General features: G+C 39.3%; 3 non-coding genes across 3 annotated transcripts; 1 reads left to right on the top strand and 2 right to left on the bottom strand.

The window, feature by feature from the left end:
* Positions 1 to 35,720: 35,720 nt before the first annotated feature.
* On the bottom strand, positions 35,721 to 35,828 carry LOC112774752 (small nucleolar RNA R71). Its single transcript, XR_003189215.1, has one exon. It is a non-coding gene; the product is annotated as a small nucleolar RNA R71 (small nucleolar RNA).
* A 22,880-nt stretch (positions 35,829 to 58,708) lies between these two features.
* Positions 58,709 to 58,815, bottom strand: LOC112774756 (small nucleolar RNA R71). Its single transcript, XR_003189219.1, has one exon. It is a non-coding gene; the product is annotated as a small nucleolar RNA R71 (small nucleolar RNA).
* Positions 58,816 to 68,239: 9,424 nt separating this feature from the next.
* On the top strand, positions 68,240 to 68,343 carry LOC112774131 (small nucleolar RNA R71). The gene has a single exon (XR_003188633.1). It is a non-coding gene; the product is annotated as a small nucleolar RNA R71 (small nucleolar RNA).
* Positions 68,344 to 72,089: the final 3,746 nt, after the last annotated feature.

The following is a 72,089-nucleotide window of genomic DNA, read 5'->3' as shown; positions in this document are numbered from 1 at the left end:
GTATAACTCTCTATAGAGGACCTAACAGAACTTTTCAAACAAGAAGAAGCCATGGCAGCCGAAAACAACAACAATGCCAACAATGCCAAGAAGGTGCTTGGTGACTATACCGCACCTACTCCTAACTTCTATGGGAGAAGCATCTCAATTCCTGCCATTGGAGTAAACAACTTTGAGCTTAAGCCTCAATTAGTTTCTCTGATGCAACAGAATTGCATGTTTCATGGACTTCCATTAGAAGATCCTCATCAGTTCTTAGCTAAATTCTTGCAAATCTGTGACACTGTCAAGACCAATGGGGTTGATCCCAAGGTCTACAAGCTTATGCTTTTTCCTTTTGCTGTAAGAGACAGAGCTAGAACATGGTTGGATTCACAACCTAAACAAAGCTTGAACTCTTGGGAAAAGCTAGTCAATGCCTTCTTGGCAAAATTCTTTCCACCTCAAAAATTGAGCAAGCTTAGAGTGGAAGTCCAAACCTTCAGACAGAAGAAAGGCAAATCCCTCTATGAAGCTTGGGAAAGATACAAGCAATTGATCAGAAGGTGTCCTTCTGACATTCTTTCAGAAATTAGCATCATAGGTATCTTCTATGATGGTCTGTCTGAACTGTCCAAGATGTCATTGGATAACTCTGCTGGAGGATCTCTTCATCTGAAGAAGACGCCTCCAGAAGCTCAGGAACTCATTAAAATGGTTGTAAATAACCAATTCATGTACACCTCTGAAAGAAATCCTGTGAATAATGGGACAAATCAGAAGAAAGGAGTTCTTGAAATTGATACTCTGAATACCATATTGGCTTAGAACAAAATATTGACTCAACAAGTCAATATAATTTCTCAATGTCTGTCTGGAATGCAAGCAGCAACAGGCAGTACCAAAGAAGCTTCATCTGATGAAGAAGCTTATGATCCTGAGAGCCCAGCAATGGAAGAGGTAAATTACATGGGAGAACCCTATGGAAACACCTATAATCCTTCATGGAGAAATCATCCAAACCTCTCATGGAAGGATCAACAGAGGCCTCAACAAGGCTTCAACAACAATAATGGTGGAAGAAATAGGTTTAGCAATAGCAAGCCTTTTCCATCATCTTCTCAGCAACAGACAGAGAATTCTAAGCAAAGCCACTCTGACTTAGCAACCATAGTCTCTGATCTAATCAAAACCACTCAAAGTTTCATGACTGAAACAAGGTCCTCCATTAGAAATTTGGAGGCACAAGTGTGTCAGCTGAGTAAGAAAGTTACTGAACTCCCTCTTAGTACTCTCCCAAGCAATACAGAAGAGAATCCAAAAGGAGAGTGCAAGGCCATCACCATAACCCACACGGCCGAACCTGGAGAGGAGGAAGAGGTAGTGATCTCCACTGAGAAAGACCTTAATGGATGTCCACTGGCCTCCATGGAGTTCCCTAATGAGAAACCATGGGAATCTGAGGCTCACATTGAGACCATAGAGATTCCATTGAATTTACTTTTGCCATTCATGAGCTCTGATGAGTATTCTTCCTCTGAAGAGGATGAAGATGTTACTGAAGAGCAAGTTGCTAAGTACCTTGGAGTAATCATGAAGCTAAATTCCAAGCTATTTGGTAATGAGACTTGGGAGGATGAACCCCCTTGCTCACCAAAGAACTGGATGACTTGACTAGGCAAAAATTACCTCTGAAGAGACAAGATCCTACAAAGTTCTCAATACCTTGTACCATAGGCACCATGACCTTTGAAAAGGCTCTGTATGACCTAGGGTCAAGCATAAACCTCATGCCTCTCTCTGTAATGGAGAAACTAGGAATCCTTGAGGTATAAGCTGTAAGAATCTCACTAGAGATGGCAGACAATTCAAGGAAACAGGCTTATGGACTTGTAGAGGATGTCTTGGTAAAGGTTGAAGACCATTACATCCCTGTTGATTTCATAATCCTAGAGACTGGAAATTGTATGGATGAATCCATCATCCTTGGCAGACCCTTCCTAGCCACCGCAAAAGCTGTGATTGATGTTGACAGAGGAGAATTGGTCCTTCAAGTGAATGAAGACTCCCTTGTGTTTAAAGCTCAATGATCTCCCTCTGTAATCATGGAGAAGAAGCATGAAAAGCTTCTCTCAATGTAGAGTCAAATAGAGCCCCCACATTCAAACTCTAAGTTTGGTGTTGGGAGGCCATGCTCTGAGTATCTATAAGGCTCCATGAGAGCCCACTGTCAAGCTATTGACATTAAAGAAGCGCTTGTTGGGAGGCAACCCAATCTTTACTTATCTATGTTAAATTTCTATTTTCTATTATTATTTTATGTTTTCTATAGGTTTATGATCACGTGACATCACAAAAATAACTGAAAAAGCAAAAACAGAATGAAAAACAGTATTAAAAATAGAACACCCTGGAGGAGAAACTTACTGGCGTTTAAACGCCAGTAAGGGTAGCAGAATGGGCGTTAAACGCCCAGTCTGGCACCATTCTGGGCGTTTAACACTAGAAAGGGGCACAGAGCTGGCGTTTAACACCAGAAAAGGGTAAGAAGCTGGCGTTAAACGCCAGAAATAGGCAGCAACCTGGTGTTTAACGCTAGGATTGGCAGAAAAGGGCGTTTTGCACGCCACTTGGTGCAAGGATGAAAAATCCTTGACACCTCAGGATCTGTGGACCCCACAGGATCCGCACCTAACCCACCTCTCTCTCTCTTCTTCACCCATTCACCAATCACCTCAATACCTCTTCCCCAAAACCCCTCACCTATCAAATCCTACCCTCTTCTCCATAAACCTTTCACCAATCCACATCCATCCATCATAAAACCCCACCTACCTCACCATTCAAATTCAAACCACTTTCCCTCCCAAACCCACCTTATATGGCCGAACCCTAACCCTCTCTCTGCCCCTATATAAACCCATCTTCACTCCTTCATTTTCACACAAAATAAACACTACTTCTCCCCCTTGGCCGAAATACCAACCCACCCCCATCTCCTCCATTTCTTCTTCTTCTACTCTCTTCTTTCTTCTTTTGCTCGAGGACAAGCAAATCTTCTAAGTTTGGTGTGGTAAAAGCATTGCTTTTTATTTTTCCATAACCATTTGTGGCACCAAAGGCCGGAGAAACCTCTAGAAAGAGGAAAGGGAAGGCAAAAGCTTCCACCTCCGAGTCATGGAAGATGGAGAGATTCATCTCAAAGGTGCATCAAGACCACTTCTATGAAGTTGTGGCCAAGAAGAAGGTGATCCCCGAGGTCCCTTTCAAACTCAAAAAGGGTGAATATCCGGAGATCCGACATGAGATTCAAAGAATAGGTTGGGAAGTTCTCACCAACCTCATTCAACAAGTTAGGATCTTAATGGTTCAAGAGTTCTATGCCAATGCATGGATCACCAAGAACCATGATCAAAGTGTGAACCAGGACCCCAAGAATTGGCTTACAATGGTCCGAGGAAAATATTTAGATTTCAGTCTGGAAAATGTAAGGTTGGCATTCAACTTGCCCATGATGCAAGGAGATGCACACCCCTACACTAGAAGGGTCAACTTTGATCAAAGGTTGGACCAAGTCCTCATAGACATTTGTGAAGAGGGCGCTCAATGGAAGAGACATTCAAGAGGGAAGCCGGTTCAACTAAGAAGGCATGACCTCAAGCCCGTGGCTAGGGGATAGTTGGAGTTCATCCAAACGCTCAATCATTCCCACTAGCAACCGGTCTGAAGTTACTATAGATCGGGCTATCATGATTCATAGCATCATGATTAGAGAGGAAGTAAAAGTTCATGAGGTTATATCCCAAGAACTCTACAAGATGGCGGACAAGTCCTCTACTTTGGCAAGGTTAGCCTTCCCTCATCTCATTTGTCACCTTTACAATTCGGCTGGAATTGACATAGAGGAAGACATCCTCATTGATGAGGACAAGCCCATCATTAAGAAAAGGATGGAACAAACAAGAGACCCCACTCATGGACAAGAGCATGAGGAAATTCCTCATCATGAAATCCCTGAGATGCCTTAAGGGATGCATTTTTCTCCACAAAATTATTGGGAGCAAATCAACACCTCCCTAGGAAAATTAAGTTCCAATATGGGACAACTAAGGGTGGAGCACCGAGAGCATTCCATCCTCCTCCATGAAATTAGAGAAGATCAAAGAGTCATGAGAAAGGAGCAACAAAGGCAAGGAAGAGACATTGAGGAGCTCAAGCACTCCATAAGATCTTCAAGAGGAAGAATAAGCTGCCATCACTAAGGTGGCCCCGTTCTTTAATTTCCTTGTTCTTTATTTTCTGTTTTTTGAATTTTTATGCTTTATGTTTATTTATGTTTGTGTCTTTATTACATGATCACTAGTATCTAAGTGTCTATGCCTTAAAGCTATGAAAATAAATCCATCACCTTTCTTAAATGGAAAATGTTTTTAATTGAAAAAGAAAAAGAAGTACATGAATTTCAAATTTTAAAACAGTTTAGTTATTTTGATGTGGTGGCAATAGTTCTTGTCTTCTGAATGAATGCTTGAAGAGTGCATATTTTTTGAATTTGATTGTTTATGAATGTTAAAATTGTTGGCTCTTGAAAGAATGATGAAAAAGGAGAAATATTAATTGATAATCTGAAAAATCATAAAAATTGATTCTTGAAGCAAGAAAAAGCAGTGAAAAGCTTGCAGAAAAAAATGCGAAGAAAAAAGAAAAAAGTAAGAAAAAGAAAAAAAAGCAAGCAGAAAAAGCCAATAGCCCTTTAAACCAAAAGGCAAGGGTAAAATAAAAAGGATCCAAGGCTTTGAGCATCAGTGGATAGGAGGGCCCACAGGAATAAAATCCTGGCCTAAGCGGCTAAACCAAACTGTCCCTAACCATGTGCTTGTGGCGTGAAGGTGTCAAGAAAAAACTTGAGACTGGGCGGTTAAAGTCGTGGTCCAAAGCAAAAAAAGAGTGTGCTTAAGAGCTCTGGACACCTCTAATTGGGGACTCTAGCAAAGCTGAGTCACAATCTGAAAAGGTTCACCTAGTTATATGTCTGCGGCATTTATGTATCCGGTGGTAATACTGGAAAACAAAATGCTTTGGGTCACGGCCAAGACTCATAAAGTAACTGTGTTCAAGAATCAACATACTTAACTAGGAGAATCAATAACACTATCTGAATTCTGAGTTCCTATAGATGTCAATCATTCTGAATTTCAAAGGATAAAGTGAGATGCCAAAACTGTTCAGAAGCAAAAAGCTAAAAGCCCCGCTCATCAAATTAAGACTGATCTTCATAGATGTTTTTGGAATTCATTGTACACTCTATTCTTTTTTATCCTATTTTATTTTCAGTTGCTTGGGGACAAGCAATAATTTAAGTTTGGTGTTGTGATGAGCGGATAATTTATACGCTTTTTGGCATTGTTTTTAGTATGTTTTTAGTATATTTTAGTTAGTTTTTATTATATTTTTATTAGTTTTTAAATAAAAATCACATTTCTGGACTTTACTATGAGTTTGTGTATTTTTCTATGATTTCAGGTATTTTCTGGCTGAAATTTAGGGACCTGAGCAAAAATCTAATTCAGAGGCAGAAAAAGGACTACAGATGCTGTTGGATTCTGACCTCCCAGAACTCGAAGTGGATTTTCTAGAGCTACAGAAGCCGAATTTGCGCTATCAATTGCGTTGGAAAGTAGACATCCTGTGCTTTCCAGAAATATATAATAGTCCATACTTTGCTCAAGATTTGATGGCCTAAACCGGCGTTCATAGTCAGCATAGAAATTCTGGCGTCAAAACGCCAGAACTGGCATAAAAGCTGGAGTTAAACGCCCAAACTGGCACAAAACCTGGCGTTTAACTCCAAGAAAAGTCTCTACACATGGAAGCTTCAATGCTCAGCCCAAGCACACACCAAGTGGGCCCGGAAGAAGATTTCTGCATTAATTACCTATTTCTGTAACCCTAGGCTACTAGTCTCTATAAATAGGACCTTTTACTATTGTATTTTCATCTTTTAATCATCTTTGAATCATGTTTTGATGATTGAAAAATCTTTGGGGGGGGGGGGGGGGCTGGCCATTCGGCCATGCCTGAGTCTTGTTCTTATGTATTCTCAACGGTGGAGTTTCTACACACCATAGATTAAGGTGTGGAGCTCTGCTGTTCTTCATGAATTAATACAATTACTATTGTTCTTCTATTCAATTCACACCTACTTCTTCTCTAAGATATTCATTCGTTCTTCAACTTGATGAATATGATGATCCGTGACACTCATCATCATTCTCAGCTATGAACATTTGCCTGACAACCACCTCTGTTCGACTAGCAATGGCTTGAATGTGTATCTCTTGGGTTTGTAATCTAAGATTGGAACCTTCGTGGTATAGGCTAGAATTATTGGCGGTCATTCTTGGGATCCAGAAAGTCTAAACCTTGTCTGTGGTATTTCGAGTAGGATCTGGGAAGGGATGACTGTGACGAGCTTCAAACTCGCGATTGTTGGGCGTGTGACGGACGCAAAAGGATCAATGGATCCTATTCCAACATGATCGAGAACCTACAGATGATTAGCCATGCGGTGATAGCGCATTTGGAACATTTTCACTGAGAGGACGGGAAGTAGCCATTGACAACGGTGATGCCCAACATAAAGCTTGCCATGGAAGGGAGTATGAATGATTGGATGAAGGCAATAGGAAAGCAGAGGTTCAAGAAGAACAAAGCATCTTCATACGCTTATCTGAAATTCCTACCAATGAATTACATAAGTATCTCTATCTTTATTCTATTTTATGTTTTATTCATCTTTTAGTTATCACTTCTCCATAACCATTTGAATCCGCCTGACTGAGATTTAAAAGATGACCATAGCTTGCTTCAAGCCGACAGTCTCCGTGGGAATCGACCCTTACTCACGTAAGGTATTACTTGGACGACCCAGTGCACTTGCTGGTTAGTTGTACGGAATTGTGACAAAGTGTGATTCACGTTTGAGAGCTCCAAGTCTTTGGCGACATTGTTAATGATCACAATTTCGTGCACCAAAGATGCAACACCATTATTAAAATGAGAAACTTAGAAAATAAAATGAAAACAAGCTATAAAAACAAAATGAAAATGTAAAGAATAGAAGGATGCGAATGCGATAAACAAAAGAAAATGGAAGATGAGAAAAAAAACTATTTTTTTTTACCAGCGCGGACGCGTCATGCACGCCCACGCGTCGATGCGCAGATTGGCCGAAGGGAGCGTACGCACCAGGTGTGCGCACGCGTGGGTGGTGTTGGGCACAGGGCACCGTGTAAGACCAAGGTTGGCCCGAATCTCTGGAGAATGTACCAGGAGGGCAGGTGGCTCTATTGGTACGCATGCGTACAGCGTGCGTACGTGCGCATTGCGCAATTTGAATCAAGGGCGCCTACGCGCCAGGTGCGCATACGCGCAGGTTGGTTTGTGCTTTATGCCCAATGTTCGCACAGTGCAGGCCTAACTCTCGGGTGTTTGGTTGGGGAATGGAATTTTTGCATCCATGCATACGCGCCATGTACGTGTGTACGCGGATGGTCGAAAATGCTTGATGCACGCTACGCATGAAGTGCGGGTACACGTGAAGTGCGCGTACGCGTGGATGGTGCTCTGTTTTTCAAAATTTTTCTATGTTCTTACACCAATCCAAGCATTCCAAACCTCCAAACTGCTACCAAAATACCTTAAAACCTTATTTAACATACTAAACTACCAAATAAACTCAACAAACTAAACTAAAGATGGAATCAAACCTATTCTACCAATATTTATAAAAGAGAAAAAATGAAAAGTGTCTCCCACCTAGCACTTTTATTTATTGTCCTTAAGTTGGACTTATGGGGAGCTCCTCTCAAGGTGGCTTGTGCTTGAATCCATCCTTGATCATCCACCAACACTTGAGTCTCCAATATTTTCTATTCTTTAAGGACAATAACTCCAAGCCTTGATGGAGTTCTTCACAAACCATGGGCTCCCAAGATTGATTCTCCTTGTGCGATCCGGGATCCCGCACTTTGTTTTGACACCCATCTTCTAATTGATCCTCATGAGTCCAATTGGGTGGCATGACCTTAGAATTCTCAATAAAGTGACCAAACATTCTCCTAGACCCAAACAATCTAGCTCTATACCAAACCTTGCAATTAATCTTTGAACATGCAACCATAATGAGCCTAGAATAATGTTTCCAACCACTAGCCATCTCTGTTTTACTCTTAAAGCCACAAATATGTCTAAGTTGACCATCCCTCTCTAGCAAACCATATTCAAGGGGAATCATAAAGCTTAAGTATAAGGAATTTACCCATTTGAATGAAAGAATGGATGGTGATGGCTTGGGGAGAGGTACCTCCAATATGCTTGTAAGCTCTACTCCCTTGTGTTCTTCTTGGACTACCTCCACCTCTTGACAACTTTTTTCAATTTCAACCCTTTGTTCATCAATTTCATCTACCTCTTCTCCATCACTCAAATCATAAATAGGAGGGTGAGAAAAATCTACCTCCACATTGCTTTCTATTTTATTGGGAGAAGGTTTTTCAAGTTCAAAGGATTCACCACCAAGATTAGATGCATGATCTTCATCTCCAAGAAAACTTGATTCTTGCTTTATTCCCTCCAAATCTTCATTCAAAAATTGTTGTGGAGGTTGTGCACATTCCTCCTCAACATCAAATTCAATCTTCTTGGAGGTATGTTCTATTGTTCTAACTTCCCATGGAGGTTCCGCATCCCCTAAGTTTTCAACCACTTCTTCCTCTTCTTCAATGATCATAGGCTTCTCCAATTGTTCTAACACAACATAGCATTCCTTCTTCTCCACCGGAGTTTCCAATCTCTCCTTCATGCTATGCTCGTCAATTGATTCTCCACATGTGATCATGGGAGTGCTTTGAGTGCTCAGGCATTGGGAGGCTAACCGACATACTACCTCGGTCAAGGTAGCCACAAATTCTAGTGTCTCCCTTTGTATTTCTCCTTGCCCTTCAAGTATAAGGCTAAGGGTTTCATCCATTGAGGATTAGGGTGGATAGGAGGATTCATTGTCTTGGAGAAAGTGTTCATGATAGGAAGGTGGTTCTTCTTGGTAAGGATGTGGTGGTGTGTATTAAGATGGTTCTTGGGAGTAGTAATCTTAGAATGGTGGTTCCATGTATGGCTCATATGGTTCAAAAGGAGGTTGGTATGGTGGATATGGATTAGGGCCATATGGAGGTGGTTGGTAAGAAGGTGCTTGTGAGTATGGTTGAGGTTCATGTTGAGGATATGGCTCATAGGCATATGGTGGTGGTTCATGAAAGTCACAAGGAGATTCACCATAGCCATTGGGTTGATATGCATCATAGAATGGCTCTTCTTCATAGTGCATTAGTGGAGGTTGTTGCCAAGAGGATTGATCATATGCATATGGCTCCGCCCACCTTTGATTGTCTCATCCTTGATACATATCCTCATTGAAGCTTCCATTGCCTACAACATAGTTAGAACCAAACTCATAGCCAAAGTGAGAATTCATGATGAGGAGAGAAAATAAGAAATAAAAGCTAATAAGAAATGATGAAGCAAAATCCTAAAACTAGCAAAAACTAACAAGCAATCCAAAAATCAAGCTATTCACAATATTCACATATATACAATAACCAATAACACAACACCTTTGCAAGTCCCCGGCAACGGCGCCATTTTGATGATTAGGTTTTGTGACGGTTTAGAATTCACAAATGAATCCTCGTTTTAAAGTATAGTTTCTAAACCAATCAATAATCCTTTCATAGAAAAGATTTGTTTGTCACAAGTACAAACCCCTAAATTTATAAACCGAAGTATTGGAACCTCGGGTCGTTCTCCCTAGGAATTGCGATGAAGTATCTCGTTATTGGTTATGAAGTATGTTTGGGGTTTTTGAGATTTTAGACAAGAAATATAAATGGCAATGAAAATAAACTAACAACTAGAGAAGCTCTTGACAAGGTTGTGAGAATTGGAAGTCCTATCCTAGTTATCCTCCTCAATTATGACCACAAATTGTCCATTACTACCACTTAGTTAACCTCTATTCCTGGAGGAAAGTCAAGTGGATGAATTAACTTGATTCCACAAGTCCTAGCCAACTCCCAAGGGAAAGACTTGCTTTAGTGGTATCTAAATCAATTAGCAACTTCTAATTATCAATCAACAAAGGAATTAAATAACTCAAGCGTTACCAATTACTCTACCTAGGCTAAGAGGGACAAAATTCACACTAAAACCCAACCAAGCATTTCATCAAATACTTTGTAGGCATAAAAGGAAAGCAAGGTAGATTGGCAATGATAATGAAATCTAACAACAATTATTGCAAGGAATTAATAACAACAATCAAAAGAAACACAATTATCCTAAATTACCTCAAATTGAATTGAAAGAAAATAGAATGAACAAAAGTAGATCTACAAACAAAGTAGAAGAAATTATAACAAACAATAGAAGAATGATGAATATAACAATAAAGAATTGAGAAGAAGAGGTAGAAGAAAGCAAGAATTAAAACCTAGATCTAAGAACTAAACCTTATCCTAATCCTAATCCTAGAGAGAAGGGAGAGCTTCTCTCTCTAAAACTAAACTAAACTAGCCTAAAGTGTGTGTATGTTATGATTGATGCCTTCCCCTTCATTCCTTGGTCTTTTTAGCCATTTCCCGCCAAAAACTCAACTCCAAATGGGGCCAGAAACCCTCCAAAATCGCCAGGCACGTGTTTGACTAAAGGAATCACGTGCGGCCTTTGGCACGTACGCGCACGTGTGCGTGCGCATCCCTGGAGAATTTCGTGATCTGCGCGTAGGCGCATAGTGCACGCGCGCGCCCATGCTTTTTTCCAAATCTTTGGCTTTTCATGATTTCTCCACTTTGTACGCTTTCCTTTCACTCCTTTGATCCCTTCCTAGCCCCTTTTCAACCAGAAATCACTAGCAAACACATCAAGGCATCTAGTGAAAATCAAAGGTGAATCAAAATTATCAAATTAAAGGTCTAAAAAGCATATTTTCACATCTAAGCACAAGTACGGAGACAATCACAAAAATCATGCTATTTCGTTGAATAAATATGAGGAAAGGTTATCAAAATACTCTAAATTCAACACAAGATAAACCCTACAAAGGAGGTTTACCAGCCGGTAGGGGGTGTAGTTTGTCAATGTTCCCACCCTAGGTGGTTGGCTAGGAGTTGTGGATTTGAAGTTTTCTTTTGAGGTGTCTTTAGGTGACGAGTTACCATGGGTACCTGATAAATCCACATTTCATGGTATTTATTTGCTTTAATTGAGTGGATTTTATTGACTTTTCTCACACTTATTCAATAAAATAGCACGATTTTGTAAATTCTCCCTAAATTGTGCTTAAAAGTGAAAACATGCTTTTTAGGCCCTTAATTGCTAAATTTTATTCACTTTAATTCTATTTGATGCCTTGATGTGTTTGTTGAATGATTTCAGGGTTAAAAGGCAAAGATTGGATTAAAGGAATGAAGAAAAAAAGCATGTAAAAGTGGAGAATTCATGAAGAAATGAAGTTTTGAAATCTGCCATGCGAGGTGTACGCGTAACCCACGCGTAACCCACGCGTACGCGTGACAAGCATCACGTCACCTCATTAAATGCAATACGTTGGGGGTGAATTCTGGGCCTCCAAAATCTAATCCAACTCATTTCTGAAGCTATTTCAAGTAGAATTCAAGAGGAAACAAGGGGGAGCAATTAGAGTAGAGTAGGAAACATGCCTTAGGTTAGTTCTAGAGAGAAAAGCTCCCTCTTCTCTCTGGAAATTAGGGTTCTTAGTTTAATTTCTTCTTAGATTTAGATTTTAATTCTTATTTTCAATCAGTTTTCCTTACAATTTTCTTGTTATTACATCTTTGCTTTCTTAAGTCTTCTTGTTAATTTCCCTTTTTTATGTCACTTTTTAGTTTATGAACACTCTTGTAACTTTTAATTTTATTTAATGCAATTTGATGTGTAATGTTCTTTCTTGCTTGCTTGAGTTATTATTGGTATTTTCTTGCATTTGGTAGTTTAGATTTTATATTTTTTGCAATTTAATATGCTTTTATTTTTATGTACACCAAGTGTTTGATAAAATGCTTGGCTACCACAATCACCATATGTTTATGATTCTCTCCCTCAATAGAGCCCTCAACAACCCTACTCACAAGCCCCATACCACTATTCACCTCCAAATGATCCTAACATATACCCACCATATCAACAATCATATGAGCCATACTTAGAGACACCCCAATTCCAACATCAATACTCCCAAGAACCACCACCTCCATATACACCATCTCCATGCCCTTACCAAGATGAACCATCTTTCAATTATGAACCCTCATTCTCACCATCACCTTCAGTAAATGAAGGTTTCCAACTCTTCATGCAAGAACAAAGAGGCCTTTACTCTCTTCTCCAAAAATAAGAAGAAGATCAAAAGGAGCTAAAGGGGCTAGAAATCATGGTGGCTACCATGACTGAAGCTCTTTACCACATAGCCTCCCACCTATGCTCATGCAATCAAGACACTCCCATTGACGAATGTGGAAGATCAACCAAAGAGCGTAGTGAGGCGAGAAACTTAGAGCTTCTAGGTGAAGAAGAGCAGTTGAAGCGAGAATCGCAACCAAAGAAGGAAGTTGAGATAATTGATCTGGAAGGAGCGGTCAAAGAATTTGGGGAGGTCAATCAAGATATGGACTCAATCATTGATGAGTTTTTGTCCACACTAACTAGTCACCTCGATGATCTTGTTGAACCTTCTTTTGTTGAGCATGAAAGAAAAGTTGAGGAGGAACGTGCACAACTTCTAAGACTCGTTTGGAGCAATGAAGAATTGGGAGAAGTTGCCAAGCAAGAGGAGGAAAATGGGAAAGCTTGTCTAGAGGTGGAAGTTATCAGGGAGGAGTCAAAGGGAGTAAAGCTCACATTGCCAAAGTTGTTAGAGACCTTTCTTTCTAAGTCGCCATCATTCTTTCTTTCATTCAAGTGGGTAAATCTTCTATCCCTAAGCTTTACTTTTCCACTTGAATATGGGTTGCTTGAAACGGATGGTCAACTCAGAACTCTTTGTGGATTAAAGAGTGAGAGAGGGTTGGGTAGTCGTTGGCAAAATGATGTTAGGCTCATTAAGTTTGAACCCTCAAGGCATAGGTCCCATGGTTAGAGGAATGCTAAATTGAATGGATATAGGAGGAGAATTTGGTGCTCAAATAAGAATTCTATATGCCTATCACCCAGATGGAATCATGATTATCAATTAGAAGATGGGTGTAATAACAAATTTTGGGACCCCGGCATATGTGATGAAGATCAATTTTGGGAGCTCCGAGTTTGGGGAGAACTTCATCAAGGTTTGGTGGACTTGATTGGAGATTTTGACAGTTACTTGAAAACCAAGCATTGGTGGAAGTTTGAGGATGAATTCAAGTACAGTCCTCCTTAATTAGAGCTCTCCATAAGTCCAACTTAAGGACAATAAACAAAAGTGCTAGGTGGAAGACACCCTACCATGGTAAACTCTTTTCATTTTTCTCTTTTGTATATATTGGTAAATAAGTTTAATTTCATGTTTAGTTTGGTTGGTTGAGTTTACTTGGTAGTATAGTGTGTTAAATAAGGTTTGGTAGCATTTAGGTGACTGTTTGGATATTTCGATTGGTTTGGTGCAAGAGTTGGGAAAATTAAAAAAAAAAAAGAGCACCCTGTCACGCATACGCGTGACCCACGCGTACCCGTGACCCTGCGATTCCGAACACTCCTGCGTAAGCACCCATATAACGTGTGCATGTCAGGGGTTTTTAAGGTCCAGACGTGTACGCAATCGCCTCCCGCGTACGGATACCACCCAGGCAGAGAGCACTCTCTATGTCCCTACTTCTTGCATACGCATCTCTTTCCCCATCTCACGTGTACGCGTAACCCACATGTACGCGTCACCTCCTCCTTTTCTCTCATCACGCCTGCGCATGCCAGTACCGTGCTGCTATGCTGCCATTTATTGGCTGCCACGACTTAACTTACCTCTTTGTTGTTTATGTATTCCTTGGCGACGCTCTGGATTTCATGCATGGTCCAGACCAGTTTAGTTGTGAAATGCTTACGGAAGTCTTCATTTATGAGCCCGATGGTTAGAAAAATGCTGGCCACAAAATCTGTGAGCCCATCTACCGTTAAGCACTCATCGTTAAACCTATCGAGATACTTTCTCATGGGCTCATCTTGCCGCTGTGTCATTCCCTGCAAGCTAATTGGGTGTTTTGCTTTTGCAATCCTAGTGGAGAATTGTTCCATAAAATTCCTGGAGATATCTTCAAAGTTAGTGATTGAACCATTTGGGAGAACATTAAACCACTTGATCACTGGGCCGGCCAGGGTCACTAGGAAAGCCCTGCACCGAGCCACATCGGTAGCTCCTTCCAGGTTCATCCTGGCCTCGAAGGTCATTAGGTGTTCCTAGGGGTCTTTCGTGCCATCGTATTTCATATCGGTTGGTTTGTCAAGACTCTTTGGTAACTTAGCCTTTGGGATCCTCTCGGTGAATAAGGTGACTCCTATTATCATGTGCTCGCTCCTTATTCGTTTGGAATCTTGACAGTGTTTTCTCTCTTCATTGTCGTGTCAGTGCTTGGGTTCCCGGCAAACACTACAATTCTAGCATTTTTTAGGATGCCGGTCGGGCAATCTTTCGTTCCTCATTTCTCGTTGTGATTGGCTCTCGGAGGTTGCTTGACTTTCATGTTCCAGGTGGTATCGCTCTTTGGAAGCGAATCAGCCTTCTAGGGTTTGTACTCTCTGGTAGAGCTCTTGGATTATTTGGATTGCTTTCTCTCCCAAGCCATCGGTTATTCTAGTATTATCTAGCTGGTGGTCGTCCTCTCTTGGTCGTTGTCTGCCAAGGGTTGGATAGTGGTGCACGGTGCTGGTTATCCTCCCGTAGGTCAGTGGGGGGAGGTCGTGAGTTGGGTTTGGTGGATCTGACTCGTGGAGGTGGCTTGACGACCACTTCTCGAATTCTTCTATCATGTCGCCAAGACTTGGCAAGTCCCCAGAAACGGTGCCAATGTATAAGATGTAATTAGTATGGGTTGTGAGATGGATCAGGGACTCACCAGCCTTGGACGGTGATGGGATTGGATCTACTTGGAGCGGCAGGAGGTGGTACATGCGAAGACACTCTGATGCTCAAGTCCGAATGAGTCTAAGAGGTATAGGTGAGATTTAAGAAAATGTAACATCCTTGAGAGAGCCCTTGGGTCCCTTTATTTGCGGTCATTATCATATATTTTCTTATTGTTTAAGATAAGAGGGATATTTGATTTTGAATGTTGGTAGGGGTTTGGTATTACTGGGCTAGTTTAGGCCGTGAGGGAGGCCTGAACCCGGGTAATCGAGTTTGGAGACTGCTCCGGCAATGGACCCGAGGATCGGGTCCAGAACATAATATTTTTATTGTATTGTTGAATTTGCTAGCGTATGAAGTAAAATTTGTTATTTGTCATATTGTTAACAAGCTATGTAGCATTTAATGATGACAAGTCAAAAAAAATTATCCAAATAACCAGTTTGTTTTACATTGTTGGCTTCTAGAAACCAAATTACATCTTTTGATGTCAAATTAACTTATATATCATTTTTTATGGACAAACTTAAACATTAAGCCAGAACTAGTTAGGGTGTGTGTATTTGTTAAAATAAATCTTTTATTGAAGTCAGTTACAGTGTTTTGTCTAACTTATAATTCAGAATAACGTAATCTCAAAACAAAAAGAATAAAAACTTCCACTCTTGAAATCCAAAAACTATTTGCCGCTAGTTTTATTATATGAGAACTTTGCTTTACTGCATGGCTAGTCAATGTTGTTATGGTTAAGAAAGCTTTTGTAATTGGCACATTTACATTGATTTTATTGATTTAAACTGAACTTATCCAAAGGATGCTTATCCATTTATTGGTTATGGTGTCCTTATCATTATGGTTGACTACTCTGGTTATAACTAAATCCCAATGCATCTAGATTATGAGGAGAAGATAGATTTTATTTCTAAGAGTGGCAATTTTTGCTACAACATAACGTTATTTGGAAGTATATGTAGATGATATGGTTGTAAAGACTGTTTCTTCTACTTTATACTGTGTTGATTTGCTAAAAAAATTTGGGCAACTAAAAAATTACAACATGCGACTAAATGTTTATAGGTATCATTTTAGCAAGAGCAAATTTATTAGTTTTTTGCTTATATCATAAGGTATAAAGAGTAATCCAGAGAAGTGTTTTACTATATTATTAATATGAAGAGTGCGATTCCATCAAAGAAGTTCAACAACTCATGATTGAAGTACTAAAAAGTGCACAGAAAAAGGTTGAATCGTGCTTAATTTCTTTTGTATCTAAAAAAGAACTTAAAAACTTCTCAAGTCTTTGATTTGTGTGCAATAGAAATATAAGTTAGCATGTTCAGATTGCGAGCTTGTTCTAAGTTTGTTAAAGCAGATTCTAAGATATCAACTTTAGAAAGATGTCTTCTAAAGTTTTCAGGGGACTTTAGATGCACTTTGAAAACAAAGATAACACAAATAAACACATACTAGTATCAGAATTATAAGAATGTAATCTGCTCTAAAATATGAAATAATAATCTGTCTAGATTACAATTTGAATAACTGGAATTTCTTTTAATATAGAGTAATGAAAAAAGAGAATAAACTAAGAAAAACTAAGATATGAAAAGAGCTACACTTTATTATCTATGATTGTTCTTCTTCTTTAAGGGTTTGAATATGCTTTATATAGGTAGAGAGGACTTTAAAGATATGCCAAAAACACCTCTTTTATTTTTGTCTCCACATTCCTCAGATGATAATGAAAGTCAAACTACTTTTAGCCTATATCAGTGCATTTTGCTAAGAATGGTATCTTCTACTCTATTATGTTTTAGTTGGGATAAGAATCTTCTCTAAACATCCTAATTTCTCAAGTATGCTTTAAATTAGAACGTTAGAAGCAAAGAAACTCTTTTGAGGTTAGTGATTTCCCACCTCTAATCGTTTTGTCAGTGGAAGCGGAATAGTCGAGTTTTTGAGATGCACATAATATCACTTTTAAGGTAACTAGTCATCTTCTGTGGTCATCAAATTACTAACTTATCTTCTCAGAGTATTTTCTTTCATGTTTTGAATTATTCAGGTTCAGAACATATCTAGTTTAAAATAATTTCTTTTTCTCCAGCGTCACTTTGTTACTGCCACCTCCTCCTCTTCACTACTCCTTGTTCTTGTTATTATTGTTGATTGTGCTCTCTTTATTCAAGCTCAATAGCAAAAACCGTTGGTGTTGTTTAGGAGACACAGAGCAAGATTGAGGGAAAGAAGCTTCTAGAAGATCAAAGACCTTGTCCAGGGAGACCAGGAGCACAAAGAAGACAAAAGTGATGATAAAGGAACGCAAAGCAAATCTGAAAAATGACAAAGGGTTTGATATGCAATGATGCAAAAAAGGGAGAGACAGAGAGGCAACAGAAGACAGAGGTCACAACATTGACAATAGGAGATACAGTTGAGGGAGGCTACGATGACAACAATGACATTAGAGTTAATTAGATGAGGAGGGAGGGATGTGAGATTTAGAAAAAAAAGAGGAAAGAGGGCAGATATAAAAATTTTATTGAATGAAGTAGAAAATGAAAGAGAGAAATAATAAAATTAACTTGTAGTTAATGGTTCGTCAGTTTTGTGAGTTAAATTAATTTGTAGTTAATTTGTTATGATTATCTTTGCCAATATCTAAATCTTTGATGATTAGAAATAACAATTCATTCTTAATTTTGAAAATTAATTTCTGTATGTTTTATTTATCAATAAAATTTGTTTTAAATGCTACTGTAGTTGCAATCAATTGCGTTATATAAATCTGTAAAATTACAACTAACAATAAATTGTGCAACGAGTCAGTCAATTCTAAAACACTCAGAAATGCTTAATCTACCACATGTTCATTGTAGAGTTCTACCTTGAAAAAAACTACTCTATTACGATATTCTAGAGTCTAGAAAATCATATGAGAAAATTGAACAAAGTTTGACGTATTAAAAGATGTTAGGTTCATTTGTATAGAAAGACAAGCAAAATATAAATGTAGATGTTCATACAGCTTCCAATTACCACATGTTTAAAAGACTTATTTGTGAAGTATTTCTAAATGTTTAACAAAAATGCGATTCCTCATCAATTAATAATTCTTTGATACAAAAAAGGAAAAAAAGAAAGAGGGAGTAAGAATTTTGTTTTAAAAAATGACACCTATTTTTATTAATTTTGAAAATATATTAAAACAGAAATTAGTTAATGTACAAGACTTCGCTGGTACGGTTGATGGGAGGATCTCCTTAAGTAAGAATGGTTCTAAGAGGTATAGATGAGGTATAGGTGAAGGTTATAAATCTATAACGTACCTGAAGGAGCCCTTGACTCTCTTTATATAGTTTGTCTTGTTATCGTATCTTATCTAGTTGGCTAAAATAAGGGAGGTATTTTAATTCGAATGTTAGTTATGGATTTCTGGCTTTCTAGCCATTCAGAACTATAGGGATGATTCAGGTTCGTGGCCAGGTCATCGTTGGACCATTTGGGGCCTTAAACGCCAAGTCAGGAACAGTTCCCCCAACAGCGTGAGTGTAAGCACGTGCTTAGTCTCATCGCTAGCTAATGTATTTGGTTCTTTGTAGTTCGGGAGGTCATCTGACCGTGGTCAGGGCGCAAGTTATTTCTACGTCTGCCCGTTATGTTTCTCGATAGTGGGTATCTATCTAAGGCGTCATAATGACGCGTCATGGGAGAGAGAGGGTTTTTTGCCTTTTTCCATTTTTACCCTTATCTCTCTGTATTTCCATTTGGAAGTTTTACGGTTTTTTTACTTTTATCTCCCTGTAACTGTTCCTTTCTTCCCTGTTTTCCTCATTGTTCCATTCCATCATTTTTCTGGTTCTTGATGCTACTGTTTAGATTGACTGTCGTTGGTTACTGTGCTTTGTTCCGCTAGTTGTGTTTTTTCTTCCTTTTTCAGACTTCAAAATAGGTTGGTGCTTTTTTTTTCCTTATTTTTATTCTTTGTGCTTTGTTGTTATAGTTTTCAATCTGCATTATCTCTTTTTGGGCTTTCTTCATGTCGTGGTAGAGGAAATGTGGGGATGTCATTAGTTCTTTTATGGTTTGGGATTTATGAGATTCGTTGGATTTTGGACTAGCTTCGATATAGGTAGGTATTTTCTCTGTTTTTTTCTGTGTTCCTGGGGAGTGGCCTGACAGTGGTTGCCCTTGTTTGGATATATGTATGGTGTGACAGAGGAGAGTTTAGGAGAATCTGGGTCTGATTTTACCGGCTAGAGGTGTCCCGGATCATTATCATTAGGTGACATCCGATGTCAGGTACACCCTCCCGTTTAGCTGAGGGGGACCTTCAAAAACTCCGGGATGAGGGTGCCGTGTTAGGAGGAGGCAAGCGAGAACAATAGTATGAGCTTGTGCTCGCTGATGAGAATGAGAGGGTGTGCTACCTAAATCTGGACTCCCCCAGGTTTTCGACTGGATATGGGTACACGTATCCTTGTTTACCAAGTTGGGGATTCGGTTGCCCTTCTCTGTGTTCGTGATGGCCTTCTTTAATTATGTATCCGCGGTGCCGTCTCAGCTATATCCAAATAGCTGGGCAGCTATCCAAACCTTTGAGCTGGTGTGTGAATTTTTAGAGATTCTGGCTTGTGTTGAGGTCTTTCTATTCTTCTTCCTGTGTACCATCCCACGCAAGGAGGGAAAACTTCGGAGGGGGTATATTTCTTTTCGGGCTCAGCCAAATCATCAAATCTTTGACTTGTTCGAGGATTTGTTCCATGGTTTTAAAGCAAAGTACTTTAAGGTCCATCCGGTTTGAGGTCATCACCCATTTTGGTTATCTCAGGAGGGGGAGCATCGGGTTCGCCCATACTGGAATTTCGGGGCATGGCTTTCTACCTCAAGAGGATAACTTATGAGGGCCTTTCGTCAAAAAATAAGGATATTGTTGATATGTTGATATGTTGATGGTGATATTTGGGGATAGACCATTAAACCCTTGGGATGTCTTGGGAGGTCTTGAGGCAGGCAGGTTGTATGTTGGTAGTTTCCTGTGAGTCTTTTGAGTTTGTGTATCTGCCTTTCAATTTCGTAACTTACGCTCTTTGACTTGTGATGGAGCAATTAATGTCGGTTTAGAATTTCACAAAAATATAGAGTCTCGTTACAAGCAAAGCCTAAACCAACAATTACCTCTCACAATCAAAGTTTGAATTCAAAGAGATGTCACTATTGAAAACCAATTCAATTCCGGGAGTGTTTAGTTCCCGGGTCGTCTCCCAAGGACACTTGAAGCCAATGAGTGTACAATTTTGGTTGTGATGCTCATGGAATTTTCAATGAAGAGATAAACATATAAAGCAATAAAAGAACATGCAAAATTGTGATAAATGAACTAATAAAGGAATTAGTGAATCAACTATGAAATATAGACAAGTAAGGTATAAAAGGAATTAATGTAAATGTGTATGAACAAATTAAAGCATAAAAGGTATCTTGGCTTGGGATGAGCTAAGGGTCCTTTCCTTGTTGGAACCACAACTATGACAATTAGAATGGATTAATCTCACTTGATTAACCCTCACATTGGAGAGTAAGTTAAATGAGCATAAGTGTTCTTAACCCACAAATCCTAAATTACTTGCTAATTGCCTTAGCAACAAATTAGCATTAGTGGGAACAAGAACAATTAATAATCCAAGAATTGACACTAAATATTCGACATTCCAACTCTAGGAAACCAATTGCTCACTTTCCCCAAGCCAAGAGATAGAAAACAAGCCCAAAATCATTAATTGACATTTTGTCAAACACTTTGTGGGAAAAAATACTAAACATGGGGAAAATGAGAAAATGCTTGAAACTAAAAGCAACAAATGATCTCAATCAACAATAACAACTCAAGAAAGCATATAACAATCATCAATTATCAAATTCATCAACAAGAAATTGAAATTGTAAAAGAGAAGTGAAATTGAACTATAACTTGAAATATAAGAAAGAGTAAAAACGATGTAGCTATAAAAAGTAATAACAAAGAGATACTTACAATGGAAGCTAGCAAAATCCAAGATCAAAAATAGAAATGGCACCTGAATATAAAAATCCTAGTATAAACCCTAATAGAGATGATGAAAAACTTAAAGAAAAAACTATACTAAAGCTTCCTACTACTACTCCTAAGCTACCCTAATGATATGCTATGGTATTCTCTTCAATTTCCATTCATTATGAGCTAAATGGCTTCAGAAATGGGCCTCCAATCCACCAAAATTGCGAGTCACGTGCCATTTTAATGAAGGCATGTGCGGGCACCTGTGCGTACGCACAGACGTGTGCACACACACACTCTGCCAAAATTTCTTTCTGTCCGTATGCACAAGAGGTTGTGCGCACGCATACTAGGCAATTCTTGAATGGACGTGCGACATGCACGATGTAGCCCATGCGCACGCATGGCTCTGCTCTGATGGTTGTGCGTATGCACACATTGCTATGCTCTTCTCCTTTGATTCTTCATGCTTCCTCCACTTTGCGTGCTCCTCTTCCATTCTTTCCAAGCCATTCCCGCCTTATACATCTGAAATTACTCACAAACAACATCAAGGCATCGAATGGAAGGTAAATGGGATAAAATTAATCAAATTAGGTACAAAAGAGCATATTTTCATAATCAAGCACAAATTAGGAGGAAATTTCAAAAGCATTCAATTTAAGGGAATAAGTGCAAGTTTATATGATGAAATCCATTCAATTTCAACCAAAAATCATCATCAAATATGGATTCATCAATTTGCCGACACTTAAACACTAGCATGTCCTCATGCGAAATATACTCAAAGGAGATAGATGAAAGGAAAATCGATTTATTCTATGTACTACCTAAATGCATGCAACTATCCTAAAGGTTACTACCAATATGTACTATGCAAGGAGTTGTTAAAACAAACCATGAAATTCCAATCCATCACAAGAAAAATTTAGGGCCAATACAAAGAGTTTATGCAACAAAATCAATGTCCAAATAGTTGGATTGAAATTTTCAAAACTAACCAACAAACAACTTGCAAGAAGATACAACGTGAGATGCAAGAACATAGAATTGAGCGATCGAACCCCTCATCGGATGTGTATTCACGCAATTCGCTCAGTGTTTAGGGCTTAATCACTCAATTCCCCTTTAATCATACTTTTCAAAGATTTGCAAGTCATCTAACAATCAACTAGTAGTTGATGCATGAAAAACAAATATCATGAGGTCTTTGAAGGGTTGTAATGGGCTAGGGTTTAGGTAGGATAAATATGGTTAAGTGGACTTAAAAAATTAGTTCTTTGATTAGCTTAAGTGTCCACCTAATCCTATATCGCCTATATACTCATAACAATGCAACTTATCTACCCATTTTTCTCCTATCTCACCCTACTCATGCACTTTCTTTTCGAAACATGAACATATGCATCTTTTATTTCAACTTTTTTTATTTCACATTCTATTATGCACAAGTTTTTTTTTTTAATTAGCACAAGGGATGCATATGACTTAAAATAATGAATGCATGAGCATTACCCAAGCCTAGCCAATGAATTTAAAAGGCCAACGAGTTCCATTCCTCTATCACCAATGCTTCCCAATAATCCCCCCCACACTTAGAATATAGATACTAATCCACCCAAGCTAATCAAAGAGTAATTCAGGGACATCAATGGTTTTTCCGCTTAAGAAAGAATAATGTGCTAAAATCAGAACAAAAGAAGATTTACAGGCTCAACATGGGTTCACAAGGGTTGGCCATATAGGTTGGTGAGTTCAATATGAAAGATAGCCTCAATCATGCTAAATTCATCCAAACAACAAATAAAGGACATAAAGAATCATGCAAATCAATGATCACAATAAAAAAGGAGTATAATCACATGATAAATCCTAATTTTGTAGTTCATATTGTGTAGAATTTGGGGGGGTTTTGTCAATACTTTTCACACTTATTCACAAGAATTGCATGGTTTTGTGTTCTCTTCCTAATATTGCATCATGATGGAAAACATGCTTCTTTGGCATTAAAATTGCTATATTTTGATCCTCTTTTATTACCATTCGATCTCGTGACGTGTTTGTTGAGTGATTTCAGAATTTATAGGGCAAGAATGGCCTAGAAGAGAGAAAAAAAGCATGCACAAGAGGAAGGAACATGAAGATTTGGATTTTGAAAATTTCAGCATGGATGCGCACGTGCACCTTGCGCGCACGCGTGGATGTGGACAGCTGGAAGCAGCGCGCGAAGATTGGCGCATCCGCTCAGATTAGAGAAATCCACACCGGTGCGCACGCGTGCATGGCGCGCACGCGTGGATCACAAAATCAATCGGCGCACACGCACGCATGGCGCGTACGCGCAATAAGCTGCACGTGACCTCATTAAAGGAAATTGTGCCTGGCGATTTCTGAGGCTCAAGAGGCCCAAATTCAAGCTAGTTCTACATGGAAAAGACCCAAGGATGCTAGGGGTAAAGGGGGGATCATTCATTCACACTTAGACACAAATTTTAGCTAGTTTTGGTTCTTGTTATTCTAGAGAGAGAAACCCTTGTTCCTCTCTAGATCTAGTTTGATTTGATCTTCCCTTGTTGAAATTCTGAATTGGATGTTGTTAATTACTAGTTTTGATTGCTTAATTTGAATTCCTTAGCATAATTTTGTTTAGATCTTGTGTTAGTTTTAGGTTTTCTTGTCAATTGTCATTTTATACCCATTCCATGAATCTTGTGAATCTTGAATTGTTAATGTTACATTGATGATTTTCATGGTTAATTGTATTGTTTGAGTGATTTTATATTGATAATTGTTAGTGGGTACTTGTTAATTTCAATTTAATTGCACTTTGAATATGTCTTTTAGTAATGCTCACCATGTGTTTGACGAAATGTTTCCCTTGATTATGGAGTAGTTCTCTTTACTCTTGGTCTAGACTAAGGAAATTGGGTAAACTTGAGTCATTAGGTCTAATGGATTTGATAATTTGGGTATCGTTAGTGGTCAATTTGATAGCCATTGACAGTAGCCTACTACTAAGTCAATTAGTAGCTAGGTTGGACCTTATGGGTTGATGTTGACTAAACCATTTAACATACTTCAAGTATAGAAGTAGACTTAATGAGTTTGATTTCTCATAATTGTCAAGATATGGTTATTAGACAAGGATAGTGCCCCCAATTCCCATGTCTAGCCAAGAGTTGTTTTATCATTCATATTTGAAAACCCAAAAATCCTAATTTCTTTGTCTTAGTCATAGTTAATTGTTTAGTTTTAGAGTAGACTTATATTGGATGTTATCTTATTAGTTTGGAATTGCTCACATCTTGCTTTAGTTATTTGAATTAGTTTCTTACACTTCAAGATTACTTGCTTATTAGGATTCTTAGTTTAATTTCTTGCTCATGACTTGCAACCCCGGATATCTAACCAATGTTGATGCACATGTTTGCCCATTCCTTGTGAGACGACCCGAGGTTTGAATACTTTGGTTACTTTTATTGGGGTTGAACTTTTGACAACCAATTCCTTCGAAATTTGATTCGCAGATTATTTGTCAGTTGAGGGCTATACTTGCAATGTGAAAATGTTGTGAATTTCCTTACCGATGGTATTCCGTGGCCATCATCACACCAGAACAAACTTTATGGTTGAAAAATGCAACCATCTATTAGAGCTCAAATCTCACAAGATATGTTGTTCTAGCTCTTTTCTATGTTCTACAAACAGAATACTTCAAGCAAGTAGAAAAAAACAAGATTTTTTTCTTCAATTCAACCAATGGTACGCCCTAAGAAAGATTTCATGGAAATAACTTGGTGTTTCACCAAACTTATTCACTCTATCATGCAACATGCAAACATTAACTACCATATAGCTATGAACAATAAAGAGATATATACAAACAAACCAACCAACATGCGATAGAGATAAAGCTACTAAAAATGAAGAAAAAGAACTAATAGAGTATTGCAAAGTATTTTGAAAAAATAATTTTTTTTACCCCCACGAAGTTGTCGATCCTCCCCCACACTTAGTTCGTGCACGGTACTCTGTACATGCTTACGATGTGGAAGGAAAATAACTTCAGGGGTCCACCTTCAGCTGGTGGTCTCGAAAATTGGTTGGTCACCTTCATCCTCCTCCTCCCCAACTAATTCATATGAAGCTTTAGGAGTTAGGCCGAGGTCTCTTCCTTGTAGCTTTGCAGCTATCCACTCGAAACGTTTGTGCTCAAGATGCTCCATGCGGTGGATGTCGTGCTAGATGTCTTGGAATAATTCTGGAAGAGGCTGAAGAAATGGTAAAGGAGTTGATGAAGTTGGTAGACTTGTTGGTGGTGATGTGGGTGCTTTCCTCTTGGAGGGTGTCTTCTTTGATGATCCATCCAATTCTCCCCTCGGAATGAACTTGTTGCCTCTTGGACTCTTGAACATGATGTCTGTTGGTTGCCTCTCTACCCCCGCTGCTATTACTAAACGCATCACCATCGACGAAAATGGAATGTTGATCTTTTTCTTCTCAATGAGTTTCCAAATCGATTTGCGTATCAAAGGGGCAATGGCTATCTTCCTTCCTTCCATAATAGCCCAAAGTAGTAAAGCAGTTCTAAATCTAACATGGGTAGCATGGGTGCTCGGGATGATGTAGTCCGCCACAATCTGATGCCATATACGCACCTCGGCATTCAAATCGAACTAAGTGATACTAGTGGGAACAGATTTTGTCCTTTTGTTAAACTCCCAAGATGCATCAGGATGGCCAATTTTCTTAAGAATAGGAGCCAAAGATATCCTCCCCTTGAATACATCCGCTTTGATCTTTGAATAATCGTCCTTCTAGGCAGAATGTGGGGGATGTTCAGAATAGCCGCTAGAGCTTTGTTGGAAGTGTCCAACATTTTTCCCCGGAGGAATGCCGACTTTTTTTTCCAAGCTTGGTAGTTCGCATAGAATTCCCTTACCATGGATTCATTGACTTCAATGGGGTCTTGCTCAAGAAATCCCCAATGAAGTGAGGCAATCATTTCATGAATAATCGCCTTGTACTCGCTTGGAACCTTCAGTGTCTGCTCCCAATGGATTGTTCTTTTCTCACTTGCTTCATATTGGAAGTCGGCTCATCGGTTAACCAAGGTACTTGGTTTCACACCTCGGCGATCCAACCAAATATTAGGAGGGCGAGATGTTGGTTGCACAACCGGTGGGTATAACCGGTGCTTTACCTTTCTTCCGCATCCTAAAAAGAAGAATCAAAAACAAAAAGATTTCAAGATTATCCGGCAACAAATAAAGTAAGATTATTGAGGAAGCACCAATAAACTAAAGAAGAGGTTAAAATCTCAATTGGAAGCTTTCAAAATAGTGTGATTTAAGAGACAACAGTGTGTATATTCTAAAAATACGCGTGGTAGGAAAAAACACACCGGCTTGATAAAGCGGCAATCACACTGTAAAACAATCAAAGTTCGATGCTTCTCAATCAAGTGCTTAAGTTGCAAGATTAAAGCATGCACATGAAAGCGACTTCAAGCAAGCACCGAATGATTCATTTAAATTCTTTGAGTAGAATGGCCATTGAGGTTGTCAGCAGGAAAGTTCATTAACAAAAGAGGTTGTACACAACAATAACCATTCACTCAAAGTGACTTGTCAATTGTTCATTCTCAAGAAGTGATAATCACATGTACAATGTTCTTGATTTAAAGCCGAAAGATGTTTGATCAGGACATAATCAAAAGTTGAACATTTGTAAAGTGATCACCTAGTGAAAATTCTACAATGAACAATGAAATTTTAATTCCACAAAGCACAATACCTTTGCACTAAAATCGCCCATCAACAAAGTACACAAGTCATGAAAGGGTTGGGTGTTTGAAACTTCAAATGCATTGGTAAATTCAACTTGATTGTCATCCAAAAGTCATAATTGAAGTTGCACAATTCATACAATATGCCTAACAAGAGATAGATTGAATGCATATGATGGCCATGTCATATCAATCAAACAAAACGTTCATTGAGGCACTTTATCAAACATGTGGTGTGCAATGTGAAAGCTTATCAGAATTAATGCTCAATTTCAAACATAATCAACCCAACAATCAAATATCAACACTTGCAATACAAAGAGAGATAAAGAAAGCAATAATCTTAATCTAAGCAACATGAAAAGAAAATAAACACAATTTCAAAAAAAACACAAAAAGAAAATAAGAACCTGAAAGTTGAAGGTTGAGAAGACAAGAATTGGTGAAGAAACAATGGCACTCCTTATAGCCACTGCGAGCTCGCGGCGGTTGGGTTCGCCGGAAAAGCACCGGAGGAGAAAAACTCACCGGTGGTGAAGAAGGAAAAGAGAAAATAAAGAGAGAAAGAAAGAGAAGAGAAGTAAGAGATAGAGGGTGTATGAGAGAGAGAGATGGCGGAAGGCTGACAGCGGCGGTAGCCGGTGGCGGGGTCGCCTGAGAGGCTAGGCAGAGGTGGAGAGCAACAGCAGTGAAGAGAAAAAGAAAAGAAGGGAGCTGCTACTCAACAGGAGGGCGTGCCCTATTTTTGCCCAAAACAAGTCGTGTGTGTACGCACAAAGACCTGTGCGCACGCACATAAAGCAGAAATTAGAGGGGTACAAACGCACACAGCGTGCGATCACTGCAAACAGAGAGTGTGTACTGGAGTGTGCGGACGCACAGCGTTGAGCGTGTGCACAGGGGTATCTAGAAAGAGAGGTGTGTGCGCGCGCACAAGCGGCTGCGCACGCACAGGGCGTGAAAGAAACAAGGGGATGCGAGTGCACAAAGGGTGCGATCGCTCCCACCAGAGCGGTTGCACTAAAGCGTGCGGATGCACAAAAGCGTGTGCTCGCACAGATGGCTTCTCTCGCTTCTCTCAACAACACAGGCCAACGCTCCCACCAGAGGGGCTGCCAATTGGTGTGCGGACACACACGTCTGTACGGCCGCACAGATAGCACAAAAAGGGAATTGCGTGCGTACGCACAGAGCAGTGGGCACGCACAGATCATAGAAAACAGGGCAGCACCCACGCACAGACTATGCTAGCGCTGCGACCAGAAGGCACTGCAAGGGGTGTGTGGACGCACAGTGTTCGTGCGCTCGCACAGATGGTGAAAAACGCAGTTGTGTGCGCATGCACAGCAAGGTGCGTACGCACAGATACCTTGTTTCACAAAAATTTTTCAAAACTAAGGTACCAACCCTTAGTGCATCAACATATCAACCCTAAATCATACAAACATTCATAAATTCGTGATCCACAAGCATTTCAACTTATTTAACTCAAAAAGAACATCAAACCAACCTAAGCTAATCATCATATCACAAGAAAACAACTAATTCAAAAAGCTATAAACAAGAGATAAAGTTGGAACAATGTTACGATGGTGGGGTATCTCCCACCAAGCACTTTGGTTTAATGTCCTAAGTTGGACTTTGCATGGCTTCATTGATCAATTTGAGACCTCTCCAAGAAGGAAAATCTCCAACTCCTTGGCATTCTTGGGTTGAGTGTGATAGAGTTTCACCCTGTGACCATTGATTTTGAACTTGATCCGATTGATTGGGTGAACCACTTCCACCACTCCATAAGGCTTGACATCCACCACCTTAAATGGACTGTCCCACCTAGATCTCAACTTCCCGGGCATCAATCGCAACCTCAAATTGTATACAAGCACTTCATCACCTATCTTAAAACTCTTCCTTCTAATATTTTGGTCATGGAATGTCTTGACTTTTTCCTTGTAGAACTGAGCATTATCATACGCTTCTAACCTAAGACATTCTAATTCCTCAAATTGGAGGTTACGTTCCATTCCCGCTCCCTTTATGTCCGGATTGCAATTCTTCACCGCCCAATAGGCTCTATGTTGGATCTCAACTGGAAGATGACAAGGCTTTTCAAAAATAATACGAAAGGGGCTCATTCCGATTGGGGTTTTGTAAGCAGTCCTATATGCCCATAATGCATCTCCCAATCTGGAACTCCAGTCCTTTCTTTGTAGATTAACCACTTTCTCTAAGATTCTCTTGATCTCCCTATTGGACACTTTCGCTTGCCCATTGGTTTGAGGATGATAGGCTGTGGAAACTTTGTGAATGACCCCGTACTTTTTCATCAACGCCTCAATTTTCCTGTTGCAAAAATGGGTTCCTTGGTCGCTCATGATTGCTCGTGGCAACCCAAATCTTCAAATAATGTTATTTTTCAAAAATAAAGCAACGGTATTAGTGTCATCGCAACGGGTAGGAATTGCTTCCACCCATTTTGAGACGTAATCCATGGCTAACAAAATATATATAAACCCATTGGAATTTGGAAATGGCCCCATGAAGTCCATGCCCCAAACATAAAAAAATCTCACAAAAAATCATCAGTTGTTGGGGCATCTCATCCCTTTGTGAGGTATTTCCAGATTTCTGGCATTGATGAAAGGATTTGCAAAATTGGTTGGCATCCCTAAATAAAGTAGGCCACCAAAATCCACAGTCTAGAACCTTCCTTGCTGTTCGTTGTGGGCCGAAGTGAACCCCACTCTCAAATGAGTGGCAAAATTGAAGGATAGACTGAAACTTAGATTTCAGCATACACTTTCTAATTACTTGGTCCGCCCCATGCCTTTATAGATGTGGGTCATCCCAAAGATAATACTTAGCATCATTTCTCAATTTATCTTTTTGATGCTTTGAAAATTGTGGGGGAAAAACGTGAGCGACCAAGTAATTAGCAATCGGGGCAAACCAAGAGGTATTTTGGGATATTGCTTGCAAGGTATATAAGTGAAATGAATCATTGATAAGAGTGGGATCCGGGGTTAAATGTTCAAGCCGACTCAAATGGTCATCTACCAAATTTTGGGACCCACTTCTATCCTTGATCTCCAAGTCAAATTCTTGCAAAAGTAATATCCACCTAATGAGCCTAGGCTTTGACTCTTTCTTCTTTAGCAAATATTTCAAAGCAGCATGATCCGATTACACCACCACTTTAGAGCCTAGCAAATAAGGTCGAAACTTATCCAATGCAAAAACAATGGCTAAAAGCTCTTTTTCGGTAGTGGTGTAATTCGACTGGGCCGAATCTAAGGTTTTTGAAGCATACGCTATAGTGTAAGGGGCGTTACCATCGCGCTGTGCTAGCGCGGCACCTACGGCGTGATTCGAGGCATCACACATGATCTCAAAAGGTTGATTCCAATTTGGGCCTCACACAACAGGAGTTGTGGTCAATGCCTTCTTTAATTTGTCAAAAACTTTTTTGCAATCCTCATCAAAATTGAATTCTACATCCTTTTGAAGTAGGCGGGAGAGGGGTAAGGCAACTTGGCTAAAATTCTTGACAAACCGGCGGTAAACACCTGCATGACCAAGAAAGGAATGGATCTCCCTCACCGAGGAGGGGTAAGGTAAACTCGAAATAACATCGATCTTAGCCGGGTCGATGGAGATTCCGTCTTTAGATACAATATGACCCAACATTATACCTTGTTTCACCATAAAGTGATATTTTTCAAAGTTCAATACAAGGTTAGTGATGACAAGTCATCTTAGGCTAGTTTCACAAGCCTTTTTAGTCATTTTTACTTAGTTTTCATGCATTTCTTAGGCAACAAGTAAGTAGTTGGATTAGAATATCATGTTTATCTTGATTTAATCAAACATTATTAATTTTATACATTATCATGAGATTTATGCAAGAATTATGTGATTATTATGAATGATGCAAAACTTTATGATTTTAGCAAGGCTTTGATTGCATGTTTGATTGATGATAGATGAAAAGATGCAAGGAAAAAATAGAGAAAGAAGCAAGGCAGAGGAACGCTACGCTCAATTGAAGAACGGTACGCTCTCTAACGACGTGCACGCGTACAGAACGCTTACGTCTAAGGCAAGAATTTTGGAAGACCCACGCGTACGCGTGCATGACGCATACGCATGGGTATGATCAGCGCTCGTTACAAAAAGAAGCACTACGTTCTCTTCAAACGAGCGCATGTGACACCTTCAAAATTGGAATTGAAGATTTGCCATCGACGCGCATGCGTACATGATGCGTATGCGTGGATGCATCAACGGTGATAAACAGCGCGAATGCGTGTATGATGCTGCAGCGTGGAAATGCTAATTTGACAGCCACGTGCACGCGTCGGGAGCGCTCATGGCACGAACGTAGCGTTCGTTTAAAGAGCGCTACCATAGGACGCACACGCGTATGTTACACGTACGTGTCGATGGGCAAAAACGCAAAGGGACGCATGGGCATGCAGCACGTGTACGCCTGATGAGTACTAAGCGAGGAAAGACGCGCACGCGCAGGAGACGCGTATGCGTCGGTGAACGAGCGTTGCACTCTCTTTGAGAACGCTACGTTCTCCTGGGAAGCCTCACCATCTTACCAGCCGAAGACCCATTCTAACTTACCTCAACAAAGGCCAGAAAAGCCCAATCCAAGTACTGGAAGACTGAATTGGAAAGTATACAAATAGAGGAGAATTTGATTTGTAGAGAGGCTGGCTGGCAGATCTGGAAGGCCAATGAGGCAGAGACCCCAATTGGGGAATTCTGCATTCTTTGTATTTTTCCTTTCTGTAATTTTCTTTGTTTTCTGTTTTCTTGAGCAATGATGAACTAAACCCCAAATTCATTAGGGGGAGGAGCTCTATTGTAATCATTATTGATCAATGAAATTCTTCTTCTTCTCAATCCACTTGAGTAGCTATAGGATATTGATGAGCGGATAATTTATACACCTTTTGGCATTGCTTTTACACAGTTTTCAGTATAATTTAATTAGTTTTTAGTATATTTTTATTAGTTATTAATTAAAATTTACATTTCTGGACTTTACTATGAGTTTGTGTATTTTTCTATGATTTCAGGTATTTTCTGGCTGAAATTGAGGGACCTGAGCAAAAATCAGATTCAGAGGTTGAAGAAGGACTGCAGATGCTGTTGGATTCTGACCTCCCTGCACTCAAAATAGATTTTCTGGAGCTACCGAATTTCAAATGGAACGCTCTCAATTTCGTTGGAAAGTAGACATCCAGGGCTTTCCAGCAATATATAATAGTCCATACTTTGCCCGAGTTTAGACGACGCAAACTGGCGTTCAACCCCAGTTCCATGCTGCATTCTGGAGTTAAACGCCAAAAACAGGTTACAAAGTGGAGTTAAACGCCAGAAAAAGGTTACAAACTGGTGTCCAACTCCAAGAGAAGCCTCTACACGTGTAAAGCTCAATGCTCAGCCCAAGCACATACCAAGTGGGCCCCAGAAGTGGATTTCTGCATCATTTACTCATTTCTGTAAATCCTAGTAACTAGTTTAGTATAAATAGGACTTTTTACTATTGTATTTACATCTTTGGAACATCTTTCGATCCTTTGATCACGTTTAGGGGGCTGGCCATTCGACCATGCCTGGACCATTATCACTTATGTATTTTCAAACGGTAGAGTTTCTACACACCATAGATTAAGGTGTGGAGCTCTGCTGTTCCTCATGAATTAATACAAAGTACTGCTGTTTTTCTATTCAATTCAAGCTTATTCATATTCTAAGATATCCATTCACACCCAAGAACATGATGAATGTGATGATTATGTGACGCTCATCATCATTCTCACTTATGAACGCGTGCCTGACAAACACTCCTGTTCTACATGCAAACAAGCTAGAATGAATTTCTCTTAGATTTCTAATACAGAGGACTGAGTCCGAGATATTAGAATCTTCGTGGTTTAAGTTAGAACCCATGGATGGCCATTCTTGAGATCCGGAAAGTCTAAACCTTGTCTGTGGTATTCCGACTAGGATCTGGGAAGGGATGGCTGTGACGAGCTTCAAACTCGCGAGTGCTGGGCGTAGTGACAGACGCAAAAGGATAGTAAATCCTATTCCAGTATGATCGAGAACTGACAGATGATTAGCCAAGCAGTGACGGCGCATTGGACCATTTTCACAGAGAAGATGGGATGTAACCATTGACAACGGTGATGCCCTACATAAAGCTTGCCATGGAAAGGAGTAGGAATGATTGGATGAAGACAGCAGGAAAGCAGAAGTTCAGGAAGAACGAAAGCATCTCTATACACTTATCTGAAATTGTCACCAAAGAATTACATAAGTACCTCTATCTTTATTTTACGTTTTATTTATCTTTTTATTATCAATTCACCATAACCATTTGAATCCGCCTGACTGAGATTTACAAGGTGACCATAGCTTGCTTCAGGCCGACAATCTTCGTGGGATCGACCCTTACTCACGTAAGGTTTATTACTTGGACGACCCAGTGCACTTGCTGGTTAGTTGTGCGAAGTTGTGATAAAGAAATAAGATTATGAACGTGCGTATAAAGTTTTCAGCGCTGTTACCAAGGAATGGAACCGTCACGATTTCTGCGCACCAAGTTTTTGGCGCCGTTACCGGGGATTGTTCGAGTTTGGACAACTGACGGTTCATCTTGTTGCTTAGATTAGGTAATTTTATTTTAATTTTAAGCTTTTATTTCTTATTTTCGAAAAATACAAAAAAAAATTTCTTATTTCTCGTTTTTCCCAATTAATTTAAAAAAAAAAAACAAAAAAAAATTAACAAAATCATAAAATCAAAAATATATTTGATGCTTCTTGTTTGAGTATAGAGTCAAGTTTTAAGTTTGGTGTCAATTGCATCTTTTTAATTTTCTAAAAATTATTTTCGAAAATTTCATGCATTGCATTCTTCATGATCTTCAAGTTGTTCTTGGCCAGTCTTCTTGTTTGTTCTTCATATTTTCTTGTTTTGTGTCTTTCCTTGTTTTTCATATCAATTCTTGAATTATTAATGTCTAAAGAATAAAAATTTTTATGTTTGGTGTCTTGCATGTTTTCTTTTCTTGAAAATTTTTCAAAAATAAGTTCTTGGTGTTCATCTTGAAATTCAAAGTGTTCTTGGTGTTCATCTTGACATTCATAGTGTTTTTGCATGCATTTTTGGTTTTGATCTTAATTCTTCATGTTTTGTTTCATTCTTGCTGTTTAAAGAAAAAAAAAAGAGAGAAAAACATCAAAAAGATATCTTTTCCTTTTTTCTCTTTCTTTATTAAAATTCAAAAATCAAAAAAATATCTTTCCCTTTTTTCACTCATAAATTTTCGAAAATTTGAGTTGACTTTTTCAAAACTTTTTAAAATTTAGTTGTTTCTTATGAGTCAAATCAAATTTTCAATTTAAAAATTCTATCTTTTTCAAATCTTTTTCAAAAATCAAATCTTTCTCGTTTTTCCTTTCATAATTTTCGAAAATTCCAAAATGATTTTCAAAAATCTTTTTCTTATTTCTATTTCAAATTTTCAAAATTAATGCTAACAATTAATGTGATTGATTCAAAAATTTTAAGTTTGTTACTTGCCTAGTAAGAAAGGTTCAATCTTTAAACTCTAGAATCATATCTTTTTAGTTTCTTGTTAGTCAAGTAATCAACTTTAATTTTCAAAATCAAATCTTTTTAAATTTCTTTTTCAATTCTTTTTCAAAATAAATTTCAATCACATCTTTTTCAAAATCAATTTCAAAATCTTTTCTAACCTCTTATCTTTTTAAATTGATTTTCAAATCTTTTTCAATCAATCTTATCTTTTTGTTTCAATCATATCTTTTTAAAACTACCTAACTAATTCTCTCTCTAATTTTTGAAAATCCCTTCCCTTTTTTTCAAAAAAATTCTTTTTTAATTAATTAATTGTTTTAAAAATGTAATTTAATTTGATTTCAATTTTAATTTTCAAAATTTAACTTTAAATTTTAATTCTAATTTAATTAATTTTTGAAATTCCCTCTCTCTCATCTCCTTCTATTTATTTATTTATTTATTTATTTATTTACTAACACTTCTCTTCATCTCAAAATTCGAACCTTATCTTCCTCTTGGTGTTCGAATTTCTCTTCTTCTATTCTTATCTTCTTCCACTCACATAAAGGAATCTCTATACTGTGACATAGAGTATTCTATATCTTCTTTTTCATATGAGTAGGAACAAGGATAAGAACATTCTTGTTGAAGCTGATCCTGAACCTGAAAGGACTCTGAAGAGGAAGCTAAGGGAAGCCAAAGCACAACTCTCTGGAGAAAATCTGACAGAAATTTTTGAAAAAGAAGACAACATGGCCGAAAATAATAACAATGCAAGGAAGATGCTTGGTGACTTTACTGCACCTAATTCCAATTTACATGGAAGAAGCATCTCAATCCCTGCCATTGGAGCAAACAACTTTGAGCTGAAACCTCAATTAGTTTCTCTAATGCAACAGAACTGTAAGTTTTATGGACTTCCATCAGAAAATCCTTTTCAGTTCTTAACTGAATTCTTGCAGATCTGTGATACTGTTAAGACCAATGGGGTTGATCCCGAGCTCTACAGGCTTATACTTTTCTCGTTTGCTGTAAGAGACAGAGCTAGAATATGGTTGGACTCTCAACCTAAAAACAGTCTGAACTCTTGGGATAAGCTGGTCACGGCTTTCTTAGCCAAGTTCTTTCCTCTTCAAAAGCTTAGTAAGCTTAGAGTGGATGTTCAGACCTTCAAACAGAAAGAAGGAGAATCCCTCTATGAAGCTTGGGAGAGATACAAGGAACTGACCAAAAAGTGTCCTTCTGACATGCTTTCAGAATGGACCATCCTAGATATATTCTATGATGGTCTGTCTGAGTTATCAAAGATGCCACTGGACCATTCTGCAGGTGGATCCATCCACCTAAAGAAAACGCCTGCAGAAGCTCAAGAACTCATTGACATGGTTGCAAATAACCAGTTTATGTACACTTCTGAAAGGAATCCTGTGAGTAATGGGACGCCTATGAGGAAGGGAGTTCTTGAAATTGATACTCTGAATGCCATATTGGCTCAGAATAAAATATTGACTCAGTAAGTCAATATGATCTCTCAAAGTCTGAATAGATTGAAGGAATCATCCAACAGTACTAAAGAGGCCTCTTCTGAAGAAGAAGCTTATGATTCTGAGAAACCTGCAATAGCAGAGGTAAATTACATGGGTGATCCCTATGGAAACACCTATAATCCCTCATGGAGAAATCATCCAAATTTCTCATCGAAGGTTCAACAAAAGTATCAACAAGGTTTTAATAATGATGGAAGAAATAGGTTTAGCAATAGCAAACCTTTTCCATCATCCACTCAGCAACAGACAGAGAATGCTGAGCATAATCCATCTAGCTTAGCAAATATAGTCTCTGATCTATCTAAGGCCACTTTGAGTTTCATGAATGAAACAAGGTCCTCCATTAGAAATTTGGAGGCACAAGTGGGCCAGCTGAGTAAAAGAGTCACTGAAATCCTTCCTAGTACTCTCCCAAGCAATACAGAAGAGAATCTGAAAAGAGAGTGCAAGGCCATTGATTTAACCATCATGGCCGAACCTACAAGGGAGGGAGAGGACGTGAATCCCAGTGAGGAAGACCTCCTGAGACATCCAGTGATCAACAAGGAGTTTCCCTCTGAGGAACCAAAGGAATCTGAGACTCATCTAGAGACCATAGAGATTCCATTAAACCTCCTTATGCCATTCATGAGCTCTGATGAGTATTCTTCTTCTGAAGAGAATGAAGATGTCACTGAAGAGCAAGTTTCCAAGTACCTTGGTGCAATCATAAAGCTGAATGCCAAGTTATTTGGTAATGAGACTTGGGAAGATGAACCTTCCTTGCTCATCAATGAACTAAGTGATCTAGATCAACTGAGATTGCCTCAGAAGAAACAGGATCCTGGAAAGTTCTTAATACCTTGTATCATAGGCACCATGACCTTTGAGAAGGCTCTATGTGACCTTGGATCAGGGATAAACCTCATGCCACTCTCTGTAATGGAGAAACTGGGAATCTTTGAGGTGCAAGCCACCAGAATCTCATTAGAGATGGCAGACAACTCAAGAAAATAGGCTTATGGACAAGTAGAGGACGTGCTAGTAAAGGTTAAAAGTCTTTACATCCCTGCTGATTTCATAATCCTAGATAGTGGGAAGGATGAGGATGAATCCATCATCCTTGGAAGACCCTTCCTAGCCACAGCAAGAGCTGTGATTGATGTGGACAGAGGAGAATTGATCCTTCAACTGAATGAGGACAACCTTGTGTTTAAAACTCAAGGATCTCCTTCTGTAACCATGGAGAGGAAGCATGAAAAGCTTCTCTCACTGCAGAGTCAACCAAAGCCCCCACAGTCAAACTCTAAGTTTGGTGTTGAACCCCCACATTCAAACTCTAAGTTTGGTGTTAGGAGGTTCCAACAATGCTCTGAACATCTGTGAGGCCCCATGAGAGCTCACTGTCAAGCTATTGACATTAAAGAAGTGCTTGTTGGGAGGCAACCCAATGTTATCTAATCATGTTTATTTATTCTCCATTGCTATTTTATGTTTTCTTTAGGTTGATGATCATGTGAAGTCATAAAAAACTACTGAAAAATCAAAAACAGAGTGAAAAATAGAATGAAAAATAGCGCACTCCGGAGGAGAACAGTCTGGCGTTTAAACGCCAGAAACAAGCATTTGTCTGGCATTTAACGCCAGAAACAGGCACCAAGCTGGCGTTTAACGCCAGAAACAAGCATCTACCTGGCGTTAAACGCCAGAACAGAGCATGGAAGTGGCGTTTAACGCCAGAAACAGGCAGCAATCTGGCGTTAAACGCCAAGATTGCATGTATAGGGCGTTTTACACGTCTAAAGGGTACAGGGATCAAAAATCCTTGACACCTCAGGATCTGTGGACCCCGCAAGATCCCCTCAGGACCTGTGGACCCCACAGGATCCCTACCTAACCCTATTCTCCTCTTTACACCTTTTCATAACTCTCTTCCCCAAATGCCCTTCACCAATCACTTCAATCACTCTTTCCCATCACCCCCTCACCACTCACATCCATATTCTCTTCCCCATAAACCCCACCTACCATCAAATTCAAAATATTTTCCCTCCCAAACCCAACCCTAAATGGCCGAACCCTAAACCCCTCCCCACTTCTATATAAACCCCTCATTCCTTCTTATATTTCACACAACACAACCCTCTCTTCTTCCACTTGGCCAAAACCTACTCTCTCTTCCTCTCCTCCATTACTCTTCTTCTTCTACTTCTTTCTTTCTTCTTTTTCCCGGGGACGAGCAAACATTTTAATTTTGGTGTGGTAAAAGCGTTGCTTTTTGTTTTTCCATAACCATTTATGGCACCTAAAGCCAGAGAAACCTCTAGAAAGAGGAAAGGGAAGGCAATTGCTTCCACCTCTGAGTCATGGGAGATGGAGAGATTCATCTCAAAGGTCCATCAAGACCACTTCTATGAAGTTGTGGCCAAGAAGAAAGTGATCCTTGAGGTTCTTTTCAAGCTCAAAAGGAATGAGTATCCGGAGATCCGACTTGAGATTCAAAGAAGAGGTTGGGAAGTTCTCACCAACCTTATTCAACAAGTCGGGATCCTAATGGTTCAAGAGTTCTATGCAAACGCATGGATCACAAGGAACCATGATCAAAGTGTGAACCCAAATCCAAAGCATTGGCTTACTATGGTTCAGGGAAAATACTTAGACTTCAATCCGGAAAATGTAAGGCTGGCGTTCAACTTGCCAATGATGGAAGAAAACGCACGCCCCTACACAAGAAGGGTCAACTTTGATCAAAGGTTAGACCAAGTCCTCATAGACATATGTGAGGAAGGAGCTCAATGGAAAATTGACTCAAGAGGCAAGCCGGTTCAACTAAGAAGGCATGACCTCAAACCAGTGGCTAGGGGATGGCTAGAGTTCATTCAACGCTCAATCATTCCTACTAGTAACCTGTCTGAAGTTACTATAGACCGGGCCATCATGATCCATAGTATCATGATTGGAGAGGAGGTGGAAGTTTATGAGATTATGCCTCAAGAACTTTACAAGGTGGCTGACAAGTCCTCCACTTGGGCAAGGTTAGCCTTTCCTCACCTCATATGCCACCTCTGCAATTCAGCTGGAATTGACATAGAGGGAGATATCCTCATTGAAGAGTATAAGCCCATCATTAAGAAAAGGATGGAGCAAACAAGAGATCATGGACCTCAACATGAGCATGAGGAGATTCCTCACCATGAAATCCCTGAGATGCCTCAAGGGATGCACTTCCCTCCACAAAACTATTGGGAATAAATCAACACTTCCCTAGGAGAATTAAGTTCCAACATGGGACAACTAAGGGTGGAGCACCAAGAGCACTCCATCATCCTCCATGAAATTAGAGAAGATCAAAGAGCTGTGAGGGAGGAGCAAGAAAGACAAGGAAGAGACATAGAGGAGCTCAAGAGCACCATTGGTTCTTCAAGAAGAGGAAGACGCCACCCTCACTAAGGTGGACTCATTCCTTAATCTCCTTGTTTATTTATTTTCCTGTTTTTCGATTTTTTGAGCTTTATGTTTATTTATATTTGTGTCTTATTACATTATCATTAGTGTCTAAGTGTCTATGCCTTAAAGTTATGAATATGAATCCATCACCTCTCTTGAATGAAAAATGTTTTAAAAACAAAAGAACAAGAAGTACATGGTTTCGGATTCATTCTTGAAACTAGTTTATTTATTTTGATGTGGTGGCAATACTTTTTGTTTTCTGAATGTATGCTTGAACAGTGCATATGACTTTTGAATTTGATGTTTATGAATGTTAAATATGTTGGCTCTTGAAGAATAAGGAAAAAGGAGAAATGTTATTTGATAATCTAAAAAATCATAAAAATGATTCTTGAAGCAAGAAAAAGTAGTGAATACAAAAGCTTGCAGAAAAAAATGGCAAAAAAAAAAAGAAAAAGAAAAAGCAAGCAGAAAAAGCCAATAGCCCTTAAAACCAAAAGGCAAGGGTAATAAAAAGGATGCAAGGCTTTGAGTATCAGTGGATAGGAGGGCCTAAAGGAATAAAATCCTGGCCTAAGCGGCTAAACCAAGCTGTCCCTAACCATGTGCTTGTGGCGTGAAGGTGTCAAGTGAAAACTTGAGACTGAGCGGTTAAAGTTGAGGTCCAAAGCAAACACAGAGTGTGCTTAAGAACCCTGGACACCTCTAATTGGGGACTTTAGCAAAGCTGAGTCACAATCTGAAAAGGTTCACCCAGTCATGTGTTTGTGGCATTTATGTATCTGGTGGTAATACTGGAAAACAAAGTGCTTAGGGCCACGGCCAAGACTCATAAAGTAGCTATGTTCAAGAATCAACATACTGAACTAGGAGAATCAATAACACTATCTGAATTCTAAGTTCCTATAGATGCCAATCATTCTGAACCTCAATGGATAAAGCGAGATGCCAAAACTATTCAAGAGGCAAAAAGCTACAAGTCCCGCTTATTTTATTGGAGCTAAGTTTCATTGATATTTTGGAATTTATAGTATATTCTCCTCTTTTTATCCTATTTGATTTTCAGTTGCTTGGGGACAAGCAACAATTTAAGTTTGGTGTTGTGATGAGCGGATAATTTATACGCTTTTTGGCATTGTTTTTACACAGTTTTCAGTATAATTTAATTAGTTTTTAGTATATTTTTATTAGTTTTTAATTAAAATTCACATTTCTGGACTTTACTATAAGTTTGTGTATTTTTCTGTTATTTCAAGTATTTTTTGGCTGAAATTGAGGGACCTGAGCAAAAATCAGATTCAGAGGTTGAAGAAGGACTGCAGATGCTGTTGGATTCTAACCTCCCTGCACTCAAAGTGAATTTTCTGGAGCTACAGAACTCCAAATGACGCGCTCTCAATTGCGTTGGAAAGTAGACATCTAGGGCTTTCCAGAAACATATAATAGTCCATACTTTGCCCGAGTTTAGATGATGCAAACTGGCGTTCAACCCCAGTTCCATGCTGCATTCTGGAGTTAAACGCCAGAAACAGGTTACAAAGTGGAGTTAAACGCCAGAAACAGGTTACAAACTGGTGTTCAACTCCAAGAGAAGCCTCTACACGTGTAAAGCTCAATGTTCAGCCCAGGCACACACCAAGTGGGCCCCAGAAGTGGATTTCTGCATCATTTACTCATTTCTGTAAACCCTAGTAACTAGTTTAGTATAAATAGGACTTTTTACTATTGTATTTACATCTTTGGAACATCTTTTGATCCTTTTATCACGTTTAGGGGGCTGTCCATTCGGCCATGCCTGGACCATTATCACTTATGTATTTTCAAACGGTAGAGTTTCTACACACCATAGATTAAGGTGTGGAGCTCTGCTGTTCCTCATGAATTAATACAAAGTACTGCTGTTTTTCTATTCAATTCAAGCTTATTCCTATTCTAAGATATCCATTCGCACCCAAGAACATGATGAATGTGATGATTATGTGACGCTCATCATTATTCTCACTTATGACCGCGTGCCTGACAAACACTCCCATTCTACATGCAAACAAGCTAGAATGAATATCTCTTAGATATCTAATACAGAGGACCGAGTCCGAGATATTAGAATCTTCGTGGTATAAGTTAGAACCCATGGATGGCCATTCTTGAGATCCGGAAAGTCTAAACCTTGTCTGTGGTATTCCGAGTAAGATCTGGAAAGGGATGGCTGTGACGAGCTTCAAACTCGCGAGTGCTGGGCGTAGTGACAGATGCAAAAGGATAGTATATCTTATTCCAGTATGATCGAGAACCGACAGATGATTAGCCATGCAGTGACAGCGCATTGGACCATTTTCACAGAGTGGATGGGATGTAGCCATTGACAACGGTGATGCCCTACATAAAGCTTGCCATGGAAAGGAGTAGGAATGATTGGATGAAGACAACAGGAAAGCAGAGGTTCAGGAGGAACGAAAGCATCTCTATACGCTTATCTGAAATTCTCACCAAAGAAATACATAAGTACCTCTATCTTTATTTTACGTTTTGTTTATCTTTTTATTATCAATTCACCATAACCATTTGAATCCGCCTGACTGAGATTTACAAGGTGACCATAGCTTGCTTCAGGCCGACAATCTCTGTGGGATCGACCCTTACTCACGTAAGGTTTATTACTTGGACAACCTAGTGCACTTGCTGGTTAGTTGTGCGAAGTTGTGATAAAGAATTAAGATTATGAACGTGCGTATAAAGTTTTCAACACCGTTACCAAGGAATGGAACCGTCACGATTTCTGCGCACCAGATATCTTCTGTTTTGATTGTGATTTATTCACTCTGGAAGGGGGTTTAATTTAATTGAGTGTGGGTGTGAGCCTCGAAAGGGGAATCACCTACATTAGAATTGGAACTCTATCCTTCACAATTCTCCTAACCAACAGTATTCAGGAAGAATTGAGCTTTTGAGAATTTGTGTGGCTTATGGATAAAAGAATGTGCTCTAACTCTTCTCATGATAATTAGATCAAGGAATTGGCAAGATTGATTGTGATTAGAGAGATTGGATTACCAAGGAATTGGGATCCAATCAATTTTAATCCGCCATAGATCTACTCATATGATTGAGAAAGGAGTTGAGACTCAATTGGTTCATGATGGATTATGATATCTCCAATCCCTGATGAATCATTTTCTTTGAATTTCTTCAACTTAGATCTCTCTGATTCACTGCAATTTACATTGTTCATTTCTGTTTCGATTTCCTGCACCCAATTCCCTTTATAATTCATGCAATTTAAGTTTCCTTGTCATTTAAGTTTCTGCACTTCTACTTTCATGCAATTTAAGATTTAGTTATTTACCTTTCATGCAATTTAAGTTTCAGCTCTTTTAATTTCTTGCACTTTAAGTTTCAGTCATTTAAGTTTCCTGCCATTTACTTTTCTGTTAATTTACATTCTACACTCTAGCTTTCTTGCAATTTAACTTCTGTTAATCAAATTTCACTTAAACCATCAATATTAGCTTAACTAAATTCATCACCCCAACTAAAATTGCTTGATTCATCAATCCTTGTGGGATCGACCTCACTTTTGTGAGTTTTACTACTTGATACGACCTGGTACACTTACCAGTTAGTTTGTGCAGAATCGATTTTTTCGCATCAAGTCTTTGGCGCCATTGTTGGGGATTGATTTAGATCAACAATGATTAAGTAGGTGATAATCTGATTAAGCAATTTTCTTTTTTTTTCTTTTTAAGCATATTAATTGTCTGACACATTGTGTCCCCTAACCCTCTAACGATATTCTAGCATTAGAATGTCCAATTTTAATTTGGTTTGTTTGTGATTATGCAAATCATGGAGGATGAGGTGCATAAAGAAGGAGTGACCAACAATGCCCAACCTGCAAGAAGGGTGTTGGCCTCTTACATTATCCCAAATCCTAGACACTATGGGAGCAACATCCTCACCCCAAATGTTCATGCAAATGACTTTGAGTTTAAGCCTCAGTTAATCACTTTGGTGCAGAACAATTATTCTTATGGAGGTGGCCCTCTTGAAGACCCCAACCAACATTTGTCTATTTCTTGAGGATTTATGAAATGGTCAAGACAAATGGGGTGCATCCTGACATATACAAATTACTTCTATTCCCACTCTCCTTGAGGGGCAATGCTGCCCAATGGCTGGAAACCTTTCCTAAAGAAAGTATCAACACTTGGGATGATTTGGTAAGCAAATTCTTGGCTAAGTTCTATCCACCCCAGAGAATCGTAAGATTAAAAACAGAGGTGCAAACATTCATACAAATGGATGGAGAATCACTGTACGAGGCATGGGAGAGATACAAAGCCTTGATAAGAAAATGTCCACCTGAAATGTTTAGTGAATAGGACATACTTCAGAATTTTTATGAGGGCTTGACTCTAAAAGCTCAAGAGTCCCTGGATTACTCTACAGGAGGTTCACTACAGCTAATGAAGATAGTTGAAGAAGCTCAGAATCTTATAGAAACTGTGACCAATAATCAATACTTTTATGCTCATTAAAGGCAACACCAATCAGCTCCCAAGAAAGGTGTCTTGGAGCTTGAAGGTGTAGACACTATCTTGGCACAAAACAAACAGATGCATCAATAAATTCAGCAACAAATGGAGATGATGGCCAAGAGAATTGATGGACTGTAACTTGTTGCAGTGAATACACAAAGCCAATCTCAAATCTCACATGGATAGAATCAATCTGAAGAAGGTTTTGGGGCATTCAACTATGATCAACAAGGCCCTGAGCAGGTGCAATACATGAATAACACCTCAAGTTCATTCCAACATAACTTCGATAGTGATGCACACAATCCATCCTGGAGGACTCATTCTAACTTGAGGTGTGGTGAACACCAGAATCAAGGACAAAGGAACTTCAACTCCAACAGTTTTGGCAACACAAACAAGCACAACCAACCCCCCACTAACAACAATTAGTACACACAACCACAGAACACCTCCCCAAACATCTCAAACAACTTCCACCAATAACCATCACATCTCACACAGCCAAATCCAGAATCTCAAAGAATCTCCAACTTAGAAATGTTAATGGAGAAAATCATAAAAACTCAAGAGATGACCAAACAAGATCAAGAAGCTTTAATCAAAAATCTTGAGAGATAACTAGGACAAATGGCTAAACAAATCACAAAGATAGGTGAGAAGCAAGCAAATGCATTCTCTAGTGCCACTGAAGACAACCCAAGAGACAAAGAAAAAGCTACAAAATGGGAGGAGTGCATAGCAATCACAGTGGAAAGTGGGAAGACTTTGGACAAAGAAGCCATCATTCAGGGAGAACACAACAGAGAAGTTCCACAAGAAGAGACAGAGGAGAGAAGTGAAGAGGATTAGAAAACCAAGAATGTACAAATCTTAAGGGGAGACAAGAACATCCTTGAACCACAACTACAAGAGAAGAAGGAAGGAATGAAGCCATATGTCCCCAAACTTCTATACCCTCAAATGTTCAAGAAAGAAAACGAGGAGAAGCGATACTCAAAATTCCTGGACATATTCAAGACACTCAGCATCAATATCCCTTTCTTAGAAGCACTTGAACAGATGCCATTATATGCCAAATTTATGAAAGAAGTGCTAACAAAGAAAATATCCTTGAAAGAAGGAAAATTTGTTGAAATCACAATGGAGTGTAGTGCTATTCTCCAAAGAGGTTTACCAGAAAAGAAGGATGATCCTGGACGTTTTTATATACCCTACACCATAGGAAGTATAACTATTGAGAAATCATTCTGTGACCTTGGTGCAAGCATAAACTTGATGCCCCTATCTCTCATGAGGAAACTTTAAATTCTTGAGCTGAAATTCACTCAAATAGCTCTCCAAATAGTGACAAATCCATTAAACAAGCACTGGGAGTTGTGGAGAATGTGCTGGTAAAAGTGAGAAAATTTTTTCTCCCATCTGACTTTGTCATTCTAGATATGGAAGAGGACCCTAACACTCCCATCATCATGGGGAGGCCTTTCCTAGCTACAGGCAAAGCATTGATAGATGTTGAAAAAGGAGAATTATTGTTAAGAGTGCATGATGAGCACCTAGCATTTCATGTCTTTAAGACCCTACATGAGCCCACTCAAGAAGAAGAATGCATGAAGGATAAGGCCAGAGATAATAGCTTAAAGGAGGCATTTAAGGAGTTAACTCCAAGGCTTCTGAAACCATGCTTAAAAGAAGGAGAAATGGTGCAACAGACCAAAGAAGTCAAGGAGAAACTAGATCCAAAACCCCCAGATGAGATCCCCAACAAGAAGCCTCCAGATAAAGAACCACCAAGGCATGAATTATCTCATGATAAAGCAAAGAAGAAGAGGCCAAGAGGGTGGAAAAACAAGAAGATCCCCACTGAAGGCTTCTCGCCAAGGAGATAAAGTGATGTTAAACACCCAACCAATGAAGGTGTCTCCACAATTGTCTGAGCACTATACTGTGAACCGGATCTTTTCACTTGAACACCTAGAGATAATCAAAGAGGAGACCGGAAGGAAGTTCATAGTAAGAGGGGAAAAACTGAGGCACTATGATTTTCAACCTCCATTATCAAAGGACAAGATGTCAAGCTAGTGACATTAAAGAAGCACTTGTTGGGAGGCAACCCAACCAGAGGTAACTCTTTCTTTTCCTAGATATTTCAATAAAAGGGTTAAGTAGATTTATCTGTATTACAAGGAGCTAAGTTTGGTGTTGCACACCAAAAGAATCCAAGGGTGAGTGTAGGATGCTAAGTTTGGTGTTCCACCAAAGATTTCATTAAAAACATATTTCAACCCTCTGCATAAATGGTCACTGGCTCCAAACAATCAGGGAAACTACTTAACCATGGTTTGCTTTCTAGTTTATAGTTTGTCTTCTTTAATAAAAGCACAAGGTTTCATGTATATGATTATTCTGATGCATAACAGACAGTGGCAAGGAAACTAAATTTAGTGTTCACACACCAAAATAAGTTCAAAAGCCTACAACCATTTATACATGCTAACCATCTTTCAAGTGCTTGGGGAACAAGCAACTTCCAACAACTTTGCAAGAATTCAACCAATCTCTTGCAAAAATTATGCACCATCATCCAAGGACACACAGTAGAAGACAAAGCTATGGATGACGAAGACAAAGGAAGAGCTAGAAGATACCACCAAGAGGTTGTATTGTTACTTATTCCTTCTGATTTGAAATGTTTTAGTTGGAAGTCTAAATGTACCCCTGCTGATTAGTTGAGTTGTATGTATTTTGTTTATTTACTGTCTTTTTAATTGTCAATTAAGTGTGCTAGTCTAAGTGTTTGCTTCATTTTTATCTTGCTTAAATGTATGCTTTGTCCCTTTTGCTTGAATAAAAGAAAAATTATTGTGAAATAGAGAAAGAGTAAAGGTCTGGTTTAATATGAGACAGAATAAGGTTATGTGGTGGTATGTGTTGGTTCATTAGTTGATTTATGAATAAGGCTAAAGTGTGGTATAACTTTGAGATATGAACTTGAGTTACATTCCATGAGACTTGACAAATGAAAGAGGTCCATAATAAAAGAAAGAAAATGCAAGAGAAAGGAACAAAAAGAAATAAACAAGGCTGGGCACGAATGGCTTGAGATTTGGATATATGCCTGTGATGTTCTTGTACAAAGATAAGCTTGGATAACTAGGTTCTAAGGGGTGCTTCATCACCTGGCAACTTGGGTTAACTAACCCGAGATTACCAACCGAAAGTCCACCATCAAGAGCTACTTTGAGACAAAGCATTTAGTGACCCAAAGAGGTGCTAGGCATCAATTTCCAAAGAACAAACCGAGCTAAATACCTGTGATGTGTGTGTGCTAAGGAGAGGCTTGAGCAAGTAAGCCCATAAGGGTGTTTCAACACCTAGCATCTTAAACCAACTGGGGCGGGAATACTGGCTGAAACCTTACTCTAAAGAGCTGCCTTAACACATAGCATTTAGACTCAACAAGCAATAAATCTCAATCAAAAGAAAAAGAGCAAAAAAAACTAAGGACCAAGCAATAACAAAGTCTCATTTTTTTGTAATTCAAGTAAAGATCCAAAGGAATGTTGATACCTTAACCACAGAATAAAAATTACTAAGGCACCATGCATGAAAACTCCATTAACCAGTATTGAATGTCTTCCAATAAAGGGGTTATACCTCTCTCTATTTTCATTCAATCTCCTTATGTTTTAGTGCTTGCTTGGGGACAAGCAAGATTTAAGTTTGGTGTTGTGATGACAAGTCATTTTAGACTAGTTTCACAAGCCTTTTTAGTCATTTTTACTTAGTTTTCATGCATTTCTTAGGCAATAAGTAAGTAGTTGGATTGGAATTTCATGCTTCTCTTGATCCAATCAAACATTATTAATTTTATACATTATCATGAGATTTATGCAAGAATTATGTAATTATTATGAATGATGCAAAATATTATGATTTTAGCAAGGCTTTGATTGCATGTTTGACTAATGACAGATGAAAAGATGAAAGGAAGAAACAGAGAAAGAAGCAAGGCAGAGGAACGCTACGCTCAATTGAAGAACGCTACGCTCTCTAGCGATGCGCACGAGTATAGAACACTTACGTGTAGGGCAAGAATTTTGGAAGATCCACGCGTACGCGTGCATGACGCATACGCGTGGGTATGATCAGTGCTCGTTACAAAAAGAAACGCTGCGTTCTCTTCAAACGAGCGCCTGCGACACTTTCAAATTTGGGATTGAAGATTTGCCATCAACGCGCACGTGTATCTGACACATACGCATGGATGCAACAATGGTGATGAATAGCGCGAATGCGTGTATGATGCTATAGCGTGGAAATGCTAATTTGAGAGCAACGCGCACGCGTAGAGGACGCGCATGCGTGGGGAGCGCTCATGGCGCGAACGTAGTGCTCGTTTAAAGAGCGCTACCAAAGGACGCGCACGCGTATGTTATGCATACGCGTCGATGGGCAAAAATGCAAAGGGATGCGTGGGCATGCAACACGCGTACGCGTGATGAGTACTCAGCGATCAAAGATGCAAATGTGCAGGAGATGCGTACGCGTCGGTGAACGAGCGTTGCGCTCTCTTTGAGAACGCTACGTTCACCTGGGAAGCATCACCACCTTACCAGCTGAAGACCCATTCTGACTTACCTCAACAAATTCCAGAAAAGACCAATCCAGGTACTAGAATACTAAATTGGAAAGTATACAAATAGAGGAGAATTTGATTTGTAGAGAGGCTGGCAAGCAGATCTGGAAGGCCAGTGAGGCAGAGACCCCAATTGGGGAATTCTACATTCTTTGTATTTTCCTTTTCTATGATTTTTTCTGTTTTTTTTCTTGAGCAATGATGAACTATAACCCCAAATTTATTAAGGGGAAGAGCTCTATTGTAATCACTATGGATCAATGAAATTCTTCTTCTTCTCAATCCGCTTGAGTAGCTATAGGATATCTTCTATTTTGATTGTGATTTATTCACTCCGAAAGGGGGTTTAATTCGATTGAATGTGGGTGTGAGGCTCGAAAGGGGAATCACCTACATTAGAATTGGAGCTCTATCCTTCACAATTCTCCTAACCAACACCATTCGGAAGGAATTGAGGTATTGAGAATTTGTGTGGCTTATGGATAAGAGAATGTGCTCTAACTCTTCTCATGACAATTAGATCAAGGAATTGGCAAGATTGATTGTGATTAGAGAGATTAAATTGCCAAGGAATTGGGATCCAATCAATTTCAATCCGCCATAGATCTACTCATATGATTGAGAAAGGAGTTAAGACTCAATTGGTTCATGATGGATTATGATATCTCCAATCCCTGATGAATCATTTTCTTTGAATTTCTTCAACTTAGATCTCTCTGATTCACTGCAATTTACATTGTTGATTTTTGTTTTGATTTCCTACACCCAATTCCCTTTATAATTCATGCAATTTAAGTTTCCTTGTCATTTAAGTTTCTGCACTTCTACTTTCTTGCAATTTAAGATTCAGTTATTTACCTTTCTTGCAATTTAAGTTTCACCTCTTTTAATTTCTTGCACTTTAAATTTTAGTCATTTAAGCTTCCTTCCATTTACTTTTCTGTCAATTTACATTCTGCACTCTAGCTTTCTTGTAATTTACCTTCTGTTAATCAAATTTCACTTAAACCATCAATATTATCTTAACTAAATTCATCACCCAACTAAAATTGCTTAATCCATCAATTCCTGTGGGATTGACCTCACTTTTGTGAGTTTTACTACTTGATGCGATCCGGTACACTTGCCGGTTAGTTTGTGCAGAATCGATTTTCCCTCAGCAGTTAGTATTGGTGCATCGTTCTAGTACCCGAGCTAAGTTCCCTAAACATGCATCAAAGGAGCTACCATAGACACTGAAATCGTCTATGAAGACTTCTATGCAATCCTCCAAAAGATCTGAGAAAACGCTTGTCATTCACCTTTGAAACATTGCTATTGCATTGCATAAGCCAAACGGAATTCTTTTATATACAAACGTTCCAAAGGGGCAAGTAAATGTAGTTTTCTCTTGATCCTCATGAGCTATATGAATTTTGAAGTATCCCGTATATCCATCTAAGAAGCAGTAATGGGATTTACCTGCCAAGCGATCCAACATTTGGTCAATGAACGGCAACGGATAATGGTCCTTTCGTGTTGCTTGATTCAGCCGGCGGTAATCAATGCACACTCGCCAAGTATTTTGAATCCGGGTTGCAACAAGCTCTCCACTTTCTGTTTTCACCATGGTTACTTCGGATTTCTTTGGCACTACTTAGACCGGACTTACCCATTCACTGTCTGAAATGGGATAGATGATGTCCGCTTCCAAGAGGTGAGTTACTTCTTTCTCGACTAGATCAAGGATTGTGGGGTTTAGCCTTCTTTACGGTTACCGGACCGGCTTAGCACCTTCTTCCAAGAAAATCCTATGAAGGCACAGTTGAAGGCTTATTTTCACAATGTCACTTAGGCTCCATCCAATCACCTTCTTATACTTCTGGATAACCTCAAGGAGTTGTTGCTCCTCTTGATTGGAAAGATCGGTTGCCACTATCACCAGAAATTTGTGCTCCTTGTTAAGGAATGCATATTTAACATGGGGTGGAAGCGGTTTCAAATCTTCCCTCGCTTCTTGGTGTGGTAGCCTATCCTCTTGGTCATGGGGAATTGGTGAGGTACTTTCATATTCTTCATCCTCAAGTTCTCCCTCTTTTGAACTTTCTTCATCAATTGGACCTTTTTGTATCTCATTGTGGTTGCCTACCTTGAGTTCATCCTCTCTTCTGCTCTAAACAAAGTTCTCACCCCCATCAATGGATTCCTCCATAGTAAGTGTGGATTGAGAGTTTATCTCTTCAAGTGGCTCGCCTCCCTTTGGGGTTATAGCATCAATACTAGACTTTAGAGTTGATGGAGGTGGCAAGGGTGGATCATTAGGCGTCCCAAGTTGTGGGGGAGCAAGGTTGCTAGGGGTAGAATGAGGAGGTGCTAAATGGGACAAAATCTCGGCAAGAGTTGCTATGCATTTATCTTGTTTTCTTTGAACCTCCTGCTATTTTTGGATGAGGGCTTGAAAGTTATGCTCCTCATGAGGGAGGTTGATGTGAGTAGGGTGGTGACGAAAGCTAGGTTGTCCCAAATATGGTAATGGGTAGGTTGGTTGAGAAGAAATTGGTAGTGGGAATGGTAAAGGGGCTTGAGGGTTTAATGGTTGTGTCTCATGTAGAGGGTATGAAGTATGAACATATGGATGAAAAAAATTGTAATGATGATGTGTTCTACTTGGTGTGAGACATTGATAGACATTAGGATCATAGGGTCCTTGCAAAGGTCCTTGTTGCCAAGAATTGCTTGCTTGTGACCCTCCCTCGAATTGGCCTACCATTCTTTGATATGAACCAATGTTGGAATTGCACCATCCACCAATTAGTGTCAATCAGAAAACAAAAACCAAGTATTCACACTATTCACATATTTACAACAACTAAAATTATAGCACTCATTGCACTTAAAGTGAATTCCCCGGTAATGGTGCCAAAAACTTGATGGAGCAGTTAATGTCGGTTTAGAATTTCACAATTAGAATGGCAGTTCCTGCTCCCTGAGGGGTACCAAATAAATGACTAATGGAATCTAGGTTTTGAGCAAAAAGATTCAACTGGCCTATAAAAAGTGGACATAATCCTTGAGGATGTGGCAATACACCTAAAAAATTATTCCATCGAATGTATTCCCCTCTAGCTCCTGGAATAGCAACATGAACTAAATGTCCTGTCCAAGCCAAGGAACTGACTCTGAATAGTCCTGAAAAATGATGATTAAGATGGGATTCGGCATTTTTAAACCAAGAAACGCTCAGTTTCCATTTCGGTTGTAGGTGTAACCACCCCGCTATTAAGGATATGGCTAAAAGAAATAATAGAAAAAGAACTCCAGTACAAAGATCGTCATTAGTACGTAAACCGATATAGAGTCTCATTGCAAGCATAGCCTAAACCAACAATTACCTCTCACAATCAAAGTTTGGATTCAAAGGGATGTCACTATTGGTATTTCGGGTGTGTTTAGTTCCCAGGTCATCTCCCAAGGACACTTGAGACCAATGAGTGTACAATTTTGGTTGTAATGCTCATGGGATTTTCAATGAAGAGATAAACATATAAAGCAATAAAAGAACATGCAAAATTGTGATAAATAAACTAATAAAGGAATTAGCGAATCAACTATGCAATATAGACAAGTAAGGTATAAAAGGAATTAATGTAAATGTGTATGAACAAATTAAAGCATAAAAGGTATCTTGGCTTGGGATGAGCTAAGGGTCCTTTCCTTGTTGGAACCACAACTATGACAATTAGAATGGATTAATCTCACTTGATTAACCCTCACATCGGAGAGTAAGTTAAATGAGCATAAGTGTTCTTAACCCACAAATCCTAAATTGCTTGCTAATTGCCTTAGCAATAAATTAGCGTTAGTGGGAACAAGAACAATTAACAATCCAAGAATTGACACTGAATGTTGGACATTCCAACTCTAGGAACCCAATTGCTCACTTTTCCCAAGCCAAGAGATAGAAAACTAGCCCAAAATTATAATTGATATTTCGTCAAACACTTGGTGGGCAAAAACACTAAACATGGGGAAAATGAGAAAATGCTTGAAAATAAAAGCAACAAATGATCTCAATCAACAATAACAACTCAAGAAAGCATATAACAATCATCAATTATCAAATTCATCAACAAAAAATTGAAATTGGAAAAGAGAAGTGAAATTGAACTATAACTTGAAATATAAGAAAGAGTAAAAATAATGTAGCTACAAAGAGTAGTAACAAATAGATACTTACAATGGAAGCTAGCAAAATCCAAGATCAAAAATAGAAATGGCACTTGAATGTAAAAACCCTAGTATAAAACCTAATAGAGATGATGAAAAACTTAAAGAAAAAACTATACTAAAGCTTCCTACTACTACTCCTAAGCTACCCTAATGATATGCTATGGTATTCTCTTCAATTTCCCTTCATTATGAGCTAAATGGCTTCAGAAATGGGCCTCCAATCCACCAAAATTGCAAGTCACATGTCATTTTCATGAAGGCATGTGTGGCCACCTGTGCGTACGCACAAGAGATTGTGTGCACGCACACTGGGCGATGCTTGAATAGACGCGCGACGCACACGATGCAGCCTATGCGGACGCGTGGCTCTGCTCTGATGGTTGTGCGTATGCACACAGGTCTGTGCATATGCATACATCACTGTGCTCTTCTCCTTTGATTCTTCATGCTTCCTCCACTTTGCATGCTCCTCTTCCATTCTTTCCAAGCCATTCCTACCTTATACATCTGAAATCACTCACAAACAACATCAAGGCATCGAATGGAAGGCAAATGGGATAAAATTAATCAAATTATGCACAAAAGAACATATTTTCATAATCAAGAACAAATTAGGAGGAAAGTTCAAAAGCATGCTATTTAAGGGAATAAGTGCAAGTTTATATGATGAAATCTATTCAATTTCAACCAAAAATCATCATCAAATATGGATTCATCAACTTGGTTGTGTTTCATACTTGGGATAGTTGACGGGATGACAATATTGCAGTGGTTGAAGGCTGCTTTCGTTCATATTTTAGAGGATGGGCATGAGGGATCTTCTCGATCGATGCCTTCGGCAGCATCCATCCCTAATTCCCAGTCGGTCTTACAACAGATCGTTCAAAAGAGGGCTGTCGGGGACGATGATATCCAGGAGATTTCGGTCCCCAAAAATAACAGGAAGCGTAAGAGTTCTGGGGATAATCAGGAAGGTGTTAGTGCATGTGTGGTTACCCCCTGTGTGATGGACTGTCCCTTTGACGCTCCTGGTTATATTGATTGACATTTGCTTTCCAGCACTAATGAGTTCTTCAGGGATTGTGATCTTTCTGGTCAGGCTAAGTCGGTGTACCTTACTCTCCTTCGATTGGCCGCTATCATCCAGAGGGCCGAACCAATACTTTCGCAGACTTTCCTTCTGGATAGGAAACTTCGTCAAGCATAAGTGAAGCTTAGCACTCTAAAGGGACAGCTAGAGACGTCTGAAACTGCAAGGGCAAAGGCGGCTATTGCTACCGAGGATGCGAGTTTTGAGATTCTACAATTGTTGGAGAGGGAAACCGAGCTTACGTCCCAGGTGGCTAGGGCTTAGAAGTTTACGGCCAAAGCTAGGAGTGTTGTTGCGGTGGCTCGTTCAGAGGCTAAGGCTGCAAAGGCCGAGGTAGAGGGTCTGAAGAACCAAAATGCTGGTCTTCTAGCTGATGCGAACACAGCCATATCGGCTACTGAGGAATCTTTAAAAGCTCAGGTATAAGTGTTGGCTCCGGATGTAGATGTGTCCATTGTGGGAGCTTTTCAAACTATGAAGGACAGGCAGATCATGGACCTTGAGTAGCTAAGTTTATTTTATTTCTGAAGTTTGTAAGCCATTTGTTTGACATATATACATTGCTTGTTTTGTGAAACAATTTCTTTTACGTTTGTAAGCCGTCTGTTCAGCAATTTAAAACTGCTTTAGTGTCCTTTCCTGGCAATTTTCTTATGAACTATTTGTAGGCCTCTTTATGGGCCAAATTTTACGCTTTATTTTGTTTATTTGAATATTTGTTTCATTGGCCTCGAGGGTGATTGGGCACTGGGGTAGCTATTTTTTGTACCATTTGCTTGGGTAAAAATACAAAAGCTTAAAAAGGAGTATTTGCATGAATAACATTTATTAAAAGCTGGGCCTCGTTAAAACCTCCCGTTGTTTTCTGGGTAGGAAAGAGTGCCCATAAAAGCGATTTGGACATAAACATCAAAAAATAGAAAAGGTAAAGCAAAGTAAAGGAAATACAAAAACTACAAATATACCTTAAATTGCTGAAGTTATCAACTCGGTGGGGCTTGCCTATGAGTAGTAGCCTCGTATGTTCACAGCATTCCATGATCTCGGTAGCTCGGTGTCACTAAGTCACACTTATCAGGGGACGTTGCTCTAGGTGTTGGGTTTGGAATGTTTGACTCGTGGAGGTGGCTTGACAACCACTCCCCGAATTCTTCTGTCATGTTGCCAAGACTTGGCAAGTCCGCATAGACAGTGCCAATGTACAAGATGTCACTAGTACGGGTTGTGAGGTGGATTAGGGACTCACCAGCCTTAGGTGGTGACGGGATCGGATCTACTTGGAGCGGCGGAGGGTGGTACTTGCAAAGACACTTCAACGCTCAAGTCAGAATGGATTTGAGAGGTACAGGTGACGATTAGAATGTGTAACGTACGTAAGGGAGCCTTTGCGGTTGTTATCTTACCTTATCTTATTAATTAAAATAAGAGGAGTATTTGATTTTGAATGTTGATTAGGGGTTTGGGATTACCGAGTTGGTTTAGGCCATGAAGAAGGCCTGGACCCGATTAATTAGGTTTAGAGACTGTTCCGACGAGGGACCTGATCAACAAATATTAAAACAAAAATTGAAGATATAGCCCCTAAAATAGCATAACCACAATACGACTAAAAATCTATTTATTACTTATTACGCAAGCGAATATATTTTTCTTCTTTATCCTATGAGATCTCCGCAAATTCAAAAGTAATAACTTTTTGTTCAAATAAAAACCCATATAATTGATGCCATGGCATCTTAGGCTAGTTTCACTATCCTTTTTCTGTGTTTTTAATAGGTTTTATGCACTTTCTTGAGCTATAAGTAAGCAAATTGGGTGGAAATTCATGCATACCTAGATTCATCTAACCATGGTTAATTTGATGTAATTTCATGAGAATTCTGCTATAATTACTTATGTGCTAAGAATGATGAAAATTCTCATGACTTTAGCAAGGCTTTGATGCATGTATTGGTTGATGACAGGTGAAAGAAGGCTTGGAGGAAAGTTGAAGAAGGAGCCTGGAAAAGATGAAGAAGAAGCAATTTTGGTGGCCAAGTTGGACCACCAACGTTGCCTCAAACGTTGAAGGGAGGCAGAGAAATTGTCTACATAATTTGCTGATGCTCACATTGGAGGGAGCATTGGACATCCAACGTTATCCCCAACGTTGTGAACAAATCAGCTTTCTAGAAATTCTGAAAAACTGTAGCGACGCACACGCGTGCTGTACGCGTACGCGTGGATTTGAAATTTTGACAATCCACGCGCACGCGTGGGTGGGTGACGTTGGACCCCAAACGCTACCTCCAACGTTCTTGGCCAACGTCCGCGATGTTGATCTCAAAATTTTGAAACTGAAAACGCGCAACGATGCGTACGCGTCCGTGAGACGTACACACAGGCACAACTTTTAAGAATCCACGTGCACGCGTGGATTGGCCAACGTTGGAGGAAACGTTGCCAGTCCAACGCTGAGGCCAACGCTCTTCTACTTTTGTTTAAAACTGGAAAATGATAATTTTGCATCCACGCGCACGCGTGTAGCACGCGCATGCGTGGATGAGCATTTTTACCCCATGGGTGCAAACACGCCAGGCACACGTACGCGTGGGTAGAAAAACGTTGGCCTTCCAACGTTGAGTCAAACGCCGATGACAGCAACTTTATCTGGTTTTTAAGAAGCCGTTTGAGTCAACGTTGGCCATCAAACGTTGACTCCAACTTGAAGCACCAGAACATGCAAATCAAACAGATCTCTTCTCAACAGCAAGGGAGACCAATTGAAGCCATTTCAACCCAATTCCATCAAGGCCAAAAGCCCAATTCAGAGATTGAGGATCAATGGAAGAAAGTGTATAAATAGCTTAGCATTTAAGTGAGAAAGGACCTTTTTTCTCACTGAGGACTTTTTACTTCATTTTTGCTTTCAGTTCAAATTCCAGAATGTATCTTTCAATTCAAATTTCCATTTTGAGAGCTATGAACAATTAAACCCCTTTCATTGGGTTAGGGAGCTCTATTGTAATTCAATGGATCAATAGTAGTTTTCATCTTCTTCTTCTTTCTTTTATAAGAAAGCTTTCGATCTTAATTCAATTGGATAGTTGTCTTGACAAAGAAGCTATTCATAATTGGAATTCTTCGAATCCTTGAGAGAGGGATGAAGAATTCATGCTAGAATTTTTTTCTCACATTGGATAAGATTGGAGGTTGGATGGATATAGTGACATGTAATCCTACCAATACATTGATCTATGAATTTGTGTGGTATAGTCAGCGACCAAACTTCAACTCTTCCCATGAGCAATTAAATCAAGACATTGGGCAATTGTTCATGCTTAGAGAGATTCGTGAGCCAAGACATTGGGATCCAATCATCTAAGATTGCCAAGCAATGTCAATGAATGCATTGATTGAGGAAGAGATGAAAATGATTTGATCCGGAGAGTTCAATATCTCCCAAAGCCCAATGAATCCCCATCTCTGATCTACCCATTCTGTTTATATATTGTTCTTTAATTTCGTGCTTAATCCCCATTCCCATTTAATTTCTTGCAAGTTAAGCTTCTGTCATTTAATTTCCAGCAATTTAATTTCTGTTCATTTACTTTCTTGCAATTTAACTTTCCAGCCAATTTACTTTCTGCAATCTCAACTAAATTCTGATTTCGCTCAACTAGTATAATTCTCCAATTAACATTGATCAACCAACCAATCCCTGTGGGATTCGACCTCACTCTGTAGTGAGTTTTTACTTGACGACAATCCGGTACACTTGCCGGTAGGAAATTTGTTGAGAGGCAAATTTTTGTGAATCAAGTTTATGGCGCCGTTGCCAGGGATTGGTTTTGTATTGACAATTACTAAATTGGAGGATAACTAGATTGAGCACTTTTTCTTTTCTTTTGAGTAATTGAATTTTAATTTCATTTGTTCATTTTTGTTCTCTGCAATTTTTAGTTGCTTTTCTTTAATTTTACCTTACTTCTTTACTTTCCAGTAAAACTAACCCACGAACTCATTAACTGTTTGATTATTTACCTCAATTGCTCTAACCACACTTTTTCATTAATTGTGAATCCTTCACTTGCTGGTTGCTACTTGTTGTGCTACTTGTATGACAGGTAGAAGAGAGGTTTCAACCTCCTTTGACAGTGAATCGGAAAGAACCTTCCTGAGATTAAGAAGGGAAGCAAGAGAAAAGAGGGTTGTTGGTATAGAAAAAGAGGAGGAAGATTTGGATATAACCATAGAGGATGATATGAAAAATATTCATGAAGGAGAGGTAAACAATCATGCCAGAAGAGGTGCAGCCAACTCTGCTGGACAAGAGAGGAGAGTTCTGGGTTCCTACATCAATCCAAACCCAGGAAACTGTGGTAGCAGCATTCAAAAGTTAACTATTCATGCTAATAATTTTGAATTGAAGCCTCAGCTCATAACTCTTGTGTAGAACAACTGTTCTTTTAGAGGAAGTGCCTAAGAGGATCCTAATCAGCATCTCACCAAATTCCAAAGGATATGTGACACAGTTAAATCTAATGGTGTGCATCCTGACACCTATAGATTGTTACTGTTTCCATTTTCTTTGAGGGACAAAGCATCAAAATGGCTAGAATCATTTCCCAAGGAAAGATTGACCACCTGGGAGGATCTAGTAAATAGATTCTTAACAATGTTCTACCCTCCACAAAAAGTAAACAGGCTAAGAACTGAAGTGTAGACATTCAGACAGCAGGATGGTGAGACTCTTTATGAAGCCTGGGAGAGATTCAAAGATTTGATAAGGAAATACCCCCTGATATGTTTAATGAGTGGGTGCAACTTCATATCTTTTATGAAGGGCTGAATTGTGAATCAAGGAAAGCTGTAGACCACTCATCTGGAGGTTCCTTAAACAAGAAGAAGACCATTGAAGAAGCTATTGATGTTATAAAGATAGTGGCTGACAATGAGTATTTTTATACCTCGGAGAGGAGCAACAACAAGGGAGTCCTAGAATTAAACCATATGGATGCAATCCTGGCCCAGAATAAGATGATCACCAAGCAACTGGCTGAATTGACCAAGAAAATGGAGAAGTATCAGGCTGCGGCCATCCACACCTAACCATCATCTCAAGGAGAGTTGGACACAGAAGAAGGAGTTAATTGGGAGGAAGCTAATTACCTTGGAAATTCATCTAGGCAAGCTAATGACTCATATTCCAAAACTTATAACTCAGGTTGGAGGAACCACCCAAACTATGGTTGGGAGAACCAACAAAACCAAGGCCAAGATCATAGATCCCATAATCCAAACCAGTATAACAAATCCACTCACCAAAACTCCAACCAAAACCATACCAGACCACACAAAACACTTAATCATAGCCACCATACCAAAACCACAATAACCATTCTCAACACCTCACTTCCAACCAATCATTGCCACACGATGATGATAGAATGGCCAAAATGGATGATATGCTTGCAAACCTTTGCAAGGAGTCTGAAGACATGAAAAAATTCAGGGAAGAAGTGAGAGGTAGTATAAAAAGTTGAGGAGAAATTATCAAGCAGCTTGAGTCACAAGTGGGATACCTATCTCAACAAATCCCCAAATCCACTGATAGTTTCCCAAGTGATACTGAGATGAATCCAAGAGAAGGAACACAAAATGTGAGATGGGAAGAATGTAAAGCAGTAAACCTCGCAAGTGAGGAGGTTTGGACGGAAGAAATTACGAATTCTACAGTACACAATCAAAGAGATTCAGAAGAGAGGAAAGAAGAGATTGTGGAAAGGACTGATCCTGCCCAAGGGAGAGAATCACAAGAGAAAGAAACCCTGCAACCATATGTGCCACAAGCACCATTCCCACAGAGACTCAAGGACAGTGAGAAAGGGAGAACATACACTAAATTCTTGGATGAATTTAAGACTCTTCATGTCAACATTCCCTTCCTCTAAATCCTTAAACAGATGCCTACTTGTATCAAGTCGATGAAGGAGTTACTAGCTAGGAAGAGCAACTTGAAGGGTGGCCAAACAGTGGTGATGAACAAGAACTGCAGTGCTCTCATTCAGAAGGCATTACCCATAAAAAAAGGGGATCCGAGAAGCTTTCACGTTCCTTGTGCTATAGGAGATATCATGATTGATAGAGGATTTTGTGATATGGGAGCCAGCATAAATGTGATGCCTCTGTCTTTCATGAAGAGATTGAAAATCAATGAGCTTAAGTCCACAGATGTAATCATCCAATTGGATGACAAAACTCATAAGCAAACTGAAGGAGTAGTCGAGAATGTACTGGTCAAAGTGGGGAATTACTTTCTCCCCACTGACTTTGTCGTTCTTGAAATGGAAGAGAGCCATCTTCACCCAATCATCTTAGGGAGACCATTCTTGGCTATTGGAAGAGCACTCGTTGATGTAGAATGAGGAGAGATGATACTAAGAATACATGATGAGCAGCTCACTTTCCAGGCCTTCAAGCCCATGCATGAGTCTGAGCAAGAGAACAAGGAATTAAAGGAAGAATATATTGAGAGCTCTTTGAAGTAGAACAGCAATGAACCACCAGCCAAGCCTCTGGAGCTTTCATGGATGGATTGATAAACCCCGATTTCGTGGTTTATCTTGTGCTTAATTTGGGGGATTTTATCACCTTTTCTCACATTTATTCAACAAAATAGCATGGTTTTGCAATTCTCCTTTGAATTTTGCTTAAGTGTAAAAACATGCTTTTTAGGCCCTAAATTGGTGATTTTGATTCACTTTAATTCCATTCGATGCCTTGATGTGTTTGTTGAGTGATTTCAGGTCCATAAGGCAAGTATTGGATGGAAGAAATGAGTAGAAAAGCATACAAGGGGAGAATACATGAAGAAACAAAGATTGGGAATGCATCCAAGGATGCACATGCGCACAAGGCACGCAGCGCAAAAGTGGTCTCGCCTGCAGACGCGCACGCGTACATGCCGCGTCCGCGCAGATGGAATATTTGCCAATTGACGCGCACGCACACATGGCGCGCACGCGCCAATACACTTACATGGCCCACTAAAAGGCAAAACGCTGGGGGCGATTTCTGAGCTGCCCAGGCCCAAATCCAACTTGTTTTTTAGTGTATTTCATGCAAAATTGAAGTCCAAGCAAGCGGGAGCAATTGTTTGTAGAATTAGCATCATGTAGGTTAGTTTCTAGAGAGAAAAGCTCCCTCTTCTCTCTAGAATTAGGTTAGGTTAATTTCCATCTTAGATCTAGATTTAATTACATGTTTTCATCTTGTTTCTTTTATGGTTTCTTACTTCTACTCTTTCATTCTCATGATTTGTAATGTTAATTTCTCTTTGATGGTCATGGATGCTCTTGTTGGATTTGATTTTCTTTTAATGCAATTTAATGTTTGATGTTTCTTTATTGTTGAATTGAGTTGTTGATCTTGTTTCCTTGCAATTTATAGTTGGTAGATTTTACTATTCTTGCACATTTATTAAGCTTTACTTTATTACCCACCAAGTGTTTGACAAAATGCTTGGTTGGGCTTTAGAGTAGATTTTGAGCATTCTTAGCTTGGATAGAGTAATTAGACAATCTTGAGTTATGAAAACCCAACTCATGTTGGTGATCTAGAGTTGTTAGCTAATATTGTTTTCATTGACGCTAATCTTTTGCTAATTGAATTAGTGTGGTGCACGAAATTGTGATGTCCAGGCTCGAACAATCCCTGGCAACGTGAGCAACTTGGTACGCGTAATCATGATTACACTTTAATTATGTAAAATTCATGGCTCTTTCTTTCCCTGGCAATGGTGCCAAGAACATGGTGCCAATACCATGGTTCACAACTTCGATACAACTAACCAGCAAGTGCACTGGGTCGTCCAAGTAATACCTTACGTGAGTAAGGGTCGAATCCCACAGAGATTATTGGTATGAAGCAAGCTATGGTCACCTTGCAAATCTCAGTTAGGCAGATATAAATTGATAATGATGTTTTCGAGTAATAAATAATAAAATAGGGATAGAAATATTTATGTAAATCACTGGTGAGAATTTCAGATAAGCGAATAGAGATGCTTCTCATTCCTCTAAACCTCTGCTTTCCTGCTATCTTCATCCAATCAGTCTTACTCCTTTCCATGGCTGGCTTTATGCAACGGCATCACCGTTGTCAGTGGCTACATCCCCTCCTCTCAGTGAAAAATATGCTCACATGCTCTGTCACAGCACGGCTAATCATCTATCGGTTCTCGATCATGCTGGAATAGGATTCACCCTCCTTTTGCGTCTGTCACTAACGCCCAACAATCGCGAGTTTGAAGCTCGTCACAGTCATTCAATCATTGAATCCTACTCAGAATACCACAGACAAGGTTTAGACTTTCCGGATTCTCTTGAATGCCACCATCATTCTAGCTTACGCCACGAAGATTCTGGTTAAGAGATCTAAGAGATATTCATTCTAGCTTATTTCATGTAGAACGGAAGTGTTTGTCAGGCACGTGTTCATAGGGGAGAATGGTGATGAGCGTCACACATAATCATCACCTTCATCACGTTCTTGGGTGCGAATGGATATCTTAGAAGCGAAATAAGATGAATTGAATAGAAAACAGTAGTACTTTGCATTAATCTTTGAGGAACAGCAGAGCTCCACACCTTAATCTATAGAGTGTAGAAACTCTACCGTATGAAAATACATAAGTGAAGGTCCAGGCATGGCCGTGTGGCCAGCCCCCAAAATGTGATCACAGGATCAAAATACAATCCAGGATCCAGGATGGTCAAAAGGACGTCTAATACAATAGTGAAAGGTCCTATTTATAATAAACTAGCTACTAGGGTTTACATGAGTAAGTAATTGATGCATAAATCTACTTCCGGGGCCCACTTGGTGTGTGTTTGGACTGAGCTTGAGTGTTGCACGTGTAGAGGTCCTTCTTGGAGTTGAACGCCAGTTTTTGTGCCAGTTTGGGCGTTCAACTCTGGTTTTGGCTCCTTTTCTGGCGCTGGACGCCAGATTTGGGCAGAAAGCTGGTGTTGAACGCCAGTTTACGTCGTCTATTCTTAGCCAAAGTATAAACTATTATATATTGCTGGAAAGCCCTGGATGTCTACTTTCCAACGCAATTGGAAGCGCGCCATTTCGAGTTCTGTAGCTCCAGCAAATCCACTTTGAGTGCAGGGAGGTCAGAATCCAACAGCATCAGCAGTCCTTCTTCAACCTCTGAATCTGATTTTTGCTCAAATCCCTCAATTTCAGCCAGAAAATACCTGAAATCACAGAAAAACATACAAACTCATAGTAAAGTCCAGAAATGTGAATTTAACATAAAAACTAATGAAAACATCCCTAAAAGTAACTATATTCTACTAAAAACATACTAAAAACAATGTCAAAAAGCGTATAAATTATCCGCTCATCACAACACCAAACTTAAATTGTTGCTTGTCCCCAAGCAACTGAAAATCAAATAGGATAAAAAGAAGAGAATATACTATAAATTCCAAACTATCAATGAAACATAGCTTCAATCAGATGAGCGGGACTTGTAGCTTTTTGCCTCTCGAATAGTTTTGGCATCTCACTCTATCCATTGAGGTTCAGAATGATTGGCATCTATAGGAACTCAGAGTTCAGATAGTGTTATTGATTCTCCTAGTTCAGTATGGTGATTCTTGAACACAGCTTCTTTATGAGTCTTGGCCGTGGCCCTAAGCACTTTGTTTTCTAGTATTACCACCGGATACATAAATGCCACAGACACATAATTGGGTGGACCTTTTCAGATTGTGACTCAGCTTTGCTAAAGTCCCCAATTAGAGGTGTCCAGGGTTCTTAAGCACACTCTTTTTTTTGCTTTGGACCTTGACTTTAACTGCTCAGTCTCAAGTTTTCACTTGATACCTACACGCCACAAGCACATGGTTAGGGACAGCTTGGTTTAGCCGCTTAGACCAGGATTTTATTCCTTTAGGCCCTCCTATCCACTGATGCTCAAAGCCTTGGGATCCTTTTTATTTGCCCTTGCCTTTTGGTTTTAAGGGTTATTGGCTTTTTCTGCTTGCTTTTTCTTTTTCTTATTTTTCTATTTTTTTTTTCGCCTATAAATTTTTTTTTCTGCAAGCTTTGTTCTTTGCTGCTTTTTCTTGCTTCAAGAATCATTTTTATGATTTTTCAGATTATCAAATAACATGTCTCATAGTCATCATTCTTTCAAGGGCCAACATATTTAACATTCTTAAACAACAACTTCAAAAGACATATGCACTGTTCAAGCATTCATTCAGAAAACAAGAAGCATTGTCACCACATCAATATAATTAAACTAAGTTCAAGGATAAATTCAAAACTCATGTACTTCTTGTTCTTTTGAATTAAAACAGTTTTTATTTTAAGAGAGGTGATGGATTCATAGGACGTCCATAACTTTAAGACAAAGTTACTAACTATTAATGATCATGTAATGAAGACACAAACACAGATAAGCACATAATCATAGAAACGAAAAACAGAAGAAACAAGAACAAGGAATGAATCCACCTTAGTGATGGTGGCGTTTCCTTCTTGAGGAACCAATGATGTCCTTGAGCTCTTCTATGTCTCTTCCTTGTCTTTGTTGCTCCTCCCTCATTGCTTTTTGATCTTCTCTTATTTCATGAAGCATGATGGAGTGCTCTTGATGTTCCACCCTTAGTTGTCCCATATTAGAACTCAATTCTCCTAGGGAGGTGTTGATTTGCTCCCAATAGTTTTGTGGAGGAAAGTGCATTTGAGGCATCTCCGGGATCTCATGGTGATGAGCTTCATACGCCTCTTGAGCTCCATGAATGGGCTCTCTTGCTTTCTCCATCTTCTTCTTAGTGATGGGCTTGTCCCCTTTAATGAGGATATCTCCCTCTACGTCAATCCCAGCCGAATTGCATAGGTGGCAAATGAGGTGAGGAAAGGCTAACCTTGCCATGGTGGAGGACTTGTCAGCCACCTTGTAGAGTTCTTGAGGTATAATCTCATGAACTTCCACCTCTTCTCCAATCATGATGCTATGGATCATGATGGCCCGGTCTATAGTAACTTCAGACCGGTTGCTAGTGGGAATGATTGAGCATTGAATGAACTCCAACCATCCTCTAGCTACAGGCTTGAGGTCCAATCTTCTTAGTTGAACCGGCTTGCCTTTGGAGTCAATCTTCCATTGAGCTCCTTCTACACATATGTCCATAAGGACTTGGTCCAACCTTTGATCAAAGTTGACTCTCCTTGTGTAGGGCGTGCATTCTCTTCCATGTTTGGCAAGTTGAACGCCAACCTCACATTTTCCGAACTAAAATCCAAGTATTTCCCCCGAACCATTGTAACATAGTTCTTTGGATCCGGGTTCTTACTTTGATCATGGTTCTTGGTGATCCATGCATTAGCATAAAACTCTTGAACCATTAGGATGCCGACTTGTTGGATGGGATTTGTTAGAACTTCCCAACCTCTTCTTTGAATTTCATGTCGGATCTCCGGATACTCATTTCTTTTGAGTTTGAAAGGGACCTCGGGGATCACCTTCTTCTTGGCCACAACATCATAGAAGTGGTCTTGATGGGCTTTAGAGATGAACCTTTCCATCTCCCATGACTCGGAGGTGGAAGCTTTTGTCTTCCCTTTCCCCTTTCTAGAGGATTCTCCGGTCTTAGGTGCCATCAATGGTAATGGAAAAACAAAAAGCTTATGCTTTTACCACACCAAACTTAGAATCTTGCTCGCCCTCGAGCAATAAAAGAAAGAATAGATGAAGAAGAAGAAGAAATATGGAAAGGGAGATGTGGTTTCGGCCAAAAGGGGTGTAGAGGGGTGTGTTGTGTGAATTTGATGAAGAATGGAGGGCTTTATATAGGGAAGGGAGGGGGGTTAAGGTTCGGCCATATGGGTGGGTTTGGGTGGGAAATTGGTTTTGAATTTTTGAAGGTAGGTGGAGTTTATGAAGTAGGTTTATGGGGAAGAGTGGATGGATGTGAGTGGTGGAGAGGTGATGGGGAAGAGAGTTTGAGGTGATTGGTGAAGGGTCTTTGGGGAAGAGTGTTTATGGGGTTGTATGAAAGAGAGTGGTGAGAAGAAGTAAGTGGAGGTAGGTGGGGATCCTGTGGGGTCCACAGATCCTGAGTGGATCCTGTGGGGTCCACAGATCCTGAGGTGTTCAAGGATTTACATCCCTGCACCCATTAGGCATGTAAAAATGCCTTTGCACCGAACTCTGGGCGTTCAGCGCCAGGTTGGTGGCCATTTTGGGCGTTCAACGCCCATTTGTGTGCCATTTCTGGCGTTGAACGTAAGAACCATGCCTGTTCTGGCGTTCAGCGCCCAGAAGCTGCCCATTTTGGGCGTTCAGCGCCAGAACCATGCTCTGTTCTGGCGCTGAACGCCAGACAGATGCTCCTCCAGGGTGTGATTTTTCTTCTGCTGTTTTTGATTCCGTTTTCAATTTTCATATTTATTTTGTGACTCCACATGATCATGAACCTACAAAGACATATAACTAAGAAAAATATAGTTAGATAAATAAAAATTGGGTTGCCTCCCAACAAGCGCTTCTTTAATGTCAATAGCTTGACAGTGGGCTCTCATGGAGCCTCACAGATATTCAGAGCACTGTTGAAACTCTCCAACACCAAACTTAGAGTTTGACTGTGGGGGCTCTGGTTGACTCTGCTTTGAGAGAAGCTTTTTCTGCTTCCTCTCCATGGTTGCAAAGGGAGATCCTTGAGTTTTAAACACAAGGGAGTCCTCATTCCATTGAAGGACTATTTCACCTCTGTCAACATCAATCACAGCTCTTGCTGTGGCCAGGAAAGGTCTTCCTAGGATGATGGATTCATCCTCTTCCTTTCCAGTATCCAGGACTATGAAATCAGCAGGGATGTAAAGGCCTTCAACCTTTACTAACACGTCCTCTACTTGTCCATAAGTCTGTTTTCTTGAACTGTCTGCCATCTCTAATGAGATTTTAGCAGCTTGCACCCCATAGATTCCTAGTTTCTCTATTACAGAGAAAGGCATGAGGTTTATTCCTGAACCAAGGTCACACAGAGCCTTAAAGATCATGGTGCCTATGGTACAGGGTATTATGAACTTTCCAGGATCCTGTCTCTTCTGAGGCAATGTCAGTTGATCCAGATCACTTAGTTCATTGATGAACAAGGGAGGTTCAACTTCCCAAGTATCAATGCCAAATAGTTTGGCATTCAGCTTCATGATTGCACCAAGAAACTTGGCGGTTTGCTCTTCAGTAACATCCGTATTCTCTTCAGAAGAGGAATACTCATCAGAGCTCATGAAGGGCATAAGGAGGTTCAATGGAATCTCTATGGTCTCTAGATGAGCCTCAGAGTCCTTTGGTTCCTCAGAGGGAAGCTTCTTATTGATCACTGGCCGTCCCAGGAGGTCTTCCTCCTTGGGATTCACGTCCTCTACTCCCCTTGTAGGTTCAGCCATGGTGCTTATGTCAATGGCCTTGCACTCTCCTTTTGGGTTCTCTTCTGTATTGCTTGGGAGAGTACTGGGAGGGATTTCAGTGATCCTTTTACTCAGCTGGCCCACTTGTGCTTCCAGATTTCTAATGGAAGATCTTGTTTCATTCATGAAACTTACAGTGGCCTTAGACAGATCAGAGACTAAGTTTGCCAAATTAGAAGTGTTTTGTTCAGAGTTCTCTGTCTGTTGCTGAGTGGATGATGGAAAAAGTTTATTATTGCTAAACCTGTTTCTTCCACCATTATTAAAGCCTTGTTGAGGCTTTTGATCCTTCCATGAGAAATTTGGATGATTTCTCCATGATGAGTTATAGGTGTTTCCATAAGGTTCACCTAAATAATTTACCTCTGCTATTGCAGGGTTTTCAGGATCGTAAGCTTCTTCTTCAGAAGATGCCTCTTGAGTTCTGTTGGATGCAGCTTGCATTCCATGCAGACTCTGAGAGATCATATTGACTTGCTGAGTCAATATTTTATTCTGAGCCAATATGGCATTCAGAGTATCAACTTCAAGAACTCCCTTCTTCATAGGCGTCCCATTGCTCACAGGATTCCTTTCAGAAGTGTACATGAACTGGTTATTAGCAACCATGTCAATGAATTCTTGAGCTTCTGCAGGCGTTTTCTTTAGGTGAATGGATCCACCTGCAGAAGTGTCCAGTGACATCTTTGATAGCTCAGATAAACCATCATAGAATATATCTAGGATGGTCCATTCTGAAAGTATGTCAGAAGGACACTTTTTGGTCAGCTGTTTGTATCTTTCCCAAGCTTCATAGAGGGATTCACCATCTTTCTGTCTGAAGGTTTGAACATCAGCTCTAAGCTTGCTCAGCTTTTGAGGAGGAAAGTACTTGGCTAAGAAAGCCGTGACCAGCTTATCCCAAGAGTTCAGGCTGTCTTTGGGTTGAGAATCCAACCATAATCTAGCTCTATCTCTTACAGCAAAAGGGAAAAGCATGAGCCTGTAGACTTCAGGATCTACTCCATTAGTCTTAACAGTATCACATATCTGCAAGAATTCAGTTAAGAACTAAAAAGGATCTTCAGATGGAAGTCCATGAAACTTGCAGTTCTGCTGCATCAAAGAAACTAATTGAGGTTTCAGCTCAAAGTTGTTTGCTCCAATGGCAGGAATGGAGATGCTTCTTCCATGTAAATTGGAATTAGGTGCAGTAAAGTCACCAAGCATCTTCCTTACATTATTATTATTTTCGGCTGTCATCTCCTCTTCCTGTTCGAAAATTTCTGAAAGGTTATCTCTGGATTGTTGTATTTTAGCTTCTCTTAGTTTCCTTTTCAGAGTCCTTTCAGGTTCCGGATCTGCTTCAACAAGAATATTCTTGTCCTTGCTCCTGCTCATAGAAGAGGGCACAGAAAAAAATAATAATAATAATAATAGAGATCCTTTATACCACAGTATAGGGATCTCTGTGTGAGTAGAAGAAGAGGGGGAGACAAAGAATGTAATATAATGAAAGAAACACAACTGTGAGGAGGGTTGAGATGTGAGATGAGATGTTAGTAGATGAATAAATAAATAGAATAAGATGGGAGAGGAGGAATTTTCGAAAATAATTTTTGAAAAAGAGTTAGTGATTTTTGAAAATAGTTTTTGAAAAATGTTAGTAATTTTCGAATATTAAGATTTAAAAATTAAAAATTAAAATAATTAATAAATTAAAAAGAAATTTTGAAAAAGTTTTGAAACAAACAAAAAGTTAGTTAGTTAGTTGAAACAAATTTGAAAATCAATTTTGAAAAGATAAGAAGTTAGGAAGTTAGAGAGGATATTTTTAAATCAAATTTTTGAAAGAGATAAGAAGATATTTTTGAAAAGATATGATTGAAATTAGTTTTGAAAAAGATTTGATTTTTAAAATCACAATTAATGACTTGATTCATAAGAAATCACAAGATATGATTCTAGAATTCAAAGTTTGAATCTTTCTTAACAAGCAAGTAACAAACTTCAAATTTTTGAATCAAAACATTAATTGATTATGTTATTTTCGAAAATTTGATATAAAAATAAGAAAAATATTTTTGAAAAATATTTTTGGAATTTTTGAAAATAACTAAGAATTTTGAAAAAGATTTGATTTTTGAAAAAGATTTTGAAAAAGATAAGATTTTCAAACTGAAAATTTGATTTGACTCATGAGAAACAATTTGATTTTAAAAATTTTTGAAAAAGTCAATCCAAATTTTCGAATTTGATGAGAGAAAATGGGAAAGATATATTTTTTTATTTTTGAAATTTTTATGATGAGAGAGAAAAACACTAAAAAGATGCAATGCATGAAATTTTTAGATCAAAACATGTGATGCATGCAAGAATGCTATGAATGTCAAGATGAACACCAAGAACACTATGAATGTCAAGATGAACATCATAGACACAATTTTGAAAAACTTTTAATGCAAAGAAAACATACAAGACACCAAACTTAGAATTCTTTAATGCTTAGACACTAAGAATTCAAGAATGCCTATGAAAAACAATAAAAGACACAAAACAAAAAATCATCAAGATCAAACAAGAAGACTTACCAAGAACAACTTGAAGATCATGAAGAACACTATGAATGCATGAGAATTTTCGAAAAATGCAAGATGCACATGCAATTGACACCAAACTTATAACATGACTCAAGACTCAAACAAGAAACATGAAAAATATTTTTTTGATTTTTATGATTTTTAAATTTTTTTGAATTTTTTTTTTCGAAAATTAATTGAAAAAGGAATATAAGGATTCGAAAATTTTTAATATGAATTCTAGGAATCTTGCATTCTTAGTCTAAAGCTTCAGTCCAGGAATTAGACATGGCTCACTAGCCAGCCAAGCTTTCAATGAAAGCTCCGGTCCAAAACACTAGACATGGCCAATGGCCAGCCAAGCTTCAGCATGTAATTCAGACATGACACGCCTGACATACTCATTCCAAAAGGAATTAGACATGGCTTTACATCCAGCCAGGCTTCAACATGCTTCATGAAACACTAGAATTCATTCTTAAAAATTTTGAATAAAATTTTTGAAAACATTTTTATATTATTTTCGAAATCAGATGAGAAAATTTTAGAAATATATTTGAAAAATTTTTGAAAATAAAATAAAAAGAAAATTATCTAATCTGAGCAACAAGATGAACCGTCAGTTGTCCAAACTCGAACAATCCCCGGCAACGGCGCCAAAAACTTGGTGCACGAAATTGTGATGTCTAGGCTCGAACAATCCCTGGTAACGTGAGCAACTTGGTACGCGTAATCGTGATTACACTTTAATTATGTAAAATTCATGGCTCTTTCTTTCCCTGGCAATGGCGCCAAGAACATGGTGCCAATACCATGGTTCACAACTTCGATACAACTAACCAGCAAGTGCAATGGGTCGTCCAAGTAATACCTTACGTGAGTAAGGGTCGAATCCCACGGAGATTGTTGGTATGAAGCAAGCTATGGTCATCTTGCAAATCTCAGTTAGGCAGATATGAATTGATAATGATGTTTTCGAGTAATAAATAATAAAATAGGGGTAGAAATACTTATGTAAATCACTGGTGAGAATTTCAGATAAGCGAATAGAGATGCTTCTCATTCCTCTAAACCTCTGCTTTCCTGCTATCTTCATCCAATCAGTCTTACTCCTTTTCATGGCTGGCTTTATGCAAGGGCATCACCGTTGTCAGTGGCTACATCCCCTCCTCTCAGTGAAAAATATGCTCACATGCTCTGTCACAGCACGGCTAATCATCTGTCGGTTCTCGATCATGCTGGAATAGGATTCACCCTCCTTTTGCGTCTGTCACTAACGCCCAACAATCGCGAGTTTGAAGCTCGTCACAGTCATTCAATCATTGAATCCTACTCGGAATACCACAGACAAGGTTTAGACTTTCCGGATTCTCTTGAATGCCGCCATCATTCTAGCTTACGCCACAAAGATTCCGGTTAAGAGATCTAAGAGATATTCATTCTAGCTTATTTCATGTAGAACGGAAGTGTTTGTCAGGCACGTGTTCATAGGGGAGAATGGTGATGAGCGTCACACATAATCATCACCTTCATCACGTTCTTGGGTGCGAATGGATATCTTAGAAGCGAAATAAGATGAATTGAATAGAAAACAGTAGTACTTTGCATTAATCTTTGAGGAACAGCAGAGCTCCACACCTTAATCTATGGAGTGTAGAAACTCTACCGTATGAAAATACATAAGTGAAGGTCCAGGCATGGCCGTGTGGCCAGCCCCCAAAACGTGATCACAGGATCAAAATACAATCCAGGATCCAGGATGGTCAAAAGGACGTCCAATACAATAGTGAAAGATCCTATTTATAATAAACTAGCTACTAGGGTTTACATGAGTAAGTAATTGATGCATAAATCCACTTTCGGGGCCCACTTGGTGTGTGTTTGGGCTGAGCTTGAGTGTTGCACGTGTAGAGGTCCTTCTTGGAGTTGAACGCCAGTTTTTGTGCCAGTTTGGGCGTTCAACTCTGGTTTTGGCTCCTTTTCTGGCGCTGGACGCCAGATTTGGGCAGAAAGCTGGCGTTGAACGCCAGTTTA

The sequence above is a fragment of the Arachis hypogaea genome, chromosome 18, assembly GCF_003086295.3.
Source record: "Arachis hypogaea cultivar Tifrunner chromosome 18, arahy.Tifrunner.gnm2.J5K5, whole genome shotgun sequence".
NCBI lineage: Eukaryota > Viridiplantae > Streptophyta > Magnoliopsida > Fabales > Fabaceae > Arachis > Arachis hypogaea.
The sequence above is the reverse complement of the archived record's forward strand: the minus strand, read 5'-3'. Positions and strand labels throughout refer to the sequence as shown.